The sequence below is a fragment of the Wolffia australiana genome, chromosome 3 (assembly GCF_029677425.1).
Source record: "Wolffia australiana isolate 7733 chromosome 3, ASM2967742v1".
In the NCBI taxonomy this organism is placed as follows: domain Eukaryota; kingdom Viridiplantae; phylum Streptophyta; class Magnoliopsida; order Alismatales; family Araceae; genus Wolffia; species Wolffia australiana.
This window is the reverse complement of record NC_135837.1, coordinates 11,230,982-11,303,070: the sequence shown is the minus strand read 5'-3', so window position 1 is coordinate 11,303,070 and position 72,089 is coordinate 11,230,982. Positions and strand designations below refer to the sequence as shown.

The following is a 72,089-nucleotide window of genomic DNA, read 5'->3' as shown; positions in this document are numbered from 1 at the left end:
CCAGTGCTCCATAAACTTTTTTCCTACTTATTGCACCTTCTAGGATTTGCATATTGGGAGGAGTATTGGCTTGGGCCATGAGAATGGGCGGGGGATCTACGAATTCATCTACGATGACATCCCTTCTAGCCCTTGGGCATTTTTATCTTCTCCTACTTCAAAATTATCTTTTTTTGTGGCATCAACGATTGGGACATCCATCTTTTGAAAAATTACTGAAAATATTTCCTTCTCTCACTCCTTTTTGTGCAAGTCATGTCAATTAGGGGAACATCATCGTTCCTCTTATCCACGACGTGATGGACCGCCCACGTCTTCTCCATTTGACCTAGTCCATTATGATGTATGGGGTCCTTCATGCACTCTTATTGCTGGCCATACATTGTCTTCATTGATGACCATACTAGAGTCAGCTGGACCTATCTTCTCCACGATGGCACCGAAGTTTCATCTACAATCATTCAGTTCTTCAATGAGGTACAAACTCATTACTCCACTAATCCAAAAGTCTTTCATAGCGATAATGCCTTGGAATTAGTTCAAACCTCACTTCAAACCTTCTATAGCGACCATGGTATAATTCACCAAATCTTATGTCCTCACACCTCACAACAAAATGGCATCTCTAAACGAAAACACCGCTCCCTACTTGACATAGCTCGCACACTTCTTATCGAAATGCATATCCCTCAATATCTCTAGTCGAAAACTATTCTCACGGCCACATACCTCCAAAACCACCTCCCTTCCACAACCCTCAACAGCGACATTCCACTTCATCGTCTTCATCTGAATGCCGCTCTTTTTTTCTTACCTCCACGAGTGTTTGGCTGTAGTGCCTTCGTCCAAGATCACTCCCCATCTCTTTCTAAACTAGTCCCTCATGCTCAAAAAGAAGTCTTCATCGGCTACTCTCCGACGCAAAACGGGTATCGTGTTTATTTTCCACATACCCGGACTTGCATCATCTCAGCCGACATTACATTCCATGAGGAGCCTCCCTTCTTCTCTCTAGAAATGACTCATCCTCGTGTCCCCATAACACCTCCACCAAGATTCTCTCCTCTGCTCAATGTTATGGATTCCCCACCTTCTCTTCTCATTTGTCTAGGATTTGATTCATTGGCTCCCACTAGATCCTCCATGGCTTAGCCTCCTTCACAAGCATCAGATGCAGATCTGCTAGTCTTCGATGGTGCCTCGACACCTACCTCTCCAGCCTCACCTTCACTAGTGCCATATGTAGATCCGCCAGTCCTCGATGGTGCCTCGATACCCGCCTCTTCACCACCCCCTAGAGATGATCTTCACCTTCTCATTGCCCTACGCAAAGGCACACGTATGTGCACTCAACATCCTATCTCTAACATTGTCTCCTATGATTGCCTCTCTCCTTCTGCAACTTTGCGCTGGTTGTGGCCTCTTAAGTCATTACCTAGGATGTATTATGAGGCAGCACAGGTACTTGCGTGGAAAGCCGCAATGGATATTGAAGTAAATGCACTTGTCTCACGGGGCACATGGACATTAGTCTCTCATCCTCATGAAGCCAATATCGTAACGCGCAAATGGGTGTTCACGGTCAAACATGACCCCGATGGGTCAATACCCAAACATAAAGCTCGATTGGTTGCTCGTGGCTTCACCCAAGTATATAGGATTGACTACACATAGACTTTCTCTCCTATAGTTCGTCTCAATTCCATCTGAGTGATTCTCTCTTTGTTGACTAATCAGACATGGAGTATGCATCAACTAGATGTGTCTAATGCATCTCTTTATGGCGATTTGGAGGAGCAAGTCTTCATGGAGAACCCTTTAGGGTATGTTGCTCTAGGGGAGTCAGGTATTATGTAGAGTCCTTGCGCATGGTTAGCCAAATTTGGCAGACTTCTCATGGCAGGCCGATCCTACGGTGCTCACCAAGTGCACTAATGCAGGTATTATCATACTTGAAGTCTATGTGGATGATATGCTTATTACTAGCAGCACCAACGAGGGTATTCAGGCCACCAAGGCCTATCTGATGGCGCGTCACCACCGGTCGTCATCGAGCCAGCAGCAGAGGAGCAGCAGGACGTCCCCGACTCAGCACCCGAGGAGCCAACACTACCCAGCTCGCCACCGAGACGAGTCCAGCCACCACGACGAGCCGCCGCAGCAACACGGGATCCCGCATTCCGTTACTCGGCATGACGCGGACGCCGACCACCGGAGCACACCGTTACAGTCAGTTACTTTATCTTATAGTTTTTCCCTTTATTCGTATTGTCGTGTAGCGGGGGAAGGGCCCATATGAGGAACCCTTTTCCCCTTTTATGTTGGGCCGACAAGCCTGTTTCCTATTTTTCTTGCTTATTTTCCTTCCTTTTCTTTTGTGTTATTGGACTTAAGGAAGGGCCCATCTTCACCCATATATAAGGAAGAGGTGGGCGCTTCCTCACCTTTGACCTAATTTTGAAGAATTGCACTTGGAAAAAGAAGGGTCAGGTCGGGGAGAAGAAGAGAAGAAAGAAGAAGAAGAGAAGAAAGAAGAAGAAGAAGAAAAGGAGAAGAGAAGGGGAAGGGAAGGAGATCGCCGCTGCGCCGCCCGCCGTTCGAGCCGCTGGACGCCGCCGCGCAGCCGCCGCGCCGCACGTTGCCGATCAGCCGCCGCCAGCCCACGCTGCCGCTCGCGCGCGCCAGGCCGCTGCGCCGCGCCGCCCGCTGCCGCCGAGCAGCGCTGCCGCCGCGCCGCTGCCGCCGCCGCGCCGCTAGCCGCCGCCGCTGCCGCCGCTGCCGAGCGCTGACGCCGCGCCCCGCAGCCGCCAGTCGCGCCCGCGCCGCTGCGCCGCCCGCCGCTCGAGCCGCGCTGACGCCGCACCGCGCAGCCGCGCCGCGCCACGCCGCGCCGCGCTGATCAGCCGCTGCGCCGCTCCGCGCCGCACCGCCAGAGCTACCGCCGCACCGCCCGCTGCCGAGCAGCGCCGCCGCGCCACGCAGCCGCTTCCGCGCCGCGCTGCTAGGGCCGCGCTGCGCCGCCGCTGCTCGAGCCACGCTGACTCGCGCGCCGCAGCGCCTGCCGCGCCGCGCGCCGCTTCGACAGCCGCTGCCGGCCGCGCGACTCGCCGCGCGCGACCAGCAGGCTACCAGCCGCGCGACCTGGTCGTGCCGCCGCCAGGTGCTCGCCCGACCGCCGCCGCCGAGCCGCCGCGTGAGCTGCCGCCGCCTGCTGTCGCGCGAGCGCGCGTGCGCGCTGCCACCTGCTGCGCGAAGCCGACCGTGAGTGCGACCTGCTCGACCGGCGCCGCGCAAGCACAACTGCCGAGTCCGCCGTGAGCTTGCACCGTGAGTCCGCATCGCTCACCGCCGCGCTGCGCGCCGCGCTGCCGCCTTGCACTGCTGCTGCTGTGCCCGGTCGCCTCCCCTTGTCACGTGCTCGTGATTGGCATACTCCTTCACCAGGGGCTCCTCTCGTGGAAGCTCCTACTCGAGTCAACCGTTGCCCCGCGACGAAGGTACCTTGCTACCCTCGCTTCTTCGGTCCTTATTTCTTACAGTACTCTTTCGTATTGCCTCCACCCCGCTCGGGTTAGATAGGTGAGTGAGACAGATTGAGAGAACGACGAAACAAAGACGAGCGTCTTACCTGTCCGGTACGAGTCGGGACGCCCCGACGCGTGTGAGCATTCCAGTGGGAGTTATCCCATTCGACGGCGTGCGCGCCCTCGACCCACCTCGGACGACTTGGAGGGCTGGGTCGACCCAGCTTGGCGACCCCGTCCCCGCTCCGGGTTGGCTCTCATAGCTTGTCGGCGCATTGCACGTACCATAGTAGGACCATCATCCTCGTTATCGTCATACATACATTTCTGTTCTCCGCATATCCGTCGGTTGACGTCGCGGACGTGAACCGATTAGTTAGTGATACGACACCGAGTTCCTACCCTCGGTGACGGTCGGACGCCGTTGAGACGACGTCCGGCATCACTATCTCATGCAGCATCTTAGACTATGTGACTTGGGAACTCCTCGATACTTCCTCGACATTGAGTTTGCTTATTAAGGTGACAAACTCTCTCTCTCACAAAGAAAGTATCCCTCGATATACTCCAGGAAACGGGACTCCTGGGATGCAAGCTGACATCATCTCCTATGGACAATCGTCCATCATTTTGAGATACTTCAGATCCACTCCTAGCTCATGCTGACCAGTATCGACGATTGGTGGGGAAACTCATCTATCTCACAATGACACGACCCGACATTGCATATGCGGTTAATGTCCTTAGCCAGTTCATGCATGAGTCACGTCAAGTTCATTGGGCAGGAGCTTTACGGGTACTTGTGTGTATCAAAAGTGCACCAGGGAGAGGACTTCTTTATTGATGCCATCATCATCTTCGAGTTGAAGCCTATTTAGATGTGTCATATGCGGCCAATCGAGGGGATCACAAATCCACTATTGGCTACTGTACTTAAATTGGTGGTAATCTGGTCAAATGGCGTTCTCGGAAGCAGAAGGTGGTCGCATGTTGTAGTGCGGAATCCGAATATCGTGACATGGCTTCCACAGCTCGAGAGATGGTATAGCTACAACTTCTGTTACAAGGGCTTGGTGTAGAGTCTCCGACACCAATGCCTATGCACTACAACAATCAAGCCGCTATCTTCATTGCCAAAATGAAGCGTTCCACGAGCGAACCAAGCATATTGAAGCAGGCTGCCATTTCATTCGCTACAAAGTAATGGCAGGGATCATTTCGACTCCATTTGTCGCATCATCTTTGCATCTTTAGGACATCTTCACCAAGAGCCTGTCAGGAATCTCCCATGATGGGATTAGCACCAAACTGGGCTTCAAAATACACATTTCTAACATTATTATAGATTAATATCTATGTTTTGGAATTATTTAATGGCACTTGATTTTTTATGGACTTCCAAAAGCATACAAGAGAGAAAATTCTAGAACGAAAACTGATAAAAAATCAAATTGAGATATCCAACAATTCAAAAAGAGTTTTCGTCTACATTTTTTACCAGAGCTTCCTTTTTCACGTCTCTTGCGATCCATATAGTTTGACCTATAAATAGAGCCTTGGATTTATGTAAAACTATCTTTAAGCTCACATCCTCCTAAATAGCCAAATTGAAAGAGAGTGAGGCTTTGAAGGTCCATAAAGAGTGTTCTTGGTGTCTTCAGTGCTTCTGGAAGGTCAACAGAAAAGTAGAGAGACTGATTTGCATCAAGAAAATGTGTTAATTATGGCAGAACATAAGAGTCTAAGGTTAATCTCTTCGTTACGTTAGTTTATCTTCTTCATATCCTTTTAGTTATATCTACATCCGTATTTTCATCAACTCCTTTTCATCACCATCTTTATTCATATCTCTCTATTGTTGGGTTATGGGGCTATAGTTTTGATGTATGAAAACTCATTTTCACTAATGGAAGCATTAGATCATTTCATAATTGATCTGTAAAAGCATGAAATAGAATGAGTACCTCATGGGGAAATTTTTCTACCCTTGACTTGTTTATAGGAAGAGTTTCTTCAAGCAGATCAATTGCTCGGTATCCACACAAAGATCTTGTAATCAAGTGCTCAGCCTCCTTTTTCACCACTCTTTGAAGATCTTGTGATTATTCTCACCTAGATCTGGCTTGCTTGGGCGCCTAAAATGGGTGGCCCCCTTATTTATACTTAATTAATATTTTTTTATAAAAACATCCTATTAGTCTTCCAACATTTATTGAGGCCCAATAACATATACCGCGTGATGTAACACGACTGTCAAGATCATTCAGATCGTGTTATACGATGACCGTTCGGTCACAAACACAAAATGAAGATGTGAAATGATGCGTAAATTTAAGAAATAATGAGTAAGTCAATCGTCGAATGACGCAAGATGCAGTACAATTGGACGACACGTTACAGGTTTTTGAGACAACCAAGCTCCCACTAATCTGGGTGTTCAGCTCAAGGCTGACGAGGTAGGAAATGTCACCGTCCGTGAACGTCCACACCATCGACGTGTACGAACTGATCAAGTACCGTCAAAGAAAATTAACTAACACAGTGATCGGAGTCTAATCTCAATTCACATTCAAATTCTCTCTAGGTAGAGGAACAGTTGTAACCGGCACTGAAAGATGTAATTAACAATGTAAATTAAGGAGAGGAGCTGGATATGGAACCTGCGAGTTCATGCCCGAGATCTCTGGCCGCGTCTTAACGGGGACACCAGTAGTTTTAAAGTGACAGAATTCCCGGTGAGTGATGCTCCTTTTGAATTAGTCAAAGCAAAGAAAATGGAGATTTGGTGGAGGCTGAGTGTTAGGATCAGCACACGACTTAGCCCTAGCTTGGGCATCATTCGAAACAAGTGATTTGTCTGTAGTCTCGTCGGCATTCTATGAAGAGCTTATTGGGCTCCCCTGAAAACGTGTCTGTAGGGGAAAAGAGGAGTTTATGTGGACTCTTCTCTCCCGCGAATGGCACAATTAGAGCAGGTACATAGCAAACATGTATGAGGGGGAGGCCAGTACTCATGCATGAGGGGCCTCCCGACAATCCAAAGACGATGAGAAAAAAAGGAAAAGAACATAAAGACGACATGGCACGCTCCAAGACGACACAAATGCTGCTTCAAACCTGATAGCGGAAGTGTTGGTTATTCATGTCCGCTCGGGCTCCGCGTAGGGTTGGTGATAAATCTGGACGCGATACTCTGGATGGTCCTCCATCATCATGGCTAGATCCTTTTAGTCTTCTGAGTGTAACCCTCTAGGCCCATATATAGTTCTGGTTAATAACTTTAAGGCCCAATAATATTTATTGACCAACCTTAATAATTAATTGTATCAACATATAGATTAATTAATAGAGGATCAATTAAACTCAATTGATAGATTAAGTTTCCAGCCTGTGGGGTGCCACGCTACACCTCATGCTCAAGAAGTTATTTAGTGGCACTTTAACTCTCTTATGGAACCTTTTTTGTCATCGGCTATCATACATGTATAATCACTGAGCCACGCAAGACTCCCATATGACTTAGGGTATGATTAATCGTAGAACCCTAATCTGTCATTTGGTTAGTACTGATGCATAATGAGGATCTTCGGAGAACATATTATCCAATATCCTCACTACCTTGGCCAGGGATTTGGATGCATCCTCTTCCTTGAGTCAATCTTCTCTTATACCAAGGATGAATGATTATGTCTTGACTGCACAATCATCTCTGCAGACTTCTTTCTTTATCCAACTAAAACTTGTTTGAATCCCATGATCTGATACTCATAAGTCATAGCTAAAATATAGTTGTCCATCCATGAGATGTCCTTGATGTCTCCCGTCAATTGATCATTATACAACTGTGATCTAAATCAACTTAATTAAATTTTAGGTATAATTCCATCCAGGGATTGATTTGAATAAATTCAGTGAACTCTCTCTCCAAAGCGTACCCACCATATGTCCTTAAGTGTCTCCACACAAATGGTCACACGATCAACTATACTTAGTGTATAAGTAGGATCATACAGTGTTATTCTATCAACATTATTCAATGCCCATCTTGAATACATTGAAAAGGAATATTTAGAATACATTTTTTAAAACTAGTGATTGTGATATCATCATAAGTCATGAAGTCATTGCATATGTTCATGGACTTCCTTATAAACTTCACCACTGAATAATAATGAACTAATATTTTATTCAATCAACTTAAGAAAATATGGAGGCGTGGTTTGGCTTGACGACCACATATTATCATCCATCACCTACCACAACCATATCAGATCTTGATCATGTCATTTTTGTCTCATATAAACCCTAAATCATCTAGTCCATCATCCTCTTATCCAGCTTACGACCTGTTATTTGTTATTTCATCAAATCCATTGGTTAGATCAATATAATTTCTTATTCCATCATTCTATTTCATCACCATCATCTATCCACATCCACTCACATCCATTCACCCATTTTATCATATAACTATGCATATCATCATTATAAAATAATTATTATCACCCTTTCACCACTTTGCATTCATCACATCACAATCTCCCATTTATATGTATCTCCTATCATCCGTCGTGTATCATCATTAAAATAGTATTTAAACCCAAGTCTTTGTTCCCTGTGGAGACAACCCTTGCATATCACAAACTAATAAAATCGTTATGTGAATAAAGGCTTCTAAATTATAATTAATTAAGTCGAATATCAAAGACAAAATTGACACCTTAATTTTGAGCTCATCAATTGGTTTTGTTGTTGAGGAACATTGGCCAATAGGGATTTTTATGTCCTTTTTACCTATCTCTTCTAAAAGTGACTTTATTCAACCAAATCAAGAGAATTCTTCAGAGGCAGGTATGACATTTTGTTGCTCATATTTTGGATAATCATTATTAAATGTTTTTTATATATTGTAGGTTTAATTATTATAAATTAATGCAAATTATTCTGCAACGAATTCCTGATATTATAATCCTGATATGATGAGAGCTTTGATCTTCATGAGGCATTCCATGATTCACGTGAGCAGCATCATCACGGTCTTCAGTCATGTCATAGAAATTTGATGGATTTCCCTACTCATATTTCTGAAATTTTATGAAAATTTTCCTTGAATCACAAGACCGCTTCACTCAAGGGTTTGCATTGTGTGGGATGAGGATGATTTTCATGCTGCACATAGTGTAGTTCAAATTTTGAAAACACATTTTGAATGACCATACAGTCGCACACTACTCAAAATCAGACCATCCCTCGCAAGGACCGTGTTTTTATGGACAGATGAATATTCATGGAGGTACAAATTAATAATGGCCTGAGACAAGCGATGGGGGATGAATTGCATGGAACAGCTCATGCAAAGTTTCTGCCCAAAATTTGAACAGCTCATTACATTGAGCATTTGGGATGACTATAACATCGTTAATTAAGGTTGTATACTCAATCCTAACTACAAGCCCAAGTGCGCAGTCAACTCGCCAAAACTTTCCATACTTTCGCCTTATCTGTTTTTCTCAAGCTATTCCACGTTTTAATACTTTTATCTCTCATCCTAATACCTCATGTCTTGTTTTCCAATAAGTCATCTCATGTCACTTCTCTCTCTCAACATCCTACAAGGGTTTGTAATCAATTCCGAACCTTGATCTAACCAATTAGTGGAGTTTCGTAAGTAAAAAATTGGATCACATTGGATCATACTCCACGGCTGTTTCGATCAAAATTTTTGATGTAAAAATATAAAATAAAACTCGGTTGTATTTATTTGGATGAAAAAATATAAAATAAGATAAAGACACCTCAATAAAGAGAGAGAGAGAGAGAGATTGAGATATTATATTAAGAGGTATTCTTTTATACGCTCACACAAGCATGTATACTTCATGCATGTAAGCCAAAACAATCAAATATATTTGTTTGATGAACAACATAGATCAAATATGGATGTGTAGCACTGAAATTTCACAAAATGTGATTTCAAGTGAACATCTTCAACTAGTCCAACTTCGTGCAAATCAATATTCAAAATGGATAAACATAAACAACCTTAAGTTCTGCAAAAATATTCACATGAATACTTTCAAGAGCATCAAATGTAAACTCCTACTTAAATTCGCACTTCTTCACAAGGGAGAACTCCCATATGAGTAGTATGCTCTAAAAGTACCTTAGGCAGTAAGCCTCTAGTTAGTGGATTCATAATCATGGAGTTTATCCCAATATGCCCCATAGACATCCGTCTACTTTGTCAAGCTCCTTATATTATTAGAGAATAACACAACTGACTAATTGTTACAAAGAATATATTGATAGGCTTTCCAATCCCACTCAGAATATTAAGTCAAGTGAAAAAATCTTCAGCCATAATCCTTTATCGGATGTGGCTTACACAGGAGTGTATTCTGCTGCCATGGTGGAAGATGCTATTGTTTAGCACTCCTCCATTGTATGGCTCTTCCAGCAATTTGAGTTTTGTAGTGTAAGTTGGATCTTCTTGACCTCCAACAAAGTCAAAATCAGAATAGCTAATTATCTCAAGTTATTTGACTTCTGGTGGGTGAACATGTAGTCCTTGGTTCTTTGCAAATAGTGCACAATCCTTTTTGCCATTATCTAGAGATCCGTTCTTGGACTGCTAAAGCATTTGCCCAGCATCCCAACTGTGTATGCAATATGTGGACATGTAGAAACATTAGCATAAATCATACTTCCAATTTAGAATGTGATAAGCTGAATTTTACTATAATTGACTAGATTAATTACTATCATTGTCTGTAATCAACTTATACAATAATATTTATAAAGAACCCCCTAATTTGAGATGTACATGATGAGTAGTGGGGTCGTCCACAGGGAGGCAGAGTTCAGGTATTTGAATCAAGATATTAATAATGTATTTTTAGTAGATTTCATCTTGATTAGATACGAGCTTCAGTGAAGATCATAATTCAAAGGTTAAATAGAGATGATCACTTTTAATTTCACTTCTAAATAAAGGGTAGATCCTTAGAGATTGTAAGGGAAGAAAATTGAGAAGAGGGAGGTTGGAGAGATCAGAGAATATTAAGAGAATATAGGTCCTCACTTCATTCACCCCCGACCCTCAAAAGAAAATCCAAAATCATAAGTGTAATGAGATAAGGAGAGCACTTAATATGGGGCTTTTTAAAAATAATGGTTGGTGAAGAATGTGGGGATTTAGAGGAAACTAAGGAATAAGTGATCCATCTAATTTAGAGTATTCTTCTATCTGATAATAGAATTTTATCATTATCTAACTTCCTTCTTGAATCAAAACAAAAGCTAATACATTTCAACCTAGCCAAGGCAATTTAGGAGAACACAAATCAAGATCAATGAAGTCGAGCAATTCTCTTATGATAAATGTGGCCCAATCTTTTATGCCATAAAGATAATGCATTATCATTACCTAACTTGTGTTTCATATTAGAGTAACTGGTTTGCAAGGACTGATCTAATGAAAATGTGATATCGTCAACCGAATACAATTCATCATAAGACACCATACATCCCGTACCTCTTAGTACTTATTTTTGAAACATCAAAAGATAGAACAAAAAATGTTGATTCAAATGCAAATGATAACCAATGTTTAACTTTAACTAGAAGACACCACCATCACTGACTTTCATTGCTTTGCCATTGCCTTGCTAGATGCATCATCCATCTTCATTTGACGTGCGATGGTTAAGGCAACCTTGCATTGGTACACTTATGTGAGTAGTAGCACCGAGATCTTCTCACCATGCGTGTCTTGGTATGAAACAAGGTTGACTTACGAATAAATGCAAGGTACCAAGAACACACTTGATAAATCTTAAAAACACATTATCTTTCAATCAGCCCACATGAGTAGGAACCAAGTTCAAGGATGATTTTGATAGTGATCCACGCATCTATTTATAGATCAGAGGCTATGGATGGAAAGAGGAGGAGAAAAAGAAACCCTAAACATTTCAGCTCAATCGCGCCTATGGATTGTCAAATATCACATTTTGGATTTGAAACAATCCTATATGTTGATTTTTTCTCTCTCCTCATCATCGACGCTGACACTTCCTCTTTCTTCATTTCAGTTGAGCTGTAAAATTGTCCATATTCCATGTCGCCAAATCTTCCATGCTCGCACCCTTCAAAGCAGCCACTTGTACATGCAGGGGAAATGATGTAACACGAAGGATGTTGGGATCGAACGGCTCGTGTTACACCATAGGGAGGGTGAGGGTAGTCATGTCATGTAGTGGGGACGACTTACGTGGATTTAATGCAAGTGATGATGTGATGATGAAATCAATGAGAAGTAAGTCACCCGACGTCGATGGACACCGACGAACTCTAAGTCATGGTAAGTAAGACCTAGGAATGCCACTAGGCTCCCGATGTTCCGGACGTCGGGTTGAAGGCCAACGGTGTGAGCTTGGCTACTGCGCCTAATGCCCACGCCCTCAATGGTCCAAACCAAGAACGTACTGATTAAAATCCTAATCCCTGTAACGTGAATCCTATCTATTACTATCTAACCCCAACGGTGGAGAAAACGTTCGGAGCTACTGAAAGAAATAATATCTCCATGAGGGAGTTATGAGCGTACTAGTAGCAGCAAGTGGGGTGATGTCTGATTCAATAGTAGTGGACGGTTAGCCACACGTAGGCGAGATGACAACACAAATAGACGCAACGGTGTGAGTAGGCCTGCCAGCGCGAGTAAACGCGGTAGTGGGCATGACAACGGACACAAAAATGGGTGCGGCTAGGGTGCAATGGTAGCAGGTCGCGATGGCACGATGGTGACAAGGTGAGACGATGTGGCGCGGTGGCAAGGCACAGCGGCAGCTGCGGGGAAACAAGCACAACTTTAGCAAGGGCAACGCCGACGACGAGTTCGGTGGCTGTTAGGGCTGCGACGGCCGATAGGGCTGCTGCGGATGTGATTGGTTGCGGCGGCCGCTAGGGCTACGGCCGCGATGGGCTGCAGCGGGCGTGGGCAGATGTGCGCCCGCGGGGTGCTGCGACGCACATGGGGGGCTCCGGCGGCCGCGGGTGTTGTGGTGGCGGCGGGCTGCTGCGGGGCAATCGCGGGCACTGCTTGGCGACGACGATGACGGCACAGAATGGCCAAGGTCAGCATAGAGAGGCTGTATGGCTCATGGGTGGCGCCGATGGTTTTCGGCGAAACTAGAGTTTCTGTCACTCAAATTTTTGGTGGCATTTTTGTAACATTGACAAAAAACTAAAAAACACCAAAAACACAAAAAAAAATCCTTCAAAATCACGTTTTCTTAAACGTTTCTTCATCTCCTCCTCTTACTATGGGTGGCCTCACATCTTATAGGGGTAATTATGTGCCTTCCCCCTTAGAAATAAAGAGGAGAAGGCCCAATTAAAAGTAATTATGGCCCCCTAATCTCTACTACTATAATAGGAATTAATGTACCCTTGAAGACGCTGATTGGTTGAGCACTCTCTCTTCTATCTCTCTTGCAGGAGCACCAGGGACGCCTTGAAGAAGAAGAAATGACGGCGCTCGACATCGACCTGAACATGCCCCCCCTCGCAAAAGGATCCGCTCCATCACCTCCCTGATCTTGCGTCGCCTCCAGCCCCGGGAAGAAGCCGAAGAGGTTCGAGATCAAGAAATGGAACGCCATCGCTCTCTGGGCGTGGGGTGTGTATTTTCCCGCCCTAGGATCTTCCTCTCTTTAGATTTCCTCTCTTTATTGTGTTTTTTGGCTGAATGCTTCGATTTAGGGTTTCATTTGTGATGGAATTGCGCGATTTGCAGGAATCATATCATGGACCTCAGTGAGATTTAATTTTCCACGGAACATTTTTTCTGATTTAGCAAATTTCTTTGTTTTGCGGTTTTGCCGACTTAGGTAGCGAGTGTCAGGCTAATCAGTCGAGCAATACCAACGATGAATGCACCATTGTCTGGGGTATAAAATTTCTGTGTTAACCTAAATTTCATATGATTTCTAACTTCCTACTAAATTATTTGTTGGTTTCTTGATAGGCATGTGTAACCATGCTTTCCATTTCCCTTCTTTGTTCTTGATTCGATTCACCCACCTCTCCGATCACAATTTCCCCTACTGGCTTCTCTTTTAATCCAAATTTCCAGGCGAAATCTTTCTTAGGTTGCCCCAATCGGCTACCAAAATTGGATATTTTCTCAGTTCAAGCGTGGCGGATGAGCTCAATTCGGTTCGCCCACCTCTCCAATCGTAATTTCCCCTTTTGGGTTATCTTTCAATCCAAATTTTTAGGCGAAATCTTTCTTGGGTTACCCCAATTGGCTGCCAAAATCGGATGTTTTCTCAGTTCAAGCGCGGCAGATGAGCTCGATTTAGTTCGCCCACTTCTCCAATCGCGGTTTCTCCTTTTGGGTTTTCTCTTAGTCCTAATTTCCTGGTGAAATCTTCCTTGGGTTGCCCCAATCGGCTAAAAAAATCAGTTATTTGCTTAGTTCTAGTGCGGAGGATGAGCTCGATTCGACTCACCCACTTCTCCAATCTGGTTTTCTCCATCTGGGTTTTCTTTTAATCCCAATTTCCTGGTGAAATCTTTCTTGGGTTGCCCCAATCGGCTGCAAAAATCGGTTATTTGGTCAGTTCTGACATGGAGGATGAGCTCGATTTGACTCACCCACTTCTCCAATTGTGGTTTCTTCCTCTGAGTTTTCCCTTAGTCCCAATTTCCTGGTGAAATCTTTCTTGGGTTGCTTCAATCGGCTGGAAAAAATTGGAGATTTTCTCAATTCTTGCGCGGAGGATGAGTTGTTGTAGGAATTAGGGTTTCAGGAGAGAGATGATGAAGAGGGCAAGAGAGGAGGAGAAGTTCAGTGGTCCGTTGTTTCCCAGGCTTCATGTTAACGATGCTAACAAAGGGAGCCAAGAGCACTGCCCAGGAACAAGATGGCTTTATATGAAGATTTCAGCATCCCTTCCCAGCGATTCAAGGCTGGATCTTCCTCTACTATGTTGTTTGTTTCTCATCATGGTAGTAGCTTGGTCTCTTCAATCTCCTCTAGCCAGGTCAGTTGATTGAAGATCTACGATTATGAAGTTTTTAATCTCCAGATTGAAACTGATGTCGATGAATTATAATTGCTTTTATTCTTTATTTCAAAAGAAATATTTGTTTTTATTCTCCTCAGATGTTGAAATCATTTCAACTGATTCGCGTTCATGAACTTTTGGGGAATAATCTTTATGTACTTCTGATTAAACTGTAATTTAAGAATTATGCATGTTTTCATTCTCTGCTTATAGTCAATGGTCGAAAGAGAAACACTACTAACATTTCAATCGATGAACTTTAGGGGCAAACATTTACAAATTCTTTATATCTCTGTTTTGTCTTACTTTGAATGAAGTCTCGATTTTAAACTAGAATTTTTATTTTTATCTCCTGAATTATTTTCTATGATAACCCCTCAGAAGAAACACATAACTACCGCATAAGGCATGATTAAAATGTCCTTTTAGTGATCTAGAACATGTTTAAAATGGGGTAATTATGATTTTACCATCATCATCTGAAAAATTCCTTTGATTCAGGGTTATGGTCAAGAGAAGAGTGGTTCTTCTTCCTTCTACATGCTTTCCCAGATTCCCTCCTCGCTATCCTATGATAGACAGGGAGTAGGACTTAAGAAGAAGCCATTCAAGCCAGTGTCACAGGGGGCGGTGACTGTGGAGTGCAGCTCTCCACTACCACGTGTCACATCCACAGAGAAGCAGCCTCCCAACGAGAAGTCAGAAGAGGAACAGTTCCACGTACCCGTCTATTTGCAGCAAAAATCTGAGCTGGCATCTGACCCAGATCGCCACATGGCAGAAGGGCCTCAGAGTTCTTGCATCTCCATGAACAAAAACCAGAATGGAGAGGGAATTTCAGATCATGATGCTGGAAATTTGAGTGAAGGAGATCGCGATCTGGGAAGATCTTCTGATGATAGCGAGCCGTGCGATGAAGATAAATGTGGATCGTCAGGGTCGACGAGGAAGACCAGCTTGACAACGGCTGATGATCAATTTGAGAATAGGATGATGAATTATACAAAATTTAGACAAACGTGAATTTTCGACTGCTGATCAGCTCGCCAAGGAGATCGTGGGGGTATTTTTATCATTGTTTTCAATTTCTATCTGATTTTCAAGTGCGTAAGTCCATATAATCGATGATCATCAATCACATATCACATTTGGATGGCTGGTCTTCCAGATTGAACATCAGAAAGATCATGATTGATGGCTCTCAACACACGTGGAACACGCCTGACAGTATGATAACATATGGTGACACAAATCAAGAAATGACGACAATTTTAAGCAATGAGTTGTTCAAAATCTATTTTATGCAATGATTTATTACTGTTTTTTCCTCTTGTTGATTTTTGAAGTTATTCAAAATCTGGCGATGATTTATTATTAACATTTCTGATTGTTAATATTTTTTAGCATAAGTATCCTTTGAAAGAATTTGAGATACTGATTTTCTTCTCTCCCAGGATGAGGACGGCCATGCTTTCTCTCTCTTCTCTCTCTACCCCAAGTGAGCATTGCAAGCGGGCCCCCCTAGTAGGAGATATACCAACTACCATACCCATATTTGGGTTCACACACAAAAATGTGTAGGTTCGTACAGCGGCCCCAAACAGGTGCGAAGGAATAAAAAAACAAACACATACATGGCCGACATATAAGGCCTACTAAACAAGGAAATATATAAGGAAAGATAACGTCAAACCTTGGTGGCCCATTGACTCGGCCGGTTACTCCGAAGGCAGGGTCTCGCGCAAGCCCTTGCATGACAAACTAGTGCGACCGGGTCTTCAAAGCGGGATGGTCCCCCATCAGAAAAATGACAAAATACACTTTTTATAGTTATTTGATTATTCCATGATGTGGTGGCGCATCACCGCATGCCATGTCATGGAATATTCATTTTTTCTCTTTGCAAGTGAATGATGCGCTGACGTGCACCATTTACTTCAAGGAGAAAAATGGAACATTCGTCCAAACATTTTGAATGTACATCCAAAAAAATTGTAAAAATATATATTCTTCATTATAAAATTAATGTCTTTCAGAATGTACCTTCATAAAAATCCTAAAATTCACTTAAATCCAAAAAAATCAGAATATCAATCTTAACTTAGATTTAAGTCTCTAGAGCTTGATAACACACATATTCAATTATTTAATGAAAAACATGTAAATATCATTGAATTAAACTTGTAATTTGTGTGTTATCAACTGTCATGTCGTTCAGTTAGGGTTTTAGTCACAATAAAAAAATACCCATCATGATAATGTAACTGACATGATTTTGGCACATGCTTGCAACCGTAGTTTTATCCAAAATTTTATAAAATCTAATAAGACGGGATTAACAAATTCAATGATAACCATATATACAGTAAATGTGCGTAAGCCCACTCACGAGATCCAACAAAAAATGGCAAGAGGTAGGATATAGAGAGAAAGAACTGAGATTGGATGCAATAGCAATAGATTGAAATATTGCATAAGAGAGGGTGTAGATGGAGAGATAGGTAAAACATGGCAAGAGATAGGACATAGATTGAGAAAGAGGTTGGATGGAGAGAACTAGATGAGATAAATAATAACAATAAAAAAGAGAGATGAGATAAAATAGTTAAGAGAATATCGATTAAAGATGACGATAGAAAGTAGATATATAGATAGAGAGATAAAATATGACAATGGAAAGCAGATAAAAAAAGAGGAGTTAGATTAAAGATGACAAGAAAAAGTAGATATTTATAGAGAGAGAGATATATAAAATATGAGAATGGAAATCATATAAAAGAGAGAGAAGCTAGAGTAAAGATGACAATATAAAGTAGACAGATAGAAAGACATATAAAACATGACAAGGGAGAGCAGATAAAGAAAAAGAGAGAGAATATAAATTAAATATGATGTAAAGAGAGAGCAGCTTATTATTAAACCTTTACAGCATGAGTCTTCTAGAGAGACAAAAAGAGATAAAGCATGGCAAGATATATGAGATAGAGAGAGAGAAAGAGAATTACGCTGATTACTGGATAAACCTTATGAGGGAATTACCTTGGTTCTTGGTTGAATCAATGATGCTATAAATTAAAGAAAAAAGTATAAGAGATAGACAGATATATAGAGTGAGATAGAGAGATACATACAGAGATATAGATATATATATATATATATATATATATATATATATATATATATATATATATATATATATATATTGATAGATAGATAGAAATATAGATATAAAGACAGACAGATAGATAGACAGACAGACAGATAAATAGATAGAGAAAGAGAGTGAGACAAAGAGAGAAAGAGAGAGAGAGAGAGAGAAAGAGCGAGAGAGAGAGAGAGAAATAGAGAGAGACAGAAAGAGAGAAATAGGGTTGGGAAGAAAATTTTCGTTCGTTTGTGAACATGTGAACGAACGAACATGAACACGAACACGAAGAGGAAAAATCGGATACGAACATGTTCGCAAACAGTTTGCGAACATAAGTACTGTTCACGAACAGGTTAGATTCCCCATGCATCCATGCCAACCACCCACCCCCAAACACCCCCCTCCCCCGATCCACCCCCCGTGTCAAAACCCAGTCTCTGTCGTCACCTCCGGCAAGGACAACCGCAACTTGTTTGATTTGTGATCAACACCAAAGACAACCACAAACTCTTCATTCCTGGTAGGCTCCAAACCTAGAAACCCTGATTTTTTCTTTGAAAAGAAACACGTAAACTAGATAGACCCTAATTTTCTCTCTTCTGTGGTCGACTCTTTGTGGAGAAGCGGTCGATTATAGGGAAAGATGGCATTATTAACCTAAGAAAGATTACAATGGCTGCTATTCAAGCCACTGATTTTAATGGGGTGTTTTTGGAACTGACTTGTTCCAGCACTAAGTCTCTTTGGTGTCCATTGACAAACTATAATACGCATGAAAGTAAATTTACCTGAAATTCTATAATTGATAGGTGTTTAGTAAATTTACATAAACATTGGTTATGACGTCTCATTGGCTTATCTATGTTAGTATTGTCAATGTTTCCTTTGCTTCAAACACCCAGTGTATTTTTTCCCTTGAAAAAATGATCAGAATTTAACTGATTTAGTCATAGCAGTTTTATTTGAAAGCCAAATTCTCTTTTTATAGTCTATTGCCTAATTCATATTTTCTGTTGTCAATGTTTTCTTTGCTTCAAAGACGCGTGTAACTTTTTCGTTAAAAGTTTATTAGAATACTGATTTTTTCATAGTACTTGCTGCATTTGAAGGCCAAATACTCAGTTTGAGTTATCCATATTTACTGTTGTCAATGGTTTCTTTGCGTCAAACACGCTGGTAATCTTTTCAATGAAAGTTTATCAGAATACTTGATTTATTCCCTCTTAGTCTCTCATTTTCTCATCCTCTCATTAATGTGTCCAGAAAATTAGAGGCTCTTGGTCTACATTCACTCCATTCGGTGAGGCATCTTCCTTCAGCTAACTACAATAAGGTACTTTATTGCGTGCATTGTTTGATTCTAATTTACGGAATGATTTATGTATTTCTTTGAGTTGCTATTTGTTTGTTGTTCTGATTCTAGTTCATATTTTGAATGGTACGCTGACTTATTGACTGGTATATTTTAATGTATACGATAATGCGAAGTTATGAAATACATGAGCAATTGCGTTATTCTTTATTCTTAGCAGAGATGTCTTGGAAAAGCTTGTCCTCTATGAACGTTGGTGTTAACCCTAGGAGGGGGAAGTGGATCAAGAGAGATGGAGTGAGAAGGAAAATAGAATAATGTACCAAAGATGTTACAAGAAGAGGGTATATATATATACCCTAAGTGAGAGAAGAGAGATAAAGGGCTAATGGGCTTATAGAACAGGGCCCATTAGCCCGATATAGGAATATATCACTAACACCCCCCCGCAAGCGAAGTATGGATGTCTTCCATACCGAGCTTGGACACCGCACGTTGGAGAAGTGGACGAGAAAGTCCCTTGGTGAGGACGTCCGCCGCCTGATCAGCGGATGCAACAAAGTCAAGATCAAAAATCCCTTCGTCAACACGCTCCTTAAAGAAGTAGCGATCACGCTCCATGTGCTTTATCCGTCCCTGCTGGCCCGGATTTAAGGCCAGTGCAATCGCTGACTTGTTGTCACAGTAAAAATGGATGGGACGGGAATACTCCACCCGAAGATCGTGAAGGATCCCGTAAATCCACTGACCTTCGGATGCCCCATCGGCGAGCGCGCGAACTCAGCTTCCGCGCTTGAGCGGGATATCTTGTCTTGCTTGCTGTTCTTCCAGCTGACTAGGCTGCCAAAGATGAACGTGCAGTACCCGGTGGTGGATCGGCAATCCACAATCGAGCCGGCGAAATCTGCATCAGTGTACACTTTCACTTTTCTGTCCGAACTCCGAGGGAAGAGCAGTCCCTTCCCGGGGCAACCTTTTAGGTATGCAAGTACCCGGTGGGCGGCCTGGCGATGAACCTCTCGAGGCGAGTGCATAAACTGACTAAGTAAGTTGACTGCAAAGCTGAGGTCGGGCCGAGTGTGTGTCAAATAGAGCAATTTCCCCACCAGCTGCTAATACTGATAAGGATTCACCAGTGGAGAGTCCTCCTTTGCCCAATTTGACGTTGGGATCAATGGGAGTGCTCACCGAGCACTCAGTCATACCAGTCAGGGTGAGCAGGTCAACGGCATACTTCTGCTGCGAGACGAAGATCCCCCGGGGGGAATAAGCCACCTCAAGGCCAAGGAAATATCTGAGGAGGCCGAGAGTCTTAATCTCAAACTCCTTGGCCAGGGCAGCACTGAGACGGACAGCTTCGGCAGCATCGGAACCTGTGAGCAAAATATCATCGACGACACCGCCAGGATAGATACACCGTCGGCTGATGACGGAAGAACAATGAGGCATCACCGTTGCTCTGAGTATACCCTTCGGCTTTCAGAACGGAGGAGAAACGGCCGAACCACATCCGAGGTGACTGCTTCAGTCCATAGAGGACTTCCGCAATCGGCACGGTGCCGGAGGACCAAGGGTGTACCTCGGGCTGCTTCATATACACCTCCTCCTTCAGATCGCCATGTAGGAAGGCGTTCTTCACATCAAACTGCCGAATCCCCCAATGGAAGTGAGCTGCCAATGCCAAGAGAAGACGAACCGTTTCCATCTTCGCCACCGGGGAAAAGGTCTCGAAATAATCCACTCCATATGATTGGGTGAACCCCCGAGCGACGAGGCGAGACTTGTACCGCTCAGGTGCCATCCGCATGATGTTTCTTGGTGTGGATCCACTTGCAATCCACCACCCTCTTGCCAGGAGGAAGGGGGACCACATCCCACGTGTGGTTCTTGAGCAAAGATTGCATCTCCTCGTCCATCGCCGCTTTCCAATGAGGAGAAGCGATAGCATCGGCTACACGGCGAGGAATGGGATCCGACTCGATGCGAGTGAGAAACAGCCGGTAGGGAGTACTCAGCCGGTCGAATGAGAGAAAATGAGATAGAGGATAGCGGGGTGTGCGAGTGCACTGACGAACCCCCTTCCGAAGGGCGATAGGCCAACCCAGCTGTTCCTCATCATCGATAGAGGGCTGAGCGGAATCGTCCGACGGAGGATGAGCGGAAGCGAGAGGTGGGGGAGACAAAGGTGCGGGAAGGGAAGTGGAGTCACCCGCACAAGGGAGGATAGGATCATCCTCGGATGGGAAGAAAGAAGCCAACTCACCGGGAGGAGAGGAAGAGGACTCACCCGAAGAGGGGAGATCCTGTGAGGACGGAGCTGGAGAATCCTGGCCAGTGAGAATGCCCGGGGGCGGGGGCGGCAGGGGTGCCGGGCGAAGGAGGAGTGGACAGCACGTCCAAGGACCTCAGGTGTCACCGACGGAGAAGAAAGGACATCAACGGGAAAAGGATCATGGAGAGACGAGGGTGGCGTTGGAGCAGTGGGCTCCACACTCGGAACAGGCCCCAAGTGGGGAGCCGAAGGAGCCTCATCCAACGGGAGGCGGGATGAGGAAGAGTAGTCCCCGAAATAGGGTTCATGCTCGGCAAAGGTGACATTTGCCGAGATGAAGAAACGCCTTGTGGGCGGATGGTAGCACTGTATCCCTTCCGGAGGGATGCGAGTCGACGAAGATGCACCTCGAGCACGAGCATCGAACTTCGTCCGTGATGGAGAGGTATCGTGGGCGTGGCGGTGCAGCCAAGACCCGAGGAAGGAGACCGTCCGCAGAGAAATATCCGAAAAGTCGCATTCATCCGGTCCAGGGGCAGGAGAACTCCAATGTAGGGAAGGAAGACGATTGATGAGGTGGGTACTCGTCAAAATCGCCTCCCAATACTGCCAAGGCACCTGGTAGTTCACCAACAGCGTCCGGGCGGTGGAAGTGACATACCCAATGCGGCGTTCTGCCATACCGTTCTGCTCGGCGTAGCTACACATGAAGTTTCGTGGAGGATTCCACGATCCGCAAAAATGAGGCAAGTGCGGTATTGACGGTCGCGGGCATTGTCCGACCGAACCGCTGGATACCACGACCAAACTGAGTCTGGACCATGGCGCAGAAATGTCGGACGGTGGGTGTGACCTCTGACTTCGTGGTCAGCAAATAGACCCACGATACCGGGTGGCCTCATCCACAAAAATCACGAAGTAGCGGTGCCCCTCAGACTAGGCTGCGGGGCGGTCCCCAAACATCACTGTGAACCCGATACAGCGGACTCTTCGTATGCATTTCAGAGGAGTAAAGGAAGATCGACGATGCTTGGCCAATCGACAGGCTTCGCAAACAACACTCGATAAGTCGAGTCCAGTACATAAAGAAGGGAAAACTCGCTGCATAGTAGAAAAGGAGGGTGGCTGCCGCTGGTGAGCCAACCGAGACGTCCTCTACACTGCTCGTTGGCTTGTCGGGCGGTGCACCAAGAAAGTAGAAGAGCGCCCCGTCGCCCAACAGTAGCAGTCCATGTTCCCGCCTAATCGGTGTAGTCCTTCCCACCTTGTCAGACAGAAACATGCCGCCAGGTTGGAGGTGAAAGGAGCACATAAGGGCATCAACAAGACGTTGCGGAGACATGAGAATGGCCCGCAAATCAGGCACATGGAGGACGTTGTTGACCACACCGAGGCCATCCACAAAACTGCCCCGATTCCGCCACCCGAGACGCCCACCGCCCGCCAGAAGAACGGTACGGCTCTTACGATGCCTCTCGTACGATACAAACCGGGCATTGAAGGGGGTCATATGCTCGGTGGCCCCCGGATCAAGAACCCATGTAGTATCAGAGACGAGGGGGGGGGGAAGAGGCGGATGACCACAGTAGCAGTCGGAGGAAGGAGAGGGCTGAAACGCACAAAACCGCCGGTAGGACGTGGACTGGGTCTGGGTCTGAGTCAAGGGCAGCCATCTGGGACTCCATTTGGTCACGGAGACGAGTGAAGTCAGCCTGGAGTTGATCGATGGTGGAAGCGGAACTGCTCGTGCTGGTGGACGTGGCGGCAACCAGGGCCTGTCCGTCGGCGACTTCCTTCTTCTTCTGCTTGTGCTGGAACTTCGGGGGAACACCATGGAGTTTCCAGCAGTGGTCACGAGTATGCCCCACCTTCTTGCAGTAGGTACAACTGGGGCGAGTCGTGGAGTCGGAAGGTGTCGCCAAGAGGGCCGCCGAGTCAAGGGCCGCGCCGACGGAGTCCCATGGAGTGCAAAATGACTTTCCTCCTCTAGGAGTTCCGAGAGGAGCTCGCCGATGGTCGGGAAGCCTTCTTTGCGATGTAGGGCGTTGGCGAATGTCATGATACTCGCGGTTGAGGCCATTGAGGAACCCCATGAGTCGCAAAGAAGAACATCTTTCCAAATTTTGCACGTCACATCGTCAGGCGGTAAGTAGTGATCCACTTCGTCCCACAATTTCTTGTGGGCTAAGGCATAATCGGAGATGCTCATTGTGCCTTGACGAAGGTTGTACGCCTGTCCCACTAACGCAAACAGTCACCAGTAGTTGTTGTCTCGACCACAGACGCCTTCGCTGATCCCAGAACCCCTTCACCGTCGGGTAAGGAAAACGCCGAAAATCATGGGACAGCGTATGCTTGTAGAGCCACCCTAGGACAAACTTCGCTTCCGCATTCCACGTTGCGTAGTGGACATGCGTCGGTTGGAGCGGAGCCTCGGTGCAGTGCTTGAACAGGAAACGTGATTCCAGGGTGGTTTGGACGTAGCGGGTCCATTCCAGTAGATTCGGGCCCCGAAGAAGAGTAGATTCGGGGACCGCTGGGAGGGGACTCACAATTTTGTAGGAGAGAGGCTTCTCGAGGAAATCGGCATCTTCGAACGGCATGATGTCAAGTTTTGGGTGCGGGACGGCAACCGGTTAGAGGGGCGACCGGCGTCGGAGAGGCAGACGGCCAGAACAGGGCCTGAGGACGTAATGGGGCCGCCCAGGGGCGGATGACGGAATGGATGACGAAACAGTCTCGGATGACGCAGATGAAGAGGATGACGGAAAAATCGTCCGGATGACGGTTCGGACGGGTCGGTTGACGGTTCGGACGGTGATCGATCGGATCGGATAGAATGACGGGTCGGACGGGATCGGATGACGGTTCGGACGGGATCGGTTGACGGATCGACTCGGGATGACGCGCCGGGATGACGGTTCGCGCTTGCTGCGCTGCTTCGCTGCGGGCTCGAACGGCCGCCGACGCCGGAAATCGAAGGAGGAAGACGGTATGGAAGATTTTGAGGATGAAAATCGGAAGAGGAACGATTTTAAACCGAAAAAATGACTGGAATGAAGAAGAAATTGCGGAAGCGGAAGGGGAAGTTCCGCAAGAGAATGGAGACGAAGTTCCGCGTGACGAAGATAGTCTGCGCGGGGAATGTTCGTCCGGTAGAGGGATCTCACTCCTTAGAGAGCCATTGGCTCTGATACCATGTTAACCCTAGGAGGGGGAAGTGGATCAAGAGAGATGGAGTGAGAAGGAAAATAGAATAATGTACCAAAGATGTTACAAGAAGAGGGTATATATATATACCCTAAGTGAGAGAAGAGAGATAAAGGGCTAATGGGCTTATAGAACAGGGCCCATTAGCCCGATATAGGAATATATCACTAACATTGTTTGATTCTAATTTACGGAATGATTTATGTATTTCTTTGAGTTGCTATTTGTTTGTTGTTCTGATTCTAGTTCATATTTTGAATGGTACGCTGACTTATTGACTGGTATATTTTAATGTATACGATAATGCGAAGTTATGAAATACATGAGCAATTGCGTTATTCTTTATTCTTAGCAGAGATGTCTTGGAAAAGCTTGTCCTCTATGAACGTTGGCGAAGGTCAGACGGGCAGTAATTCAAATCAAATGAATTCAAATGCTGAAATGGCACAAGAGCGTAGTCGTAAAGGAGCGTCAATCACAACTATTCCAATAACCTTGCAGAGAAAGCATTGTGGGCTAGAACCAGATGCTATGCAATATTTTGAAGAGTTTGACGTAAACCATTGTGAATGTATTTTGTGCAAGAAGAACACCCCTCCACGAATTACAACTATTGAGAAAAAAAATAAGGGGACGACAACAATGTTTTGGAGGCACTTGCAGAAGAAACATACAGAGCTGCACAATCGCTTGAAAGGTAAACAAGCGCCAAGATGAGATGAGGAGCCAATTTTTGGAGGTCAACGATCTATAGTTGGAATGTTGGGTTCGTCCGAGGGGCAAAATATCTTCTTACTAGGTATCACATTTGAGAGAACAAAGGAGATGCTCACCAGATTTATATGTCTCATTGACCAAGCACGGTCCATCGTTGACGACAAAAGTTTCAGAGAGGTGTTGCTTTATTGTGCACTACATAAGATTAGAATACCATGCTCGAAGACCATTCGTGAATTCATGAAGGCCTTCTTCGGACGAGAGAAACAAAAGCTGGTACACTCACTATCAAATGTTAAAGGTGTTTGCCTAATAGTAGATGCATGGACAAGTGAAAATATGATTCCCTTATTGGGAATCATTGTGCATTGGTCACAGAGGAATGGAGACTTGAAGAACATGTTCTGGCGGTAAAGAAAATTGATGGTCCACATATCGATAGTTACCTCGCACAACTTCTTCTAGAGGTATTGGTCGACTTTGGCCAGGGAAGAAACTATTACGATGCACAACGCAAGTAACAATTGATCGATGATTACATCGTTGAATAATGAAGTATATAAAGTGAATCCCAACTTTGATCGAAATCAGCACATACCTTGTATTGCGCTTGTCATAAACCTTGCTGTGTAGGATGGTTTGAAGGCATTGGGAATTCCACCTCCACTTACACCCAACGAGGCAGCGGTACTAGTGGACGGGGAGTCTGAAGAAGCATGAAGCCGATGGGTTGGGCGATCTGCCTCTTTGGGAGATCTGGTTACATGAGTGCGTCAAATTAATGCAGCCATTTGTTCTTCGGATAAAAGATAGAGGAGCTATGTCCAATGGTGTACGCAATTACAAATACCAAATACTAGAAAATTAGTGCTGGATGTGTAAGACTAGAGGGAACTCCACACATGAAATGTTGCAAGTGGCATATCAAAAGAAAAAGGTGTTGAATAAGATGGCAATTTTTGAGCTAGAGAACTCGGCGGAGAAAAACTTTGTGATATATGAACATGAGTGGCAAACAGTGGCACACTTTGCTCGAATTTTAAAGCCTTTCCGTGAAGCGTTAGATATTGTTTGTAGCTATAAACGTGTGATGGCAGCAACAGTTTTATCATTGCTCCAAGTCCTTGATGAACACCTTTGTGAACATATTGATGACATAGACCAAGGACGCCTTTTCCCAAATGGTGTTATCCTCACGGTGGAACAACGTGCCTCCATCGAAATCACATGTAGAGCCATGAGAGCAAAACTGTCCAAGTACGAGGTTCATGTTCAAGGAAATACTGCCTTCTTAGTTGCATCAATTGTAGTCCCACATATTAAGTTAGACTCCATTGCTCCAGAAGAACATGACACATTGGTGGCATATGTGCAGGGACTTCTAAATGATGTTAATGAGGAGGAAGTGACAAATTTGAGGGATGATGACAACAATGGAGGCGATGGAGTGAGTCGACAAAAATGCATGAATCATGATGAGGAAGTCAGCATGGATGAGAGCTACATACAGTCCATCAAGACGAGATGTGCACAGGTGTTCCTGCGATAAGAATATGTCACTCCATCCATGGACGATGAGTTACAGAGTTACCTACAAATGTCTCATATGTCGACTGATGCTCTCCTAGAGTGGCAAGGTGACAGTTGCAAGAGATTCCCTAAGCTCTCCGTTTTGGCATGAGAATGTCTTCTTGTATGCGCATCCAGTGCACCAGTTGAACGCTTCTTCTCCATTGGACATGGAATTTGTGCGTATAAACGTACATGACTTTCGGCGGAGAACATGTCCATACTAATGACTCTAAAATGTTGGTTGGGACAATAACAACTAGAACTCAACATAGCAAAGTCATTACCTGAGATTAAAGAGGTCGAATTAGAGGAAGAGGATTCAGACGAAGAAAACGTAGACTAAGGATGGTAGCATGGGGATTCCAGGCATATGTCATTTTTAATCATGCATATTTCTATTTCTTCATAGTACAAAAAATGAATGCATTGATCGTTTAATTTTTAATTTCTTACCGGGTACAGAATATCATCAAAAGTCGCCTTACGAAATTTTGGTATACACGACACTTGGATGCCATTGGTTTTAAATACAATTCTGTCAGACGTTGTATGTAAATTATGGAAAAATAGGTACATTGACGGCCACGTGAAGATGATGGAGGGAGAAGGAGCTGGAAACAGGGGCACACCACGAAGGAGTGTGTGATTACTCCAAAAAAGATTAGGAAAGCAACCCCAAGACCCGACTGTTGTCGGCGTCACCTCAGACTCTTAACCAGATGGTGATGACAACATGAGACACACAAACAATACTGATAGAGGCGACACAGAGCCATTTTGTCCAGTCCAAGACATACTTATTGGGGTAAGTACCAAGCGCATCCTTACAAATATTCTTTATCTCAAGCCAACATACTTCAAGTTAGAGCCCCACAACCCTACAATACATGGAAGAGAAGTGGTGAGTACTCAATGGAATGACAACACATTTTGAGAGCGTCACAACTTCACACCAGCAATGATTATTGATGTCCAACGTAATGTTAGTCATGTTTCACACATACTCATAAATTCTGCCAATTAAACATCCAGTGACCAATGTCAAGCTTAAAAAGTAACAACTTTAAGCTTAAAAAATAAAGCGATGGACTTACTGTTGAAACCGATAAAACCATACACAAGCTTAAAATTTTTTAAACATATTGATTACTTTTGTGCAATAGATTATTGAAATTACTAATATTCCTTTGACAAAATGTAGTATTCCTGTAGTGAAGTTAAAAATTAACCAATTGAGTTCAGATTTGGTGTTCTCCTTAAGTTTGATGTTTGACACTTATAGACTAAAAGCAGATGGGCAGCGGGCCAGAGATATGTATATGACCAATGTTTTTCCATTTGAACTCGATAAAAATATCATTAACATAAGAATTTGCTCAATTAAGGAGAAAAAATGCCTCCCCCCTTTCTTCCATTTACAAAATTTTAATTTACTCAGGTATGCAATTTACAATGGAATTTTTTTCAAACATGACACATCAAAGAGTACCCCCCCTTTCTTTATTAAATTTTCATCTAGTTCGTGTTCATTTGCAAACGAACACAAACACGAACAAGATTTTTCGGCTATTCGTTTGTCCACGAACATTGTTCATTCGTTGACGAAACACAAACTTTCCTACCCTAGAGAGAAAGAAAGAGAGAGAGACAAACGGAGTGAGAGAGAGAGAGAGAGCGAGAGAGAGAGAGAGAGAAAGAGAGATAGAGAGATAGACAGACAGACAGATAGATAGAGATAGATGATGGATAAATAGATAAAGAGAGAGAGAGAGTGAGACACAGAGAGAAAGAGCGAGAGAGAGAGAGAGAGAGAGAGAGAGAGAGAAAGAGAGATAGATAGATAGAGAGATAGACAGACAAACAGACAGATAGATAGATAGAGATAGATGATAGATAAATAGATAAAGAGAGAAAGAGAGAGTGAGAGAGAAATAGAGAGACACAAAAAGAGAGATAGAAAGAGAGTGAAAGAGAGATAGAGAGTAATACAGAGAGAAAGAGAGAGAGAGAGAGAGAGAGAGAGGGAGAGAGAGAGTGAAAGAGAGATAGAGAGTGAGACCAGAGAGAAAGAGCGAGAGAGAGAGAGAGAGAGAGAGAGAAAGAGAAAAAGAGGGAGAGAGAGAAAAGAGAGAGAAAGATAGAAATAGAGAGAGACAAAAAGAGAGAAATAGATAGAGACAGAAAGAGAGAGAGAAAGAGAAAGAAAGTGAGAAAGAGGGAGAGAGAGAGAGAGAAAGAGAGAGAGAGAGAAAGAGAGAAAGAGAGAGAAAGAGCGAGAGAGAGAGAGAGAAAGAGAGAGAGAAAGAAGAGAAAGAAATAGATAGAGATAAAAAGAGAGAAAGAGAGAAAGAAAGAGAGAGGGAAAGAGAGAAAGAAAGCGAGAAAGAGAGAGAGAGAAAGAGCGAGAGAGAGAAAGAAGAGAAAGAGAGACAAAGAGCGATAGAGAAAGAGAGAGGAGCGAGAGAGAAAGAGGAACCCGATCGGTGGCCCGATCGCGATCTGTGCCGTTCAATCGACCGATCCAATGGATGGAAACCCATCAGATCTAGTTCGATACGGTTTCCGACTCTATATAAATATCTTCCCTCTCTTTCTTCATCAATTTCTCTTTACTTCGACGAGGTCGGTAGCGATGGGAGGCGAGAGCAGGTACGAGATCAAGCAGGAAGCCTACGTGAAGCTTGCGCTGCACGCAATCAAGTACAGCACCAGCGCCATTGACGGAATCCTCGTCGGCCGCTTGCTCGATGCCGGATCCGTGCAAATCGTCGACGCCGTCCCCCTTTCCCACTCCCAGATCGGCCTCCTTCCCTCCCTCGAACTGGCGCTAATCCAGGTAGAATTCTCCCCAAAACTTCGTTTTCGGAGGTATTTTGCGCCTTAGGATGTCGAATGTGGTGTTTTGTTTCAATTCTTTCTGGAATTTTAAGATTTTTTTTCGAATTTGGTTATTGTTTGTGTTTCTTACTGTGTCTCGCTACGGTGAATTGTTGGGGGAAGGTTGAGGAGCATTTCGGGGCGCAGGGCCTGAGCATCGTGGGATACTACCAAGCCAATGAACGCTTCGACGATGACGAACTCAGTGGATCGGCCAGGAGGATTGGTGATCATATCTTTCGGCACTTTCCTCTTGCTGCTTTGCTCTTGGTGCGTTTACTGTTTTCTGAAGATTTCGTCTTAATTTTTTTTGTGGGAGAATCGTTGGGGAGATGCGAGATCCTATAAGTTTTTTTATGGGAAACCTTGAAAGAGATTCACATAGTTGAATTCAGAGTCTGTACTCTACTCAATTTTCACATAAATCTGCTTCTCCAGCTGAACAGCAAGAATCTGGAAGCGCTGCTCAAAGGGAGGGGGAAACTTCCTATCTTGCAGGTAATTTACTCGTTTTTGGTTCGTGGAAAATGCCAACTTAAATGCATCTTTTATTTACATTTGAAGTTAGGTGCTCTTAATCGTAAAAGGCAATGTAAATTAATGCCTAGTCGACCTCATGGAAATGAAGGTTCAGTGCCGATTGAACCTAATCGTCCGAAATATTTGTTCCACAAAGCCTATTGTGCTTTGCTTGGAATCAATCTTCTGAAAAATTCTTTGGCTACATTGGTTTGTACGTAGACTCTGAAAGAGGGCAAATTCTTGGTGTTAAAAAGCTAACCTCGTCTTTTAGAGAAGTACTAAACTAATGGATGATCATTTCAGAAGATCCAAAGTTAAAAAATTTCATGGAAACAGTGCAATCTTTACTGTCGGCTGCACTTATGAATCTCTCTCCCCACCCTCTCTCCTCTCGCACCTCACTATGTTTTTTTCTTCTTTCCCTCAAGTTTGAAAACACAGAAATATGCGTGTCTGCAAATAGACTTTCTCACTGAGCAGTGCAGAGTTAGTACATAATTTTTCAAACTTTCACAGCTCTTTCTCTTTTCACAGTCATAAATGAAAATGTTATGTAGCTTTTATTCAAGGTCGTTTACTCACGGCAGTAGCTGATAGAAACCCTGAGATTCTATCGATGGTGTCTTTCCAAATATTAGTGAAGATCAAATCATAACATGTTGAAGAAAGAAGAATTGCGTGACAGTAATGGAGGAATCGATCTGGAGTGGGTTAGAAAATTTGATTCCTCTAGAATCATTCTAGCCTACAAATCATGAAGGCGTTACAAGAATACTTGAAACTTTGCTATTCCCCTTTCTCTATGTGTAGCTGTGTTAAATTGGTGTCTTGATGAGCTTCTTTTTGATAATAGTAAGGATATGATCTACTCCAAAATTCTATACCTGTAACCTCAACTTGAATGAGTAGAATGATCGCCACCCGAAAGCCAAAAACTCAAGTTCCAAAGAATCTGAAAGAATGGAGATGGGATAATTTTCTACTCACGATCAGCCGAGTACAGCTTTTCCAATTGAGGTAATGGCCCAAGAAGTACATTGATTTCATGAATGCTCCGCTTGTATCGCATGGGTATGTTTCGCCTTGTGGAGTTTAAGAACAGTGGGAGACTTTCCCGTGGTAATTTCCTTGGGATTTTCCATTGAATTTTCTGCCTTCTTTGAGAGTTCTTTAGAGAGATGATATCAGTGATCCCCCTATCAGCACCAGCTTGTCCTCAAGCTGGCTTGCCTTCCCACTCCTGTATTGAGCTAGGGGTGTTTTGTTGTCTATCTGTGTGGCTAGGATGCAGCTGGTCAACACATTCAGGCAGTCCAGTTGGACTGAGCACTGGCCTCCATGATTAGGGTTAGCATATTGATATTTTTTCCAATCTCCGATGTCAGCCCTGATGACATCTGGTATGCGGAAAAGTCAGGATGGGTCAAGATATTGATTCCAGATATAAGTCTGGATGTGGTCTCTGTAGTGGATCTTGGATATTGATCTGGGAATCTTCATCATGTGGATGATAGCGGAGGCAGATACTGGATATTGTAAGATAATTTTGTTCAAGGGTGTATTCATTTATTTCGTCTGGTTAGCTGCATTTTTATCTCACGCTGGAAATGACAAAAATCTGATTGCATATACAAGGATAATTTTCTGAATCAAGATATGCCCAAAACTTGCCAGGTGTCTCACACTCTCTTCTAATGGTTCTTCTTGGCTGCTCTTCTAAAGCAGGGAAATATCCTAAAAAGGAAATTACTGGAAAAAATGACCAAACTACCCCATGGATAAGATGGGGATCGTATCATACAGAGTGAAGGGTATTCGTGCAACTCCAAGACAACATTTCTGATGGAACCAGTTTGGAATAGGACAAGTAAAGCTCGTCGTTCAGTCCAGTCCCATCTGTTCCTTTACGGTACCCGTCAGCTGTCCCCGAACCCCACTTAATACAGACCTACCAATGCCTTATGGAAGAATTTAGAAAAGAAGGATGAATAATGCCCCATGTGCCACTCAAGGGGCACATGATAGTTGATAAAGTGCCAATAGCCAAGGCAATAATGCAGCATAAATAGGGGGCTAGACATCATTCTATAAGAGATTTAGCATTTCTTGAAGTGGTTGCAGTGGCAACTGGACTGGAGTGTGGGAGATCCTCCCAAACAGAGGGATCATAATACGGTTCTGTGCAGAACGTATCATAAAAGGAAGGGCAACAATCATCCGGACACACATGCGACCACCCTCTCATGTGATGATCTGAACTAGCGGCAAGGCAGGAAGTCCTTCCTATCTGTCAAGAACGAAGAGAAGTTTCCTCACCGTCAAGCTTCCTGAGTCGAGGTCCGTAGGCTAGGGTTTTTGAAAGAAAAACTCTAATTTCTTAATTCGCTCCCATAGTCTTATGGGTTACATAGTGGGCCCCACTAACTGGGCCGGAGACACTTACACATAGAATGTACTTAAAGGAAGTACAAATAAAATTAAAAAAGGACATAAAGGAAAAATATGGACTTGACGAGGTCCCTTGCTGACACTATTTTAGACAGGTGGGAGCAAGAGGAGGAGTCGGGTTTCTTGATTTCAAGATGCGCCGGGGTCTGGAAGAGGAGCAGGAAGATCCTGATACGATTCCCATTAGAGTATATGAAAAAAGAAAAGGAAAGGGGAGCCAAATAAAGAACGTTGACCAGTCAACAGGCACCAGGAGACCTAATACCCCATGTGGTGCGGACGTGGCCACTAACTCCCAATCTTGACTGGGAGTAGTAAGGGAATAAAGAATGCCTATAAATAAGAGGTGAGACCTCAAAGAAAGGCATCTTGTGGCAGTTAGACTTCTTGGAGGATGTTCTTATTCTGAATTGATTGTTGGGAAGAAGATTGTAACCGACAAAATATTGGATTTCTTATTCTTAATGCTACCTGGGGTCATATCAAATAACCCTAGACATTTATTCTTTGGGGAAGTGGAGAAATCTCTAAAAAAGAATCCCCCGTCGAATCTATTTTAGGACTCAAGGAAGATTGTGAGATTTTTATTCTTTGGGTTCATTCACTGATTTGAATATTAGCACTTATATTCTTCAAAAAAACTATCAGCCGTGTAGCACATCTGTCGTTTAACTCATTTTTTGAGTGATGTCTTTCAGCTCTGTGCTGCGCTTTTTTAAGATCCTTTCGTTATTTGGAAAATAGGCAGCTATGCATGGTCATTTTTAAATCAGTTATCTACGTTCTTCGAAGGTTGACTGATAAATACAGGGCAAACTTTGCTAAAAAAACTATCTTACTGCCAAAGTTAATGAAAGGACCTGCTTAAATTTGAAAAATGATATAAACCCTAAAGTTTAAAGCGTACCTCATTACTCCATTCCTTACTGCAGCTCTACACGAGGGATTCATCCAAGAACTGGCGAAAAGCTGAGACAGGGACAGAGGAAATGACTAGGTTGACTCTTAAAGAACCCTCTGCTAATTCAATTTTGTTAGATTATGTTTCCACAGAGAAATGGCGAGATATTGTGGACTTTGATGATCACCTGGATGACATCAGCCGGTGGGTCTCATTTCGTCGCATTTCTTCATCCTTACCAAGCAGTTGTTCATTTCCATGATCTTGTTTCTTTTTTTTGCAGGGACTGGCTAAATTCTGATCTCTTCCAATAAGGCGATCGTAGTTTCTGCTCGTGGGGATGCTAACGATTTGAGAGGTTTGATTATGATGTCCTTCTTCTGGGTAATTTTAGACAGTTTTTAAATCTTTTTTTTTTAAAGAAATAATCTCCTCACAATCTCTCATGATTTATTTGTGAAAAATGATGTTATCTTTATTGATCAATATACCTTGGTGAAGAAAACTACTAAATTTGGTTATTATGCTTCCTATATTCAGGCATTTTTGAAACTCATTTCTACCAAGTTTATCCTGCATATTCAAGTTTTAAGATTTCAATTACACTCAGATACTCGGTTCATTTGATGATACTTTTTCGATTGATAGATTTCATGCGTAGATCTCTACCGAAGAAAAATAATCCTTGGGAGGCCTTTATGATGTCATTATTGGCCCATATTCATCTTAATATTTTTATACCATGGGAATTTCTACTATCTGATCTCGTGAAAATGTTGTCACATAAAACAAAAAACAGAATCGGATTATTTGTCAACATGTTTTTTTCATACCTTTTCAATCAATGTCATTGAAAACGCTAGAAAATTAATTCAACAATTGATTATATGATGCTTTGGGATAAGTATTTTTCTGCCCAAGTTTTGTGGTATACGCATTTGATATGTTTCTACTTGTCCCAAAGTTTGTAAACCATTTTCAACTTTATGTCCTATTATCTTCGTCCGAGGCAACATTTGCTATGAATGCCCAAAAGCCACATATTTGAATTCAAGCCAACCTTCACAACCTAACCACATCATTATTTAGTATATCCAATCATTTTTCTCTTATTTTCTTGATTTAAATTACCTAAGATCATTGGAAAATATCAGTGAAACTTTCACTGCATCCTAGAACTCTTAATTCAAATCATCCAAATGGGTCGCTGGTACTTCATCATTTGAAAATGTTTGAAATAATGAAAAATGTATCAGGGAAAATCAATTCTCAGCAATCTGGCAGGAAAAATAGAAATATGTGAAAATCACATTGAGAGGCCCTTATAAATGTGCAAGGATAAGTAGGTAGGTTTTTTATGAGAGTCAATTGTTAATGTTCTGATGTAAGCAATAATAATTATGATGGTTTTTCTTGCAAGTCACTAAGTGAAGGTTCGTCCCAAAAGACCAGGTATGGAAACAATGAACTTCTGAGATATTTATATATTAAGTTCATATGTGAACTTATATTTTTTGGAATTTTAAGATTATTTTAAGAAATGAAAATATATTAAATCAAGGCAAACTAGCACAAGCTAATTTAAATAAAAGAGGTCTATGTTATAAATGTCGACTAACTTATATGAATTTGGGATTATGGGAATTTGAAGGATGCTAATTAAAATAAGAGAATCAAAATAATTGATTATACCTGGGTCTGCGAGTGGATGTGGTGGACGCGTGACCAAAGTTTGGTATGTCAAAGCCTTATCAACTGGTGGCCTAACCAGTTAAAATATGATGGCTTTGGCCAATTTGATACCAAGTGAGGTCAGGTCAACCTAATTCCAGGTGATCAGTGGTTGGTGGAGAGAGAGAGAGAGAGCAAAAAATTGGAAGTAAATGAGGGTGGCATAAAAAATGGTATGGTGGTATGGTGGATGAAAAATGATGCTACTTTTATTGTAGGAGATATTTTTATGTAATTGATGGGTTGGAAAGCTCTGGATCCTCATTATCTGCCATAAAATAACATGGCCATGAATGTAATAGGAATGCGGTGAAATTTTGGATTCAACACTAAACTCAATTTCACACCAACACTATCAGTTTTTCTTCTTCACCAGATTAATAGATCTTCCAGCTGATCTCAGTGTGACATACTCCATAAAGAATGGAACCAAGAAAACTGATACACTAAAGGTCACCAACTGAGAATTTGGGACAGACTTAATGATATGATACGAAAAAGGCCGATGAGGGTTTTAGTAGAGAAGACCTTTTCTCGTGGTTTCCTAAATTAAAGAATTAGAACATGGAGGTCCAGGATTGTAGTATTTCTTGCCCAGATCCACACACTTCCATCCCTGGAATTTGAACAACAATTAATAAGTCTGAATTTGAAAATCTCCTTATGAATAGGGAATGTTCTTGAATCTTTGGGCATTCACTTCAACTTCTTATTTGGGCTTTCCTCCATAGACTTTAACGTGTTAAGAATTGTCTCTTTCCTATCCTCCTGCATCGAAAAATGAGTTTTAAAATATCTAAGTCTTTCTTTTCAATAAAGCTCCAAGAAAAACATTCGAACGAATCCACTTGTCTTTAGGAAGAGTCAAACAGGGGTAGTCTCAAATATCAATAAATACAAGACTTTATGACTCGATAAATAAATGATATTTTTATATCCTTCCATAAAAAATATAATTATATATGTGCATGAAAAAACATAAGTAAATAAATAAAATAAAATAAAAAATTATCAATTAATAACTAGATGTTATAAGTAAAATTAGTTGACATGGTGCCTCTTGATAGCAGATTGGGTTTAACCCGACCTTCATAACCCCCAGTGTGAGATTTGGAGGGTTGGAGCACCAGATGACAAATGGAAGAGGAAACAAAATAGAAGCTTCATAAAAACCTAACTACACCCACATACCCTTGTATGCGGATACTAATGTGGGCCAAATGTTAACGGGCCTATTATAGCAGGCCATATTGTGAATATAAAGAAAAAAGATAGAAAATACACAGCATATAAATGTAAATAAAGGTAGTCAACTGTTAGCTAACACCCAATCTCAAGCTGGAAGGTAGAGGGTTCTAACTCCCAGATTGGATGTGTTGTTGAAAGGTGCTTCCAGGGAGACCTTTGGTGAGTATGTTTTCTGCTTGTTAGGTAGTCGACACATGCTAGAGCTGAATAACCTTCTGATCTATTTTTTCACGGTTGAAATGTCTGTTGATTTCAACATGTTTTGTCTGATCATGTTTTATTGGAATATGAGCCATATCAATAGCTGATTTACTATCACAATATAACTTAATTGGTTGCGTGAATTGTAGTTAAAGATCGTCCAAAATAACTCGTAGCATTATCCTTCACATATCCCTTCTTTCAATGCTATATATTCGGCTGTTGCACTAGATAAGGCTACCACAGGTTGTTTCTTACACGTCCATGTAACTAGATTTTCCTCAAGAAATGAGCAATATATAATAGTCAATCGACAATCCATTAGGGGGCCTCCATAATCTGAGTATGCATAGATCTTCAGATTTATTCCATCTCCTTTCTTGAACAGTAACCCCTGTCCAGCTGTGCCTTTCAAGTAGGATAATACTCTGTATGTTGCCTGCCAATGTGCTTCTCTGGGCTATGCATAAACTAACTTAGAAGTCCAACATCAAAAGTAATATCTGGTCTTGTATGATTTAAGTAAATGAGCGGAAATACAATTAATCGCTGATACCTCTCCTTTTACAGCAGATGATTATTCACTCATCCCCAACTTATTATTAGGGTCAAGTGGCATTGCAGATGGCTTGTACCTGCTCATATCGATCTCCTCAAGTAAATCAAGGATGTTTTCCGCAGGGTGATAAAGATAACATCTTTTGAGTATGCAATTTCAGTACCCAAAAAGTATCTCAACAGCCCCAAAGATTTGATCTCAAAAACTTCATATAGACAACCAACCAAGGATTCCATTTCCTACTTATCATCACCAGTGATGATGTTATCACCTAAATACAAGAGAAGAACTGCAATGTGTCTAGACAATGACTGCTTCACAAACAAAGTATGGTCAACATTACCTTGGGCGTACCCCTAGATTAGAATACTGGAGAGAACTTTCCAAACCATGCCCTAGGAGACTGCTTGAGTCCACATATAGTTTTCCTTACTTTGCAAACTTAAGACCCAGACAGCTGAGAATAATAACAAAAGGGGAAGATCCATATAAATTTCTTCATCCATGTCACCACAAAAGAAAGCATTCTTCACATCATATTGATGCATTCACCATCCAAAACATGTTGATATTGTAATCAATATCCGCCCAGTATTTAGCTTGGCCACTAGTGCAAAGGTCTTATCATTGTAAATTTCATAACATTGAGTATACAATTCAGCTACCAGTCTAGCTTTATACCTTTCCACAGATCCATCAGCTCTATAATTTATTCTATATATCCATCAACATCCAACCAGATGTTTTTCCTTGAGAAGAGCAAAAATTTCCGAGGTTCCACTTTTAATAAGTGATTTCATCTCATCATCCATAACCTCCCTCCATTTCTCCTCAACCAATTTTTCCTTCACTGTTTTAGGGATAATAGTAGACAATCTCTGCCATAAACATTTGAAACTTTTGGGACAGGTGATCATAAGTCACAATGTGGGAAAATGGATGTTTTGGTCCCTGAGTGAAGTTCGTTTTCCCTTTCTTGGTACATTAGGCCAACCAGAATCATCAACTTGATCCAATCTCTCCACACTAGCTTCTTCACTTTGGAAAATAGTCTCCTCTTTACTTCACTTATTGTAACTCCTACTACTGGTGACTCATTCTCAGGAACAAGTTATTTGATTTAGCTTTGCATGTTTCCATTGGAAACTTAGCTTCAACTTCGACTTTGCTTCACTCTCCATGTGTCAACTGATGTCTAGTATCAAGCACAACTTCATTTTTTGGTGTGACCTGATTATGGACACGTTCACATTCAAATATATCCACCAAAGTTGATGATTGGACTCAATTTTCTGATTCGCCTTTGAAGAACACCTCTTTTTCATCAAACGTTACATCAGCAGATACAAAGAATTTTCTAGTCTTTGGATTGTAGCATTTGTATCCCTTCTTCCCTTGTGAATAACCCACAAGCACACATTAAATGTCATTCACCAAGCTTATCCACCAACCTTTGTTCATGAACAAATGTAGTACATCAAAAAGTTATGGGTTTCAGCTGGGTCCTCAAATTAATCGAAGGTACGTATATGGATATGCTGTCCGCTTGACCCTCATAATTCGAGGTCTTTGATGGAAGTCAATTGATAAGATGAACCGCAATTAGAATACATTCTCCCCATAAGTACTTGGGCACACTCTGATGTAGAAGAAGTGTTCTGGAAGTGTCAACTAGATGTCTAATCTTCCTCTTTGAAAATTCATTTTGCTGTGGAGTATTTACATCTGATAATTATTGGAGTATCTCACGCATTTGAAAAGAAGCAGTACAAGTCTCATTAAAGAAATCTTTTGCATTTTCTGACCGAAATCTCATTAAGGATTCATCAAACTAATTCTTCACTCTAGCACAGAAATATTGTATCACTCTTGCTACCTCTGGCTTATGCTTAAGCAAAGGAACCCATGTTAATCTGGTACATTCATCCACTAGAATAATAAACCATCTAGGATCTATGAGAGGATAGAGGTGTTGGTCCTTATACATCCCCATGGACAAGCAAAAAAGAGATTCTACTTCTCTTCCCACGTCCACTACATGGAGCTCACTTATGTTTTGCACATTGACATGACTCACATATTAAATCTGAAAGATCAAGGTTCTTTGCAAAGGAAGGAAACATTTGTTTCATCAACATAAAAGAAGGATGTCACAAACGAAAATGTAGAGTTGTAAATTCTTGAAGTTGTGTGCTCTTTCTCTCCCTCGACCTCTTAGCTCTACTATCATTACTACCTTCACTTCATCCTTCATGTAAATCAAGCTGTTCATCTACTTAAAGATTGAAATCTTCAGATTCCTTGCTTTGAATGCAAAAGATTCTAGTACAATCAATAGTTAGTATACAATTGATGTCTTCAAATATACATTGTGGAGATATGAAATGAGCCTTAAGACTAGGGACATGTAAAACATTTTTGAGTACTCCCAAGGTTTCAATCTTAACATCACCAATTTCAGTTATGGGCAAAATCTCACCCCCAATAGTAAAGACCTTTCTATCCCCCTCATATGGAGTCTTAGAATAAAATTTTGTTTGATATGGAATCATAGGATTGGTGGATCTTGCATACAAGATCCAATCCAAATAGAGGTGATAAGGATATTGTTTACTTGGCCTCACGTTGGACCCCAAAACATAAGTATATCTTCAGACGTTCAAAAGATCATTTGCATGTGACCCTCGAGGCCCACGTATTAGTCTACTTAATGACTCGAGCAGCCCAATAACCTTTATTGGCCTTCAAAACTAATTAACTATATCATCATATAAATTAATTAATGTCGAATCGATGTAACCCAATCAAGAGGTTGAGTCTCCAACACATAGGGTGCCGAGCTATACCTTGTGCTCAATAAGATACAAAGGAATGCATATTGATTCACTCATGGAGCCTGTTTGACATCGGTCACCATTTATATATAGTCCCTCATCCACTTGACGTTCCTAGGATGAATTAGGGTATGATCTACTGTCAAACCCTAATATTTCATCTAAGTTCGTACTAATCATTCAGAAATCATCGGAGAACTCTTCTGCGATATTTTACAACCTTGGCTAATGAGTTCATTACATCGTCTTCCTTGAGCTGTCACTTATTTTACCGATGGTGGATGATCTCATCTTGACCACTCAATCATCTTCGTGAACATTTTGGTGCACTCGAACTAAGACTACTTAGAATCCCATGATTAGGGACTCGTATATAATACTCAAATAACAATTGTCTGTCCACAAGACGTCTTTGGTGTCTCAAGTCTAAAGACCATTTACACAATCGTGACATGAATAAACCTGATTGACAATTCGATATAATACCATTCAGGGATTCCTACGGATCAATTCAGAGAACTTTTTTCGTTAAAGAGCATCCATTATATATCCTTAGTGTTTCCACACTAATGGCCATGGGACCGGCCATACTCATGATATGAGTGAAGCGAGATGTGTTATTATATTTGGATACTTTAATGCCTATCTCAAGTATCCTTCAAATATAAATATTTAAAACACATGCTTAAAGACTAGTGATATCTGTTTACGATATCATCATAATTCACTAAGTCTGATCTTGTATTAATGGACTTCATTATGAGCATCATACGTGCACTACAATGAATATGTTATTTTAATAAATTTGGAACAAGATATGGAATGTGTGATTGACTTGTCGGCCACAAGTATTTCCATCAGTATTTTGTGTGGCCTCTTCATTTATAATGTTGACACACTACATTGTTCCAATAAAAATTTCCTTCTTGATTTTTGCTCCTATCAAAATTCCTTTCGATACTTGTTTGGGTCTTGCCATTTGCTCCCTCATCAGTTGTGGTTTTCTGCCACTTCAATTTAACTATAAGCCATGTTCCATTTTCCTCTTTAGGTGCTCTTAGAACCAATTGTAGATGATGACTCTCCTCTTCTAACACAATACTAATCATTTGATCTTGGTCAGGTACTCTCTCATGATTAAGAATTTGGCTTCTTAGTGCCTATGTATTAAGACCCATTAGATATTTGAACCTTCAATCTCTTAGGGTGTATTCCCACTCATATGGATTTAGGATTTGTTAGTTGAAGTCTAATTCCAGCCATATAGCTTGCAACGCATTAACATAGTCTCTCACTGTCCTTTCTCCTTGTTGTACCTCCACACCTTCACAACCAGGTCATGTGTCCTCCAGATGTTGCTTCTCTTAAGGTTTGTATTCCAAACCCAATCCCAGATCTGCTTTGCGGTCTTCAAAAAAGACATTTTTGGAAGTACATCTTTTTGTCATGCTTCCCAACAGGAACACATGAACAATAACAATATCCATTTTCTACATATTATAAAATAAGTCACTTGTGTCAACCTTAGTGAGAAAGTGATCACCCAATTCTCTACCAAGAAGAGTGAGCTCCACCATTTGTTCCCATTGGTCAAAAGTATGACCATTTTATCGTAAGGGTCCTGCAATGGGAGGAATCACAAACGATAAAGTATAAGATGTTGCAGTCAGATATCTTTCTACACCGTGGGATGAATCAACCATACTTGAGGTGGCCATCATTGAACATGACTTACACTGGAAAAATCCTGCCCTCTATCACACATTGGCAAGTCGTTCCAACTTTTATGGCATTTCCACAAACAGTTGGTATGCAATCTTGTCACTTTCCAACATCAATCACACACTAGCAGGTCATTCGGACTCTTATGGCATTTCCACAAACACTTTGTCTCCAATCTCATCACTTTCCAGCGTCAACCACACATTGGCAGGTCGTTATGACTATCGTGTCATTTCCACAAACACTTGGTTTGTAATCTTATCACTTTCCTATCATCAACAACATAAGATGCTAAATTGACATGACATATTTTGACAACAACAGTACAGAGGTACCACATTGATATCCATCAAAGGATATGACAATAGGTTGAGAACTAGCCACCGAATCCACAACTACCACAATGGCTCCTTTTGTGTACATCTACCACAATGGCTTGACCCAAAATTCTTCAACCACCTATGTGGATATCTGATCTGATATCATTGAAGATTTGGAGGGCCGCAGCCCTAGATGACAAATGGAAGAGGAAACAAAATAGAAACTTCATAAAAACCTATCTACACCCATCTACTCTTATATGGGATACTAATATGGGCCAAATGTGATGAGCATATAATAACATGCCATATTATAAATAGAAAGAGAGTTTTAAGAGATAGAAAATACACAGCATATAAATGTAAATAAAGGTAGTCAACTCTTGATAGCAAATGGGTCTAACCCGACCTTTACAACCCCAAGGATAACCATATAGCTTGACCCCTTAAACATTTGGTGGATCACTGTTGAGTGTGCATTTTGAACCCCTGATGGCCACTCTATGTCATCATTCCTAGTGGTGCCATTGAAGTCATCTGCCACGTATAATGCTAATGTTGGCACTAACAACTATGTATGATGTTCTTGGGTTATAGTTGCCTAGATTTGGATGAAGACGAGGATTCCATGCAATGGAAAACATGTAACAGAATCGAATGACATCCATAAAACCATTGAAAAATGAATTACCTTTGCACGGTTCGCATATGTGATTTCTATATCCCAGAGTGAGACGAGTTGAGATGCTCAAGTGTGCAGCCTCTAGACGTATCTACGCGGTCCTCGACACGTTGGATATCCTCCTTCTTTTGACGAGCAATTCTAGCCTGGGTGAATTTCATTCAAGGTCTTCCCCTATTTATGCTAAGTGGATATTTTTCGTAAACACCCTCAAGACTTAAGTATATCTTTTGACATCCAAAAGACCATTTGTGTGTGACCCTATAGGCCATGTATCAGTCTAGTTAATGACTCAAGCAGCCCAATAACAATTATTGGACTTCCAAATTAATTGACTATATCCTCATATAAATTAATTAATATCGGATCGATGTAACCCAATCCAAAGGTTGAGTCTCCAACACGTAGGGTGCCAAGCTACACCTCGTGCTCTAGGAGATACAAAGTAGTGTGTATCGACTCACTCATGGAACCTATTCGTCATCGATTACCATGTATGTATAGTCCCTCATCCACTTGACGCTCCTAAGATGACTTAGGGTATGGTCAACTATCAAACCCTAATCGGTCATTTGATTTAATACTGATGCATTCAGAAATCATCAGAGAATTCTTCTCTGATATTTTGCCGTCTAGGCCAAAGACTTCATCGCATCGTCTTCCCTGTGTTGTCACCTCTTATACCGAGGGTGGATGATCCCATCTTGACCACTCAATCGTCTTCATGAACTCCTTGATGCACCCAAACTAAGAGTATTTTGGATCCCATGATTAGGGACACATAGGTCATAGTCAAAGCACAATTGTCTGTCCACATGATGTCTTTGGTGTCTCAGGTCTAAGGACCACTTATACAACCGTGGCATGAATCAACTTGATAGACAGTTCGGTATAATACCATTCAGGGATTCGTATGGATAAATTTAGTGAACTCTTTCACTAAAGAGCACCCACTATCTATCCTTATTGTCTCTATACTCATGGCTATGGGATCGGAGATACTCATCATATGAGTGAGGCTATATAGTGTTATTCTATCCGAATGCTTCAATGTCCTTCTCGAGTATCTTTCGAGTAGGAATTTTTAGGACACATGTTTAAAAACTAGTGATCTCCGTATTATGATATCATCATAATTCACTATGTCTGATCATATATTCGTGGACTTCATTATAAGTATCGCACATGCACTATAATGATTATATTCTATTAATGAACATGGAACGAGATGTGGAATGTGTGATTGGCTTGTCGACCACATATATTTCCATCAATATCAATTGTGTATGATGTTCGCACTAGTGCGATTTAAGGCATACATCACTACTACTAGTGCAGGCACCCACAAATGCAGCTGACACTAAATTCAGCCCTAAAAAAGTCCAATTTCAACTTCTTGGGCATATTTTTGGACAATTAAATAAAAAAACTAGACTATCATTGTGTTCACTTGGGAATGACGCAAATGTTTTGTTTTGTAGGTTAGCTTTATGTTCAAATTTTGGTTTGACATAGAGAAAGAATTTAAATTAAAATCTAATGATACTAGATGTCAACCAAATCATCATATGTTCATGCCATCTTGTATGAAACATATCATGTTATTATTGGGTTTATTGGAACACTCTCTTTGAGATGTTATGTCTACCCTAGATATTTATCCTTACAATCTTCATGACATTATATATCATGTTCGTTCTTTCAAAAAAAGCTATTTAAAATTTGAGAGGATCTCCTTGCTATGCATTGTTACTGGGAAGCATCATGCTTGATGCAAGCTTGTGTAGGCACCCAAAAAGTGGTGTACACACCCATTTATACTCTAAGGGCACTTATCATAAAAGTTTATTGAGCAACATCCAAGAGTCATATTAGTATGACCCTCTAGGGAAACCATCCTAGTTAATATTTTAATGGCTGAATAACCATTGTTTCCCTATCTTATTATATAATTATATTAACATATATTTTAGATAATCAAGGAAATATGCAATCCAATAGATAGGTTGAGTTGCTATCTAGATGGGTGTCAAGCTACACACCATGCTTTAAAATATAAAAAGGATTCAATCAACACTAACATGGAACTTTTATCGTCATCTTTTTTGTGCATGTATAATGTTTTACTGACATGACTACTGAATTAATTAGGGCATGGTTAATAGAAATCATCATTCCAGTTTGTATTGATGGTTCGCAAATTATCGAACTCCTTCAATATTTATAGTACCCTAGTCATAGATTTTACTCATCCTTGTTTTTTAAATCTTATTTTATATAAAGGGCATAAAAACTCATCTTGACCATAAAATTACCTCAAAAAATGGACTTATTTTGGGATCTGAGCAAAGCCCTTTTAGCATACTTTAATTAGATACTCATATGTCCTAACAAAAAAACCGTTCACCAAGAAGATGTCTTTGGTGTCTCAAGTCAAAGGACAAGGTACACAATTGTGACATGAATAAAACTGATTGACAGTTAGATAAAATGCTATTCATGGTTTCATATGGTGTAATTCAATGAACTCTTTCCACAAAGAGCACCCAATGTATATCGTTATTATTTTTTCACTCTAATGGCTACACAATCATGATGGATATTATGTGGCCGTCAAGCCAATCACACTAACATGTTTATTTAAGTTCATTGAATAAAATATTTGCGTTCATTATTATTACGTGTGATGTTTATAATGAAGTCCATGAATATGTGCAATGACGCAGTGAATTATGATGAGATCATAATACGGCGATCACTAGTCTTTAAACATGTATTTTAAATATTCATATTCGATGTATAGTCGAGACTGACATCGAATTATCTGGATAGAATAGCACTAGCTAATCCTACTTATACGATAAGTATAGCTGATCCTGTGGCTATTAGTGTGGCGACACTAAGGACAGATTGTGGGTGCTCTTTGGAGAAAGAGTTTACTGAATTGATCCATACGAATACCTGAATGGTATTATACCTAAACATCAATCAGGTTGATTCCATTTACGATTGTATCAGTGATCCACTAACCTGAGACACCAAGGACATCTCGTGAGTTGACGACTACGTTTTGACTATGACTTATGAGCCTCTAGTCATGGGATTCAAATAAGTTATAGATCGGATGTAGTAAGAAGCTTACGGAGATGATTGAGTGGCCAAGATGGGATCATCCGCCCTCGGTATAGGAGGAGATTAACTCAAGGAAGACGATGCAGAAAAATCCCTAGCCAGGATTTTGAGGATATTAGAGAAGGCGTTCTCCAATGATCCCTGTTACGCATCAGTACTAATCGAATGGCGTATTAGTGTTTGACGATAAACCATACCCTAAGTCATTTGAGAGTTTCGCGTAGATGATGGATTATACATATACGATCACTGATGATGGTAAAGGTTCCATGAGAGAGTTTGAGACTACTCGATATCTTCTAGAGCACGAGGTGTAGCTTGTCACCCCACGGGCTGGAAACTTAACCTATCGATTGGGATAAATCGATCCTCATTTAATTAATCTATATGTTGATATAGTTAACTAATAATGTTGCTCAATAAATGTTATTGGACCACTAAAGTTATTAACTAGAATGATACACAAGCCTAGAGAGTCACACGCATAAGATCATAAGGGCACTGGTGGATATATTTTACTTTGGCGGGTTTTTGAGAAAAACCTTAAGTAAAATATAAAGAGGGAAAGGGGTCTCATTTTAAGCACCCATGCAAGCCTGATTTGAGAGCCCTCCCTTTCTCCACTCTCTTCTCCCCTCATCCAAGGAAGAGCGTCTTCATGGTGAGGAGATCTTCAAGATTTTCAAGAAGAGTTGAAGAAGAAGACATGGAGATCCAAGCGCCGAGTGATTGCGTGGATACTTCTAGAGGCTGGACGCGTGAATGGCTTCATAACAATCTCAGAGCGACAAAGTCAAGGGTGGAATGAGTTCCCCAAAAGGTACTTTCAATATGTTAATTTTAAAGATCAATTGTGAATCGATCAACACGCTTCTCCATCCATGGAAACGTGTTTTCCATGGATGAACCAAGGCACTGAACCCAACAAATCATTCCTAATAATTATATGAATTGGACAACTAGGTATTCAAAGATAGAAGCTGAATACATTGCACCAGTCGAAGCCACCATGCAAGTAGTACGGTTGAAGAAATTCATCACTGAGCTTAGCATTGTTCCTTAGATCTCAGGGCATATTTCAAGGTTGTGTGACAACAATGGTACAGTAGCACAAGATAAAGAACCATGGTCTCATCAGAACTTGAAACACATTCAGAGACACTTTCACTTGATTACGGAGATCATCGCTCAAGGAGATATTGTGACAAAAAGGGTTCCATTAACTGTCAACATAGCAGACCCACATATAGCACCTAGGTCACGATGTTTTTGAGGTGTCACTAAAAAACAATAGGATTTTTTTATAAGGTTGATTGACACTATTTGATCCCACTTATATGATAAGTATGGCTAATCATGTGGCCATTATTGTGGAAGACAGAAATGGCAAATGATGGTTCCTCTTTAGACAAAGAGTTCATTGCAGTGATCTGTATAAATCCCCAAGTATCATTATTGTGTAAGTGGTATGTAGAGCAGAGACACCAAAGACATCTTATGTATGTACGTCCATGTTTTGTGTGAGATGTATGATTCCCTAACCATGGGATTCGAACATGTTTTAGCTTGGACTTGGCAATAAATATACAAAAGTGATTGAGTGATCAAGGTAAAATTATCATCCATTGTAATAAGAGGAGATTGACTTGAGGAAGAAGTTTCTTCAAATCCATGACCATGGTAATAGGGAATAGGAAAATGTGTTCTCTAGTGATCCTCGTTATACATCATTACTAACTGAATGGCTAACCATAATATAATTATTTCAAGAGTCTTGTGCAAATGAAGGATTATACATATTTGGTAACTGATGATGGTAAAAAAGCTCCATTAGATGAACAATAAACTATATCTTGTAGGTCACGAGGTGTAGCTTGGGACCCCATGAACTGGAAAATTAATATCAATTGGGCTAAATTGTTCCCTGATTTATTAATCTATATGTTGATACCATTAATTAATAAGTTGATCAATAAATGGTATTCAGCTTTTAGATTGATATACAGGCCCAAAGTGTCACACACATAATATTAAAGGGTGTTGAAATATATACTTTATTAATAAGGACTTTTATGAAAAAATTTGAACAAGTATAAACAAGGAGGGCACCTGTTTTAGGTCCTCGTGCCAGCTAGATCTCCCCTTAACCCCCCCCCCCCACACCTTGTCATTTTTCACTCTACGGATTCTTGATGACCAGAAGATCAACAACATCTTGAAGAAGAGTTGGAGAAGAAGAGGAGATCCAAAAATTACTTGATCACGTGGAAACATGTAGGGGCAAGACGAAGGGCTTGAAAGGACTCTCCCGAGGATCAAGTCATTGGTGGACCAAGTTTCCCAAACAGTACACACAGTTTAGTTTGATTTAGAATTCTATTGATAATTGATATTTAGCTTCCGCTGCATGGAAAAGTGTTTCCCAGCCTTCCATTCATGTCCCAAAACCCAACACAGTAAAGTGCATCGTCTAAGACGCATGAATTTCGGACATAAATACTTGGGGAAACTAAAACGTAGAAATATATATTTCAATTTTGTTGATTTTTTTGTAGAATGAATAAGTCATTAAAAATATTTGGAAACATAATGGTAAATCTTAAAATCTTTAGAGGCATTCTATTGTTCTACACAATTTTAATTTAATAAATGTCAATGAATAATATAATGTCCATGGATGAATGTTTTAGGATTATGAAATAACCTTGGATGAATGTTGATAAAACCCATAAATATATATAGCATCAATTGTGTTGACTTTTTTGCAGAATAAATGAGTCATTAAACATATTTGGAAACATAATGCTAAATCTTAAAATGTTTAGAGACATTCTAATTGTTCCACGGAATTTTAATTCAATAAAATTCAGTAAATAATAGTTTGTCCATGGATGAATGTTTTAGGATTATGAAATAACCTTTGATAAATTGTTATAAAACCCAAAAATATATAATAAAACTTTTGACCAATGGTGAGGTGTGATGTATGTTCAATCATAAACAATTTGGACTGGGAAATTATAAATCTGATTCACAATCATATGATTCCAACGATGCATTGGTTTAGGGAATGTGGCGCTAAGTTCATTATTTTTACCAATTCATTAAATTCATTATTCAAATATTTTAGGATCTAATATTTTGATATATTAAAACTTATGTGTTTTGTTTTCTATTTGTTATAATCACACTACTTTTTCTATCAGTTTTGAAACTAAGAATGATAGACCATTTCACAAAAAAACTGTTTTTATTTATTTCAAAAAATATGTTATTGAATGTTTAATGAATATACCATTCTAAAATGTAATAAGGTATTGTGGGAACAATAAAAAAATTCTTATCCGATATATATATTTTCTACTTTTGTGATTTATGTGTTTATAAATTATTTCCTTTTACGCTTGATCCTTACGCTTTAATATATGTGCCTATTCATCCATAATGAATCTACTTTACAATAGCTTGTACGAAATATTTAAATAACATATTATAATTATTTCATGGAAAATAATGAATGGGGCTTGAAGAGAAATAATTTTGAGTTAAAAATGAGATGATCATGGAAGCTTATGGTGAACTAATTTAACTTACATGTGATAAATATAAAATTTAGGCAGTATTTGATGTGGATATAAATACAAAAAATTGAGAGTAATTTAGTGTTAGATTGTTGGATTGGTCATAATTTATTTGATGTGGAAAACTCAGAGAAATTCAATGTTGGATTGGTCATAGTTTGAAGAATCATATTCTTTCAGCATTGTTTGGAATATTTGGATATAATCCTTGGAACATAATACAAAATTTCAAACTTGTTTGGGGATATTTGAGTTATATTGAATAATTATAAAATATATCCTGGCTGTAATTTTTTAGTAGACCCCAGAAGTTATTAATTTAAAACTATTCACAATGTAGTGGTTCTGTTTAGATATTCAAATGCTATGATCAAGATAGCTACAGTGAAATATCGTGTGGATCAACGTGAATATACATGTGATCTTAAATGAGAGTTTAATCACATCCAAACAAGTAAAAAATAATAAAGGCAGTGATGTAAAAAGGAAGCAATAATAATTGACAAAACCTGCCACTCAGTATGACCATAAATGTTTTTCCTGGAAAAAAAACATCACTAAGATAATATAAAACACTAAAAAATGACGAGATAACGGCTAAAAATTTTACGGAAATATCTCTCTGCACAAGATTCAAAGCATAATTGTGCGATCTTATCCAGAAAGGGAATGAGTGACTATGTACAATAATTAAATCAAACATAAACGAATGTTTCCCATCAAAGATAGTAAATATCATTTAAAGAATTACTCCAGCTTATGCACATTCGTATGTTATCGAGTAATTCATTCATGAAGCGCTTTTCGTCAACAAAGAAAATTAAAAGGAAAATTCCATAACTGAAAACTTTCAATTCTGATCACCATAGACAATCATAATATCAAATCCCCCAAGCAGTATAAAGAACTAATTAACAGCAGATGTTGCATCAAAAACAAGTTTTCATCCCAAGTAGTAACAGGGCAAGAAAGTTAAATGTCATCATCACGTGAGGAAGAGAAGACACCCACCTCCATGCTTTGCCAACATTTATTACACAACGTTTTATGTACCTACAGATTAAAAAGATGAATGAGCACAATGAAAACAGAGATAGAAAAAATGAAAAGAAAACAAAACCAACGTAGAAATAAAAACAAACCTATCAGTAACCAAATATTAAAAAAATCATAGAGATGATGACTGACTATGGCAGATCAATTCATGCGGCCACGGCTTCTAACAGCTCCTTCTGTGCACGATCTCTGATCCTCCTCTCCAGTTCCGGTCTGAAATGCCTGATAAGCCCCTGCACAGGCCATGCAGCAGCATCTCCCAGAGCACAAATAGTGTGGCCCTCTATCTGTTTAGTGATCTCCTGAAGCATGTCTATCTCCTCAATCTTCGCATTCCCCACCTTCAATCTCTCCATGATCATCCACAGCCAACCCGTCCCCTCTCGGCACGGGGTACACTGCCCGCAACTCTCGTGCTTGTAGAAGTACGAAAGCCTCGCAATGGCATCCACCACGTCAGTCGATTTGTCCATGACGATAACAGCGGCAGTACCGAGCCCCGACTGCACCGCCTTCAGCGCGTCGTAATCCATCAACACGTCGTCACATATGTGCTTGGGGAGGAGCGGGACGGACGAACCTCCCGGTATGATGGCCAGCAGATTATCCCACCCTCCTCTCACTCCTCCACAGTGCCTCTCGATCAGCTCTTTCAAGGGTATGCTCATCTCCTCTTCCACGGTGCATGGCTTGTTGACGTGGCCCGAGATGCAGTACAACTTCGTCCCCGAGTTGTTCTTCCTGCCAAAGCTGGAAAACCACTCCGGCCCCCGCCTCAGTATCGTCGGAGACACGGCCACGGTCTCAACATTGGTGACGGTTGTCGGACAGCCATAGAGACCGGCATTAGCAGGGAAAGGCGGCTTCAACCTGGGTTTTCCTTGCTTCCCTTCGAGACTCTCTAGAAGGGCAGTTTCCTCCCCGCAGATGTATGCCCCAGCGCCGAAATGAATGTGGACATCGAAGTCGTAGCCAGATCCACAGGCATTTTTCCCAAGGAACCCAGCTGCATAGGCTTCTTTTCTGGCCTTCTCAAGGTTTAATCTCTCATTGACATACTCGCCCCGGATGTAGATGTATGCCGCTGACGCCCTCATTCCGACACCGGCAATTAGGCAGCCTTCGAGCAGTTTGTGCGGGTCATGGCGCATGATTTCTCTGTCTTTGCATGTACCAGGCTCGCTCTCGTCGGCATTGACGACGAGATACGAGGGGCGTCCGTCTGAGACCTTGGGCATGAATGACCATTTCAAGCCGGAGGGGAAGCCGGCGCCGCCTCGGCCACGGAGACCGGACTTCTTCATTTCATTGACTATCCAGTCAGCACCTTTCAGAACAAGGTCCTTGGTGCGGTGCCAGTCGCCTCGCTTCATGGCGCCTTTGAGGAATGGGTCATGGATTCCATATAGATTGGTGAAAATCCGGTCTTCGTCCTTCAGGCCGCCGAAGTGGGTCTTCTCTGGAGGTGGCGGCGGGGGCGGAGGCATCGGGGTAGTTCCTGTGGGAGCTGCCTGAGTGCTAAGTGACCTGGAAGCAGAGGCTGGGAAAGAAAGGTAATGCTGGCAGACCCTGGATGCTCTGGGAAGAGAAAGAATCTTCCTTATGGAACCCTGCAGATGAGAAAGAATCTTGTAGATATAAAATGGGTATCATGTAAAAGATATTGGTTTCAGTTTGATGATGAAATGGTTTCAGTTTTCTTTAATTTCTCAGACTCGATTAAAACTGGGCCGGGTGAATGATAGTTGGACAGAAGAATTGCCAAAAACGCTGGTAAAGTCTATCAATTTGAGGGAAATAAGGATCTGTCAGTATGTTTGTACAGAGTTGTATCTCAAGGATTCGATTGAGAAGGAATAGCATCGAAATATTTGAACATTCATTATTTTGATCGATATGATAGATAGGAAAGATGTCACCAGATTCGTCACAGTAAAAAATTAAGATACAAGAGAAACCCACCAAAAATCAGATCAGCAATGGGGGAGAAAAGCTATCAAATAACGTTAAAAAGTATCAGGAAACCTCTTCCTACTAGAATTAAGGCGAGGCAAAACTCAAACAAAGCGAAACACGAACCCATCAGCGGATCAATCGCTGATTTTCAAATAAACTACAACGCCACGAAAATAAGGGATTCGAGAAGGGAAAAACGAGTCTAACATAAGCAAAAACCATCATTTTAATAACAAATCAGTCTCCTTCGTCCTCAAAAACCGACGAAAGGCAAAAGTATTCTCTGTCCGGCACATCCACGAACCCTCGAGAGGAGAAAAATCCCCAAATCTAAGAATCTTATAAAACCCTAAATTCAGACGGGAAAAAACCAAAATTGAGACATCCTCCGCATCAGAATCGATCAAGGAAGCTTACCATTTTGCCCAACTTCGACGGTTCCTCGCCTTTCCTCTCTGCCCGGAAGACTGGAAGAAATCTCCGACCTCGATATCGATATATGTATTTATACAAAAGTATGAACATAGTGAGAGATATGGAATTACGTAAATTCCAACCAACGGTCAAGATTTGAGATCACCGCGATTCGATTGGTGTACCCCAATCCACACCGTTGTTTTAATAGACCCAAAAGGGCAAGTCAAACCGATTTATATCTGAACCGCTAGGGGACACGTGGAAGGCCCCCATGGCCTTGAATAAAACCCTTAATATTTCCAGAGGTAAATAGCACGGGACATCCCAAACCATGTCCAAAATCTGCGAGTTAACCTTAGTTTTTTTTTGGCACGGTATATCCCAAACTCGCTAAGTCGATGGTGATATATATCCCGGTGATGACGTGGAATCCATCGTGGCTGCCAGGTGGATCTCCGGCCAGATTTTGACCTGGCGGAAACCTCTTGGCAGCCACGCAAGATTCCACGTCATAAGGGGATATGTCGACGTGACAAGGGTTTAACTTAAAGAGAGAGAGAGAGAGGCGGGCTAGAGAGAGAGAGAGGTTCTAGAGAGATAAAGAGAGGCGTTCTATAGAGAGAGAAAGGGAGAGAGAGGCGCTCTAGAGAAACCCGACCGAATCGAATCGCACGGGAGAGTGAGGCGCTCTTGAACAGAGACATAGACAGGGACAGAGGGGAAGGTCATCGACGATCGTCGTAGATATTGGAGAGAGAGAAAGAGAGTGGGAGGGGGGGTTCCGCCAAGAGTTCGCGGGCCTCGGCGGCCGGCGGCAGAGGTGGTTTCGCCTCACTCTCCTGCGCGATTTGATTCGACCGGGTCTCTCTAGAGTGCCTCTCTAGAGTGCCTCTCTCTCCCTTTCTCTCTCTATAGAACGCCTCTCTCTAGAACGCCTCTCTTTCTAGAACGCCTCTCTCTCTCCCCTTCTCTCTCTCTCTAGCCCGCCTCTCTCTCTCCTTCTCTCTCTCTAGAATGCATGTCTTTAAATTAAACCCTTGGTAGGTCAACATATCCCCTTATGATGTGGAATCCTGCGTGGCTGCCAGGTGGGTTCCGCCAGGTCAAAATCTGGCCGGAGATCCACCTGGCAGCCACGATGGATTCCACATCATCACCGGGATATATCACCGTCGACTTAGCGAGTTTGGGATATACCGTGCCAAAAAAAAGCTAAGGTTAACTCGCAGATTTTGGACATGGTTTGGGATGTACCGTGCTATTTACCCAATTTCCAGAAGAGTAAAATTATTATTTGAAGCACCTAGAGTAATATATATAAAGGGTTTAATCAATTTAATGAAATAATAAAACCCTTATATGAATGTTCAGTTTAATGAAATAGTGCACTAGTGATTTGTTTACAACCAATCATTTAACCAAAGCTCATTGTTTTGACATCAAGAACATTAAAAAATCATGCTTAAAATTTGAAAAATATAAGTCCTTTGACATCATAACGAGTCCTTTGGCTCGTTATGATTTTTAAATATATTAAGGTATTTCGTAGGATTTTTTCCATCAGTTGATTGCCCGCGTGGTAGACATTTATTTTGCGTTGCGATCTTTCTCCTCTCTTGTGAGCCCAGTCGGCTGCGGAGCTGAAAGTCACTATTAGTTGGTAATCACATATCGAATAAATCAAGTTGCACGAGTACTATGTAAAGTTTGTTCATATTAGCCTATTGGTTTCAATAAAAAAGTATCCCATGTGCGAGTTTGTGGACAATATTCTCTGCTATGGGCATCTAACATGTGGGCTAGTGTGGGTTCTATGTGTGCTCCTTGTGCTTCCCCTCCTAGGGTTGGCTCCTTGCGCTGTTGCACGTGGCTCTGCTGCTTGCACTTCAGCTACTACATTTTCCATCTTTATAATATTATTTAAATTCATACCTGTAAAATATAAAATAACCAACTCGATGGAAATAATCAAACTCTTTGAGAGTAATCATGTTAAAAATATTTTAAAAGATAATTAATGAGCCTTTAAAATGTGTAAAAGTTATACTAAAAATTGTAATGTTAATAAAAACGCCCCAATTAATGTATGAAATGCGAGCTAATATCAAAACGAGGTAATGTCAATAAAATTATGTTGAAATAGCCTTAGGATATGTATGATTACATGCATCAAGAAAATATTATCATCATTTCATTCTCCATCTCTATTGCTCTTATTTTTGCAATCTCATCATTATCTGCTATCTACAATACTTAATATTAATAATTTTAACTTTTCCACCTCCTATCTCATATTTTGTATGTACATCCCCTCGTCTTGTTAGCCATTGCATAAAAAAACTACAACCCTAATTACTATTACGCATGGAGATGATCTATATTTATCTATATGTATATTCCTTTACATGATTTTAAACCCATCTAAGGTCAAATCAACAGATGAGTTAAAACCCTACTTTTGAGTTTATCAATGATGTGTGGGGCAATCATGAGATAATACATTCTCTAATATTTCCACTATTATCCGGGGATTTTATTTCATAAACTTCCTTGACTCTATTTCCTCTGATGCCGAGGTTGGACTATCTCATCTGGACCACAAAATCATTGTTGTGGACTTGTCGCTGCACTCAAGTTTCGACTCCATTTCCTCTAATATGTCAAAATTCAATCGTCCATCCACAAGGTGTCTTTGGTGTCTTGAGCCTAAAAACCCCTTACACAACCATGACATGACTCATCCCCATAAACATTAGGTGTAATTGCATTCAAGGATTTACACATGTCAATTCAACAAACTCTTTCCCCAAAGAGCACCCATTGTTTGTCCTTAAATATATATATAGTAATGGGCATGTAATCATCCATACTCATCATACGAGTGGGACTAGGTAAGGCCAAATTTTCAGATCTTTTGATTTCACTCTAGGGAATCCTTCAAATAAGAACATTTAGAATGCTTCTCTGAAGGCTAATGAATGTCATGTTATGCTTCCATCATATCTCACTTTCTCATTGCATGTATTAATGAACTTCAATTATAAGCATCACACATACTTTATAATAAATTTATTATGTCAATAAATATTAAGTGAGACACATAATGTATTATTACCTTGCACGTCACATATATTTACAAAAAATACTTGGAACTTTTTAAGAGCGTTTGACCTCTATCTAAGTGGAGGATTGATAAACAACAAATTAGGGTTATCACAGAATCATAAAAAAGTTCAATGTCTTCTTGGATATCAGGCTTCTGGCATCTAGTGTTCGATTGAGCAAATATGCATAAACTCTATTCCATCTCAATGGCGTGTAATACCAGAGAATAGCAGAGTTTGCTGGCCCCTAATTATAACACGACTTATCCATAGAATAACTCATGAAATTCAGGATCACATGTGCCACTCAAGATTGTGGCCCACATTCATTAATTAAAATAAATAGGAAAATCATGGGACACTTATAGGTTATAATAACTTGCGGCCCATTTACAAACAAATAGTAGAAAAAACAAAAACATACAACAAAACAACAGAAGGAAGGTCTCTAATCAACGGGTCACTTTACGTACTCTAAGGATTCTGATTAATTCAAATCTAAACAAGTCTGATTATGAGATATAAGAAAAATATTTACAAGAAATTAACTCATATTTTAGGTGTTATGAATAATTAAATAAGATAAGAAATAGATATTATTGCTTATGACATTTTTTTCTCTACAAATTTATCGTCAAACTTTTCATAAAAATGCCATGGTAAAAACCATTATATCAATCCATGATATAGTAAACCCAAAAAAAGTCTGAGTAAATCTCACTATATATCTTTTGGCATAGAAATTTATCTTATTTACTAAAGTAAGGCAAAAAAATTGTGCTAAATGTTATAAAATTGAGAAAAATCAGAATTTAATCCTGAAATGTAATAAATCATTTTAAGCTTTGATAAAATACATATATGATCATTTCAATGAAATTAAGGACATAAGTACATGAAGTAATTTTTTTATTTACAAAGATTGATTGATATTGAGTGTGGCCAACAAGCTAATCACACTTTTATGTATCATTTAAGTTCATCAAAATTAACATTTATATAGTATTATATTTTGTGTGGTGTTAATAATGAAACCCTTGAATACATGGAATGAAAAATTGTTTTATGACACAATTATAATACAATGGATTCAGGTCTTTTAACAAATGTTCTGAATATTACATTTAAAGGGTACTAAAGATGGAAATATTAAATAGAGATATAGTAACACCATAAAATGGTACGCAAATGATGAGTATCACAAATATTCTGATAATTACTTTTGAGAAAGTAAAGATAGATGGTGATTCTCATCAGAGAAATAATAATTAAATTGTTTCATGGGATTCCATTAATAGCATTAGACCTGAATTTGTATTGAGTTCATTGACGTTATGGTGGTTTATGTTGTCTCAAAAACTCGAGACATCAAAGGCGCCTTGTAGATGGGAATTTATGTCTTGATTATGACTCATGGGTCTGTAAGAATGGAATTCAAATTAGTCTAATATAAAAAAAGTCTACAATGGTGACTACCTAGCCAAGATGGGATCATTTGCCCTCGATATAAGATGAGATCAACTCAAGGAATAATATGTATTCAATTCATTGGGTAGTGTACTGGAAATATTGTATAAGGTTTTCTCCAATGATTTCTATTACCTACTAGTATTACCTGGAATGAATGCTTGGGGTTTGAGAATAGACAATACCCTAAGTCCTTGAGAAGTCTTATAAATATGAGGAATTATACTTATACCATAACTGATGACCGTGCAAGTTTCATGAGAGAGTTGTTATATTCTATATATGTTCTAGAACATGAACTATAGCTTGGCACAATGCATTGCAGAAACTAAACCTATTGATCGGGTTAAATCGATCCTTAATTAATCTACAAAATGGTATTGTTGATTAATAAGGTCTATCAATAAATACTATTCAGCCATTGATGTTATTAACTAATTACAGTGGCCTTCAGAGAATCACACTCCCAGGATTTTTGGGCCTTGTTTGAGATACTCAAAATTCAAGAATTTTATAAAAAGGTGACCCGAAGAATATAAACAGGGGCACTCATTTTCATGTTTCCATGCAAAGCAAATCTGGTTGCTCCCTTTTCTTTTATTTCCCCCTCAAATTCGGTTTCAAATTATATAGTTTCTAGCACTATAACCATCTCGATTGTCATCAAAGATTGTGGAACGCAACACAATGAATATGTTACATTTCCTTTCGTGCAAACTACATATATTGAACCTTCTCTATACGTACAAATTACATTTATAATGCTTTATAATATTTATTTTTTAGGAGTGATATTTTTAAGTATATCTGTGGGGCTTAATAATAATATGATTTTTCACTTAAAATGAGGCTGTTATCACTGGAATACGAAAATGGTTAGTATAAGATATCAACAAAATTTAAATATTATAATGTTGTATATGACCCTATGATAGATGAAGTTAAAACATTCAATAAAATGGATTTTCATGTATATAAATTTAATATTATATATAAATCTAATATTTAAAATTTTGAAAATAAACAATTATGAGACATCTTTTATGGGTAAAATGGTCATAATGTTTGCAAACAATATGGGACAACTAAGAGGCCCATCTTATCTTTATTGGTCGAGATGTTGGACTTTAAGTGGGATTCAAGATGAAGTGGTAAAATATTTAAAATAGTCTATTTTTTGCTTTTAAAATCAAATTAAGGGAAAAACCATTTGAAAGGATTTATATAAATAAAATAAATGTCATTGTTTAGTAAATAAAATAATTAAATTAAAATGTTTTCCTTTTTTATATTTTTGTAAAATCATTAAAATATAGTATACATGTCAAAACTATGGAGTGCGGCAATTATACATTTCACATGGATTTATTTAAACAACACACCATTTTCCATTAATTCGTTCTAATTTTTTGAAAATGACATGGAAATAAAACTGTTGGTACCTATTATCGACAATTTCAACAATACAAATGCTGATCCTTAGAAAAAATTAAAAATTTAATTGCATAAGTCCATAAATGGTTAGACTTGCTGCTTGTAAACTATCGTGCTAGAAACTATTATTTGATTTTATGATCTAAACTAATTATATAATTTTTATGATTTGAGTGTTTTCTTTAACATTTTTAATCAATACCATGCTTGGTGCATCAGGTGATAGAGGTTTTCCTTATACAGACATCATTAATATTGAATTTCGACAAAAAATAAACAAATTTGATTTTTATTTTTATGGATAAATATAATGTTATATTTATTCTCACCAAAAAAACTGAGACTTTATGTTTGTAAAAGTTTACTCATGACATTTAGTTTAAGATGGTAAAATGTTTAGGAGAAGACAAATCTCGGAGGGCTGAATGAGGCTCCTCAAGAGGATCTTCAATTAAATGTATTTATCTAATTGGATTTACGTAGTTGTGTGAACATTATTGGTTGTCACCATAAAATAGATCCATTTCACGTCTGGTTTTCCAACGCCAGTTTCAACATAGGAGAAGATGTTTACTTTTGAAAATATTTTAAGTGTCATTGAGAATTCCCTTCAGTTTTGCATGAACTGAAATTCATCATGTACTTGATCATTAAAATATTATCCGTGGATATTTCATCAAGACCATCACACAGTTATCATGTAATAGTATAACTAATTTCTGACGAGAAAAAGAACATTCCTTGAGATGATTCCATATCTACAAATTAATGTTAGTTAAAGAACATCACATAGATGAATTTCAGAAAAAATGCAACAGTAATGGATTTGACACTAAAATCTAAATGAACTCTAGTTTTTGCGTATTAAATGAGACAAAAATATTTGAGAATTGTGATCTATTCCAAGTATTTATCATCCATGAAGTGATTTTTTCTTATCACCGATACAGGAGGAAATTCCTTCAACGGAGCATTTGAAATAATCAACATTATCATTCATTAATATATTACTTCAATGCCCAATAAATCTAAAAGATAATACTCCAAATAAGTAAAAACACTAATTAACCGCATAAAAGGCGACGATTGGTGAAATCCAATCGGAACCGTTGTTTCAATAGACCTCGAGAAATTCCAAACTAACATCTGAACCGTCCGATTAAATCTGATCGGACGGTTGAAAAGATATGGTATTTTCGTCATTTCGGAACAAGTCGCGTAAGAAGAACAAGTGAAACCCTAACTCTCATTTCTCGTTCCTTTCGTCTTCAATCGCTCGTCTGCCGCCGTCGCCCTTGCCCGAAGCCATGGTCAGTCATCCTCTCCCGAGTGATCTTGATATTCCCTTTCTTCTATCCTTGTATGATTCCTAGCAATGATTTGATCTCTGGACTGTTGGGTGTCTGTAATCGTTCTGTTCTTTCACTAGAATCTGTGGATAAAATTAGGCCTTTCTATATCCGTTCTAGTCTTCTCCTTCAGTTTAACTGCATCTGGGTATTTAAAATCGTGTTTGCTGGATACTTGTTTTTAGGAATTTGTGGCTGGTTAACTATGTCGAATACTTTGATAGGCGCTACTCTCTGTTATATGTAGCCTCGTAGATCTTACTTTATTACCTGTTTTCTTGATGTTTTAATTTGTTAATATTATTCTTCATTTTTCTCATCCATTATTTGACTTTCGTTTATAAGACTACATCTGGGCATTGAGCATGTCGATGTTCCTCTTTTATTGTCGATTGCTGGAGTACTCATTGAAAATTTTAAGTCGGAATCTTTGACTCCTACCTCTTTATTCAAACTGTTCTAACTTATCGACATGTTTTTCTATTATTATCAGTGACGGACTGCTTGAATTATTTCGATTTTACATAATCGTTCACTTCATGTTTTGACATTTAATTTGAAAACAACCCTTTCTTCGCTAATTTGAGCGCACGGAAGGCTTAGAAGCGCATCATTGGCACAATATGCCGATTGTTTATGGGATTTTCTGAAGATTCATATATTTTTATTTTGACCACTCTCTTTTCTGCCTAGTTTCGCATTCTCAGTGGAATGTTATATTCGTGAAACTTCCTTATAATTTGTCACCTTGACAAAGCTTACCCTTGAAACATAATTTTCTTCATCTTTTAAACAATTTATAGGTGAACGTTCCGAAGACGAAGAAGACCTACTGCAAGCATTGCAAGAAGCATGCCTTGCACAAGGTAACCCAGTACAAGAAGGGCAAGGACAGTCTTTCTGTCCAGGGAAAGCGTCGTTATGACCGCAAGCAGTCTGGCTATGGTGGTCAAACTAAGCCCGTCTTCCACAAGAAGGTAAAACTAGATCTTTCTTCAACATATTAAATCCCCCGTAATCATATGAATGTTATGAATAATGTGAATATGATATCTGCTCTTGGTGGCTTACCCTTTTAAATCCCCTGGGAACTATTCCTTGAGTATAATTCGAAGGTATAAGGTCCATTTCTTTCAGCTGGATCGTTTCAAAAAATTTTTATTTTCAAGAGGATACAACTGAAACCAAGTTGTTGAATTTGCCGTAAAGCAATACTATTTGGTTGAGTAGTCGTATGATCTAATTTCTGTCGTTCGAGTTAGTTGGTAGTTTAATGGTATATGATACTTGGATCTCTGAATGAAATCTTCTTCTGGGCAGGCGAAAACCACCAAGAAGATTGTGTTGAAGTTGCAATGCCAGGGATGCAAGCACTACTCTCAGCACGCTATCAAGGTTTTGCCTACTTCATTTTATCTAAATTCTCTTTTTGTCTTCTTAATTGCCATTCATTTTCACCAATTCAAGTTATCTAGTCTCGTTCAAACTCTCTTTTTCACCTCTCTGAAATCTTTTTTTTCTTCCTGAATTTGTTGAACACTCTTTTGACTCGCTTGTCACATTATAGTATATTATTCAATGTTTTTAAAATTTTTGGATTCCTGTAACTCTCTTTCTGTTTTGTTGCAGAGATGCAAGCACTTTGAGATTGGAGGAGACAAGAAGGGCAAGGGAACATCTCTCTTCTAGTTCTTGGGCTATTTCTCTCACTGTTCACTTTCTCTTTCATTCCGTGGACAAGATCCTACTGTTGAGTCATTCTATCTTTTTTTTTTTTGCATGATGGTTATATATGTTTCTGGGTAGATTTTTTTTGACCTAATAGATATTTAATTTCTATTTAAATTCATTGTCGTCTACTTCGATTCTAGTAGCCCTTAATTATGGCCTTTGAATGCCATCTAAATATGTATTCTTACGTGCAGTACAAATTCACATCTGTGTGTAATTTGCATTGTTTGAATGAACACGCTATCTGAGATAAATTTCTTTAATATCAGAGTTGCAATGGAGTTCCAAATTTATCTTACACCAACTGGGTATGAAGTTCTCATAGAGATTATGAAAGAAGAAATATGAATACTAAATATCCACATGTCTAATTTGCAGTCAGAGACTGCACTATAATGAGATAATTTGTAACCTTATATGCAGCCATCAAGTTTGGATGAGTTACTGTGATCAGTGTCCTCATCCCATTGATTCACTGTTTTCTTTCTTTAATAGCACAGTTTTGTTCCTTTAGCCAACATCTGTTGCGGACAGTATATGAATTGTCTCCACTTTGTTATGACCATGTCTCTTACCTTGTTATCGATTAAACTCCATAAAAAATTAAATTAATACAGCACCAAGTAAATCATAGGAACATTAAATGAAGATGTCAGTTTCGTTAAATAAAACTTTGTTAAAAGGTGAATATTTTGCAGTGTGTATGTCGCAATCTCACGGAGGTTAAGTACATCTTTGAAAAAAATAAAAAGGAAGATTGGTGAAAATATCTCTAAGTTGCTTCTCTTTTTTCCAATTCTCATTAATTGTGACATGAGCTCACTAGGTTTGACACTTAGGACTGAGGACCCAACCAGAACTGGAACTGGACAGGGTTAGCTCCAAGGGTCAAACCAGACTCAGACTTTGAACAATAAAGAACAGAATCAAAACAGACCAAAATTCAGTTAAAGTTTAGGACTTTGCTAAAAAACCGCGACCGGATGGGCAGTCTAACCCTACTGTCACAGCAGACAAGAATTAAAGTTATGGCAAGTTAATTTTATATTCCCTTTTTTAAATACTCTTCAGTTGATATTCTCATGTTGCTCACCTGCGGGTTGGTAGGGTTATGATGATATCATAATAAATGATGTTAGACAATGAAGTATGGATCCAAGATATACAATAATACTCTGAGAAAATAAACCAGAATTCTAGAAAAAGATGTAATTCAAGTGTATTTCCAACTCAAAATTAGTGAATATATCACATTATTGACCAAGTCATAGATGCATATGTTTATCACATAGTTTGACCAATCAAATAAAACTTGAGTTATTCATAAATTTTCATAAATGGTGTTTGACATGTTACTGAGATTTTAGCTATTAAATGGATAATTTATCTTCTTGATCATATGGTCAAATACCAACTATCCTTGTTTTAATGGGCATTGGGACTACCAATTTCTGTGTACTTATACCACACATTCTCAAATTCGGATATGTGCAGACCAAGCCATAATTCATTGGCTCAAGTTTGCCAAGACATTCAATGTGACTCATTCATCGTAAAAGCATAAATTTTCATTTAAAAAATTTTAGGTCACCTGCCATAACATTAAGTTCTGAAAGAGGAAAATTAATCTCATTACATCAACTAAATTAAAAAGTAAAACTAAGGCATAACAGTGATCTCATATTGAGATGATGAATTGCCAGATTATTCAAAAATATGTTCAACTCTCATTTCATGGTAAGGGCCGATTTATTATGACTACCAGCATGCCGGGAGTGATGTTGCATATTTATAGATTTTAATGCGGGAAATTGCTTAAACAACCATTTTACTAAATTTCAAACACCATGCCTTAAATAATGGAATAAGTACTCAACTTGTCGGATCCCACAGCCCCATTGGCAGCCCCCCTGGAATCTAGAGTTGTTGTCAATGCTAACATGTGATCACCGGAGACGACATATCTGCTGTGTGAGACTTCTATTAAGTCACAATTGTCTAACATGTAGCGTTTTTGGAATAATTCAGACAAAGTATACTTAGAACACACATTAAAGTAACCAACAATATTCATAAGTATTGATAAAATAATGAAAAAAAATAATACACTATCCTGTTAAATTTGACGTTGTATAGTCTAAATTTTTAATAACAATTAGTATAAAATGAATGGTAAGAAGTCATTGATAAGTAATCTATATGAACAATGTTATACAATATAAATGAAGTGTATATTTCTTAGGATTTTTTGGAATAACTTGCTCGACAGTTACTTTGATATGGATCAAGGTATCCATTGGAGTTATAAATATTAAAGAAAAATAATGATGTATATGATATATTAAACTGTGAAATTGGGCATCCTATAATCAAAAAGTTTAAGAACCATTTCATGTAAAATTTTTGACATGCATCAAGGTATCCATTGGAGTTATAAATATATAAGAAAATAATGTAATGCATGATACATTATATTGTGAAATATGGTATCCTATAATCTAAAAAAATTAGGAACTATTTGATAGAAAATATTTGATATAAAGTTACATGAACTACAATATAAAAGGTAATTATATAACATAAATGGTTCCATTCCTATAAAAAATTAATTCGTGCAAAGTAAAAGGTCAATTTGATAAAAAAAACTATTGGGAATGAAGTAAATGATAAAAGTACTTTCTTTAAATCCCAGAATGACATGAAGAAAGCGATCTATAGAGATTGATTTATGAAAGAACTATATTTTACATCTATTTTTTATATGGAGCATAAAAGTTGCTGTCATAAAATAAATCATAATCTTGGATAAACTACAGGATACAAGTTTGGTGATTATTCTAGAGTGTATTTTAATATACTGTGAATGGTTATCTTTTATAAATTTACTGGTAATATTGTATCAAATTTATGATGCCACTTAAATGGTTATTTGAGAAAGAGTAATTGATATTAATTAAATGACTATCTGGTATAACTTAATTGATATAAAGCAATATAACCTAAAAACTAGTAGTTGATGTAAATTAAGTGACATGCCCTAATTGATGTAAAATAATTTATTACTTGATATAGCTAAAATGACATCATTTATGCGACCGAGACTATAACACTGACAATGACGAAAGTGCGATTGAGTAAGAGAAATATCCCTGATGTCACCTATTGACAACATGATAAACTTTATCGATGCATGATATCAAAGACTGAGAAGACATCATTGACGTCACTTATCAACAATGTCACTGATAAGTTAAAAAAATGTGCGTTTATATATCGTTATTTAAGGGTTTTCTAAACTAATATCAATTACTCTTCATGAACTAACATTTAATTTCTTTTAAATTTCATTTTAAAAACATTTAAAATGTATAAATTGACCTAATTATTTATTAAAAGTATTATTTAACTTGAAATTTAAGGAAATTCTTCTTTTAACATAAAATCATGATAACACGCATTAAAATTAATGTTTTAACATTAAAAACCCAAAAATATGATGAAATTAACACTTATTTAGCTCCTATTTGCATGTTATCAGTCACCAACATCAGTAATGGGTGATGTCACCTATCCATACGACATCATTAACATCATTGACAATGCCAATTACATATTTCCTACCTCATTCCATGTTCATTAATGGAACATATTCATTATAGTGCATGTGTGATGCTTATAATGAAGTCCACAAATACATGATCAGAATTAGTAAAATCTGATGTTATCGAAGATTATTAGCACTCAAACATGTGTTCTAAATATTTGTATTCGAAGGATACGCGTGAAGGACATTGAAGTATTTGGATAGAATACTACTATCTAGCCTCACTCATATAGGGAGTATGACCATTCCTGTAGCCATTAATGTGGAGGCACTACGATTAGATAATGGGTGCTTTTTAGTAGAAAGAGTTCACGAAATTGATTCGTGTGAATCCTTGAATGGTATAACACTGAGCTGTCAATCAAGTTGATTGGCATCGTGGTTGTATTGGTGGCCCTTAGACCTAAGACACCAAATCATGTGATTCTTTATAGTCTTAGTTTGGGTGTATCAAGAAGTTTACGAAGATGATCAACTACCCTTTGTCTAAGAAGTGAAAACTCAATGAAGATGATGCGATGAAGTCCTTTGCCAATGTAGTGATCTTCGATGATTTCCGAACACATCAGTACTAACTCGGATGACCGATTATGGTTTGGAAGTTGATTATAACCTAAGTCATCCTAGGAACGTCAAGTAGATGGGGGACTATACATACACAATAACCGATGAAGAACAGATTCCATGAATGAGTCAATACACACTCTTTTGTATCTTCCAAATCACGAGGTGTACATTGGCACCTCATGTGTTGGAGACTCAACCTATCATTTGGGTTAAATAGAACCAAAATTAATTAATCTATATGATGATATTGTTGATTAATTTGGAAGGTCAATAAAGGTTATTGGACCCCTAGGGTCGTTAACTAGAATGATACATGGACCTAGAAGGTCACATGCAAATGCTCTTTGGACATCGAAAGTTTTACTTAAGTTTTGGGGGTTTCTATGAAAAATTTTGACTTAGAATAAATAGGGGAAGGCCTGAACAAAAGTCACCCATGCCAAAATTGTTCAAGGGCCTTCCCCTTCTCCTCTTCTCCCACACCTCTCCACTCCCAATGCGATCGGAACGGGGTAACGACGACAACGGAGCATGAATGGGGCCCACCAACGAGTGGGTCCCCCCTTTGATTACGAATTACAAGTCACACTTTGTATCATCACGAGTCTCCATTTGTCTTTTCACAAGTTTCCAACCATTCTATTTTTCATGGTGAAGGACAACAAAAAATGATTACCCTAGTAGTGGATGGGCATGAAACTAAAGAAATCTAACTTTAATTATATCTTAGGACAATATAGTTATTAAACTCATTGTGCTGATGATGAGGTCTTATGTATCAAATTTTCATTTATTTTATATGAGTAACTCTTTTTTTTATAAAAAACAAATTAAATTGTATCAAAGAGCCTATTACAAATTATTATGATTTAAAATCAGTTAATATATATTGAAAATTGTATTCTATGAAATAATCACTTACCCAAATGATGTCGTCTGGGTCCATGATGTCATCCATCAATGACGTGAGTGACATCGGGAACATTGTCGATAGCTGATGTCATGGACGTCTTCTTTCTCGCACCCCATATTTTTTTGATGGGTGACATCAGCGACACCAACTTGCTCTGTGACTTCAATGTTGTTATCTTGGTCTGTGACGTCGTCCATCGCTGATGTCAAGTGCATTGTTGATAGGTGATGTCTGAGATGTCTCTTCTCGCTCAGTCACATCATCGTCGTGGTCGGTGACATCCATTCATTGTTGACGTCGAGACATCATCACCATGTGACATTGATGACATCGTCTCAGCCAGACTCTTCACATTTTAGTTCGATTCCAATTCAAAATTAAACCATCCATTATAAATATCAATATTCAAACATAATTTCATCAGTATAGTTATGTTTAATTTATACAATAATGGGTGATTTATAATTCTTTCTTCCAAGCTCATACCTTCTCTTTCAAAATATATGCACCATCCTACATTTTCGTATTACATAAAACTGTTCAATTTTGTTCAAACAGTTCAAATAAATTTTTGATCAATTTCAACCGAACAAATCTTATAGACCGAGAACACAAATCTTACTGGACAGAAGAATTCGATCTGTTCGATCGAATCTTGTTGTGATCGATGAAAACATTAGATCAAAGTTTCATATAATACAAAATATGACATAATACGAACACCGATCGTAGGGGCCTGCCACGTCGCATTTTGCGTGCCGGCCACGTGTCATTGTCAGTTCGTCACCTTCCTTTGGCCGCCCCTATATAAACGTTCGTTCAACTTCTTCCCGCTAGAACTGGCTCTCTCTCTCTCTCTCTACTTTTCTCTCTTTCTTTCTCTAGGATTCGCTCATCGACCGTGGCGATGATCAGCTCCGCGAAGATCGCGGTAGCGTCGGGATGGAGTAGATCGTCTGATCTTGCGCGATCAAGATGCATTCAGTCGCATGGCGCTCGGATCTCCGCTCGATTTCCCGATCTGAACTCCAAACATTGCAGATCTCTGCAAATCGCCTTCTCTAGTGGCTTCAATTTCCATCACGGAGTTTCATCCTCCGGTCCGATCATAGATCGTGCTCTTGTTAGGGCTTTTGAGAGCGCCGGCGGCGACGGATCATCGGAAGAAGCGGCGAAGAAGGTCAAGATCGTCGTGTATTTTGCGACTTGGTGGGCTTTGAATGTTGTGTTCAACATCTACAACAAGAAGGTCCTCAATGCGTATCCTTATCCTTGGCTTACGTCCACGCTCTCCCTCGCCACTGGCTCCCTCATGATGCTCGTCTCCTGGACGTTGAGAATCGCGGAAACCCCGGATGTTGATCTTGAATTCTGGAAGGCTCTGTTCCCGGTGAGATGATCTAGCCTATAATTCTTGCTTGATTTTTTCATTATCGACTCTGAAACTTTACTATGTTGATTGTGTTGTATCCTCTCTACCTTTTGCCCACGAACCCGAAGCCAAATTGCGAATCCCGCCTCTAAAGTTGTGCAGTTACTTCTTTTTTAATGTAAACCACTCCTCTAATGGCTTCTGCTCATGAACTCTGAGAAATTAATGTTATTGAAGAAGCTTTATCTTGATCAAATTCGAAATTTTGTCTCGATTCGGAGTTTCTCTTCTGATTGTTTCTAGGTTATATTGGAAATTCTACGCCGATTGAGGCTTTCTCTTCTGATTTTTTCTGCATCAAATTGGAAATTCTATCTCGATCAAGAGTTTTTCTCCTGATTGTTTTTTATCAAACCGAAAACTCTTCATCGATTGAGAGTTTCTCTTCCGATTGCTTCTTAATAATTTCTCGACTGGGAGTTTCTCTACTAATTGATTTATCATTGTTTGTTGATCTTCAGGTTGCCGTGGCGCACACCATTGGGCACGTTGCGGCAACGGTGAGCATGTCAAAGGTTGCCGTGTCGTTCACACACATAATTAAGAGCGGAGAGCCAGCGTTCAGTGTACTGGTCTCAAGATTTCTGCTAGGAGAGACCTTACCTTCAGGTGTGTACCTCTCCCTCGTCCCGATTATCGGTGGCTGCGCGCTGGCAGCTCTCACAGAGCTCAACTTCAACATGACTGGTCAGTATTACCTTTGTTACACCTCCTCCTTGTTCATCTTTAATGTTCAGAATGATATATTTTGATAGATTAAATTGTTATAAACGTCGTTGTACCTTATCTGGATTAAATCTAACCTTAAAATTATAAACTCAAAATTCAGTTTTAGAAAATATGTATTATGAGTTGAGGTTGATCCACGGGTAGATTTTCCCCTTGATTATCGATCTGTGGTTGCAGGTTTCAGGGAATTATTAAGTATCATTAGATTTATAAACTAAAATTCATTTAGAAAGTATGCATTTGAGTCCACTATTGTTACAGGGAGATTGATTCTCGGATCTTCATTCTATGTTTGAAGGTTTCATGGGGGCGATGATCTCGAACCTTGCGTTCGTGTTCAGGAATATTTTTTCGAAGAAGGGGATGAAAGGGAAGTCGGTGAGCGGGATGAACTACTATGCCTGCTTGTCGATGATGTCTCTGTTGATCCTCATTCCCTTTGCGGTGGCTGTAGAAGGGCCTCAGTTGTGGGCTGATGGTTGGCGACGAGCCATTGCTGATGTTGGACCTCATTTTGTTTGGTTAGTAGCAATCAATCTACTCACATTAAATCTCGGGTCCTTTTTCCTCTTGCAGTTGCAGCGTTTTATCTGTCATCTTTTCATCAGCATTTTCTTTGGATAAAAAATAACTTAGTTTAGTCCTGAAAATTTCTTGGGTTTCTGGAGACTGGTTTTCGAGCTTTTAAATATTCATTCTCCGTAAAGATTTTTAAATAATTGGTAATTTTTTCATGGACATCTTCTTTGGGTCAAAGATTTGAGTTTGGTCCTGAAATTTTCTAGTTCTTTTGGAAACGGGTTCTCGGAGTTCTAAAGCTTCATTCATTGTAAAGATTTTTGAACAAATCTGGCGATCAATTGATTATCTTTTCAAGGACATCTTCTTTGGATCAAACCTTTGAGTTTCGGCCTGAAGATTTCTTGGGCATTGGGAGAATGCTTCTCGCGCTTCTAAAGGCTCATTTCTTGTAGGCATTTTTGAACTAATCCGCCGACCAACTGATCATCTTTTCAAGGACTCTTGTGGAATCCAACTGAAATTTTCTTGGATTCTTGAACAAGTTTATCGACGGATCGATCGTCCTTTCAAGAATCTCTTCTTGGGGTCAAACATTGGATTTTGGACCTGAAATCTCTTTGCCTCTCTGGAAACTGGTTCTCGCGCTTTTCAAAAAAATCTTCATTTTGCATCACATTTTTCAAAAAAATCGGTAGATCAATCGGTTATCTTTTCGAAGACATTTTCTCGAGATCAGACCTTTGAGTTTGAACCTGAAATCTTGAGGACGTGAAGATAAAATGTCCTCTATCATTGTTCGAATTTTTAGACCATCAAGACTTGATTCCATCAGTCAAATGACAAGGCAATCCTCATATGTATAGGTTGATATAAATCGGAATTTATTTCAATAATTTTTAGAGGATAAAATATGTATAGACTTATATATATCGGAATTTATTTGAATTTATTTAAATTATTTAAATTGTTTTTACGGTGTCAGGGTTTCAGATTTCTAAAATTTATAGTTTTATGGTTTAAGGGTTACCTCTGCAACGCTTTTTATTTCAGGTGGGTTGCTGCTCAGAGTGTGTTCTACCATCTCTACAACCAAGTCTCGTACATGTCGCTGGATCAAATTTCACCATTAACATTCAGCATCGGCAACACCATGAAGCGAATATCCGTCATCGTCTCCTCCATCATCATCTTCCGTACGCCTGTTCAGCCAGTAAATGCTCTTGGAGCGGCCATCGCTGTTCTCGGCACTTTCCTTTACTCCCAGGTAATCTCAAACCACCATTCCTAAATCTTTAAGAATGAGCGTAATCCTTAATATCTATTTCCCAAATTAGAGAGAAGGGTGTTCCATCTGCATCATCATCATCATTATCATCATCATCATCATCATTAAGATTTAAGTGCTTGTCTACTGCGCAAATAGTGATAACTATTATCTTCGTCGTTGCCATCATCATCATCATCATCTTCATAATCATCATCATCATCATTAAGATTTAAATGCTCGCCAACTGCGCAAATAGTGATAGCTGATAACTATTATCATCGTCATTGCCATCATCATCATCATCATCGTTAAGATTTAAATTCTCGCCAACTGCGCAAATAGTGATAGCTGATAACTATTACCATCGTCATTGCCATCATCATCATCGTCATCGTTAAGATTTAAATTCTCGCCAACTGCGCAAATAGTGATAGCTGATAACTATTATCATCGTCATTGCCATAATCATCATCATCATCATCATCATCATTGTTAAGATTTAAATGCTCGCCAACTGCGCAAACAGTGATAGCTTATAACTATTATCATCGTCATTGCCATCATCATCATCATCATCATCGTTAAGATTTAAATGCTTGCCAACTGCGCAAATAGTGATAGCTGATAACTATTATCATCATCATTGACATCATCATCATCATCATTGTTAAGATTTAAATGCTCGCCAACTGCTCAAATAGTGATAGCTTATAACTATTATAATCGTCATTGCCATCATCATCATCATCATCATCATCGTTAAGATTTAAATGCTCGCCAACTGCGCAAATAGTGATAGCTGACAACTATTATCATGGTCATTGCCATCATCATCATCATCATCATCATCATCGTTAAGATTTAAATTCTTGCCAACTGCGCAAATAGTGATAGCTGATAACTATTACCATCGTCATTGCCATCATCATCTTTATCATTATCATGCCAAAGCC

The 72,089-nt window shown here is 39.8% G+C and overlaps 5 protein-coding genes across 16 annotated transcripts in view; 4 read left to right on the top strand and 1 right to left on the bottom strand.

Moving 5' to 3' along the window:
* The first annotated feature begins 12,978 nt into the window (after nucleotides 1-12,978).
* On the top strand, nucleotides 12,979-15,979 carry LOC144700929 (uncharacterized). Of its 11 annotated transcripts, none has more exons than XM_078572521.1 (4): nucleotides 12,980-13,206; nucleotides 13,418-13,477; nucleotides 14,334-14,575; nucleotides 15,101-15,979. In XM_078572521.1, exons 3-4 carry the CDS (start codon nucleotides 14,456-14,458, stop codon nucleotides 15,620-15,622), a joined length of 642 nt encoding a protein of 213 aa, XP_078428647.1. In that variant the 5' UTR covers nucleotides 12,980-13,206; nucleotides 13,418-13,477; nucleotides 14,334-14,455; the 3' UTR covers nucleotides 15,623-15,979. The 11 variants fall into 11 exon arrangements, with proteins under 11 accessions (XP_078428651.1, XP_078428647.1, XP_078428644.1 ...); XM_078572518.1 differs by having other exon boundaries at nucleotides 13,555-14,575; XM_078572523.1 differs by lacking the exon at nucleotides 13,418-13,477 and adding an exon at nucleotides 13,324-13,343.
* A 13,449-nt stretch (nucleotides 15,980-29,428) lies between these two features.
* EMB2731 (ER membrane protein complex subunit 8/9 homolog) lies at nucleotides 29,429-34,099 on the top strand. Its single transcript, XM_078572513.1, has 5 exons — nucleotides 29,429-29,666; nucleotides 29,831-29,977; nucleotides 30,146-30,205; nucleotides 33,610-33,782; nucleotides 33,862-34,099. The coding sequence occupies exons 1-5, from the start codon at nucleotides 29,463-29,465 to the stop codon at nucleotides 33,890-33,892; spliced, it is 615 nt and encodes a 204-aa protein (XP_078428639.1). The 5' UTR covers nucleotides 29,429-29,462; the 3' UTR covers nucleotides 33,893-34,099.
* Nucleotides 34,100-50,408: 16,309 nt separating this feature from the next.
* On the bottom strand, nucleotides 50,409-53,143 carry CI51 (51 kDa subunit of complex I). Of its 2 annotated transcripts, none has more exons than XR_013580894.1 (3): nucleotides 53,018-53,143; nucleotides 50,731-52,254; nucleotides 50,409-50,641 (listed from the first exon to the last, which is right to left on the bottom strand). XR_013580894.1 is itself a non-coding variant. In XM_078572512.1 (3 exons), exons 1-2 carry the CDS (start codon nucleotides 53,123-53,125, stop codon nucleotides 50,791-50,793), a joined length of 1,572 nt encoding a protein of 523 aa, XP_078428638.1. In that variant the 5' UTR covers nucleotides 53,126-53,143; the 3' UTR covers nucleotides 50,409-50,641; nucleotides 50,777-50,790. The 2 variants fall into 2 exon arrangements, 1 of the variants encoding a protein (XP_078428638.1); XM_078572512.1 differs by having other exon boundaries at nucleotides 50,777-52,254.
* Nucleotides 53,144-60,224: 7,081 nt separating this feature from the next.
* On the top strand, nucleotides 60,225-62,216 carry LOC144700926 (large ribosomal subunit protein eL42). The gene is made up of 4 exons (XM_078572511.1): nucleotides 60,225-60,332; nucleotides 61,175-61,348; nucleotides 61,692-61,766; nucleotides 62,001-62,216. The coding sequence occupies exons 1-4, from the start codon at nucleotides 60,330-60,332 to the stop codon at nucleotides 62,058-62,060; spliced, it is 312 nt and encodes a 103-aa protein (XP_078428637.1). The 5' UTR covers nucleotides 60,225-60,329; the 3' UTR covers nucleotides 62,061-62,216.
* Nucleotides 62,217-68,022: 5,806 nt separating this feature from the next.
* The window catches only part of LOC144700925 (glucose-6-phosphate/phosphate translocator 1, chloroplastic-like), a 4,564-nt gene continuing 497 nt past the window's right edge, over nucleotides 68,023-72,089 (top strand). Inside the window, exons 1-4 of the mRNA XM_078572510.1 lie at nucleotides 68,023-68,576; nucleotides 69,080-69,305; nucleotides 69,646-69,868; nucleotides 70,920-71,133. Of these exons, the coding sequence (XP_078428636.1) occupies nucleotides 68,094-68,576; nucleotides 69,080-69,305; nucleotides 69,646-69,868; nucleotides 70,920-71,133 (1,146 nt within the window). The 5' untranslated portion in view covers nucleotides 68,023-68,093. The remainder of the gene's footprint in view (nucleotides 68,577-69,079; nucleotides 69,306-69,645; nucleotides 69,869-70,919; nucleotides 71,134-72,089) is intronic.

Coding starts and splice junctions, on each gene's coding strand:
- LOC144700929 (XM_078572524.1), top strand. CDS start 14,456: ATGGCTTTATATGAAGATTTCAGCATCCCTTCCCAGCGATTCAAGGCT. Junction 14,576..15,100: donor CTTCAATCTCCTCTAGCCAG/GTCAGTTGATTG, acceptor CCTTTGATTCAG/GGTTATGGTCAAGAGAAGAG.
- EMB2731 (XM_078572513.1), top strand. CDS start 29,463: ATGGGAGGCGAGAGCAGGTACGAGATCAAGCAGGAAGCCTACGTGAAG. Junction 29,667..29,830: donor TCGAACTGGCGCTAATCCAG/GTAGAATTCTCC, acceptor TGTTGGGGGAAG/GTTGAGGAGCATTTCGGGGC. Junction 33,783..33,861: donor CACCTGGATGACATCAGCCG/GTGGGTCTCATT, acceptor TTTTTTTTGCAG/GGACTGGCTAAATTCTGATC.
- LOC144700926 (XM_078572511.1), top strand. Junction 61,349..61,691: donor AGCCCGTCTTCCACAAGAAG/GTAAAACTAGAT, acceptor TCTTCTGGGCAG/GCGAAAACCACCAAGAAGAT. Junction 61,767..62,000: donor ACTCTCAGCACGCTATCAAG/GTTTTGCCTACT, acceptor GTTTTGTTGCAG/AGATGCAAGCACTTTGAGAT.
- CI51 (XM_078572512.1), bottom strand. CDS start 53,125: ATGTTCATACTTTTGTATAAATACATATATCGATATCGAGGTCGGAGA. Junction 52,255..53,017: donor CGTCGAAGTTGGGCAAAATG/GTAAGCTTCCTT, acceptor TCTCATCTGCAG/GGTTCCATAAGGAAGATTCT.